This window comes from Thalia democratica, chromosome 7 (genome assembly GCF_965202585.1).
Source record: "Thalia democratica chromosome 7, ktThaDemo2.hap1.1, whole genome shotgun sequence".
Lineage (NCBI taxonomy): Eukaryota > Metazoa > Chordata > Thaliacea > Salpida > Salpidae > Thalia > Thalia democratica.
The window spans coordinates 56,515,305-56,576,252 of NC_139171.1; the positions used below are offsets into that span (position 1 = coordinate 56,515,305).

The following is a 60,948-nucleotide window of genomic DNA, read 5'->3' on the forward strand; positions in this document are numbered from 1 at the left end:
GTTCTGTTGTTAGATTATTTTAAATCAATTAAACGTTATTTTACTAATCTAGTGCAAATTTGTTTCATTAACGAAAAAATAGAGATAAGTTAGTTTTAGCTACTATTGCTGAAAAATATATAGTTTTAAATCATTATTTTGATAAAAGCAATTTTCTTTATTAGAAAAATTGTTTGAGCGATAATCTAACTCAAAAGTGAAAAATGTATTTTTTGTAATAACTATCGAATCAGACATTAAGTAAGAAAACAGCATAAACTTAAAATATTTTAGTGCATTTATCAAAAACTAAGAAAAATCTCTAAAAAACATCAAACCTAATATTTTTTCAAAATATTTGAATCAGGGAATAAAAAGATACATTGAAATAATAAATATATAATTTCAGTGTTATAAAGATTTTATTTTAATTGTACTTAAGTTATGCTATTAATTACTGTAGTCTTAAGATCAACTAAATAAATGAGTACTACAAAAAATTAATTACTTATAAATAAAGCAAATAAGCTTTTAAGTTCTTTAACTTTAATGATAAAAAGATGTTTATGTATTTAAATAGCAAAAAAAAACGTTACAAAATGCAAACTTTGCTTACAACAAAAGAAGTATTCGATTTACTTACGTCTTTTTACTAGTTAATTGTGATTTATTTTACAAGATCAACGCTATAACTTGATAATTAAACTTGATTAACTTGGATTAATCAAATTTTTGTTTTGCTAAGTTTAACTTAAAGAAGTTTCAGAGAAATCTACTATTATCTCTAAAGTAAAATTTTCTTCTAGATAAAATTTTAAAACAATCTTATTTTCAACGCAGTTTTTGCAACAAACTTTAATTTTATTTTTTTACTTATCATATAACTATTAAAAAACAAAATAAGAAGTCCAAGAAAGTTTATTTATATATGAATTACCCCAGCTTAAAGCTTAACTTCTTATTGTGAATCAATTTTGTGCTTATATTTAGATTAAAAAGTAATAAATAAGTGTAAATTTAAGTTATTCAGCAATATTTTAAGTTCTTTATTACTGTCATGTGTGTATATTTTAATTATGGAATTTGTTTAATTTATTATAAGATAAGCCAGTTATAAAAATAAGGATTTTAGAACATACTTAAACATAGATAAATGCAATTAGCGATTAAAGATAGCATCATTTGCCATTATATAAATTTAATTAGTGTAGTTTCTTTTTAAACTAATCCACGAAAACAATAAAGTAGTTTTTAATTTTGAAACTTATTTACTGTAAATAAAAATGTAATTGTAATATTCTAATTTTTATCTTATCATTTTTTGTTAAAAACAAATACTTTATAACTTACTATATACATTAATGTTTTAGTTTAATAAGCTGTTGAAAAAATTTAAACTAAAGATTTTTTCAAGTTTACAAGCTTATATTTTTAAGATTAGTTTACTTTTATTTCTGAAACTATTTTTTGTTAAAACTAAGTTTTCAACAATTTTTACTAAGCGAAATAATAAAATCATTTAGCAATTTAAACAGAAAAATGTCTATTTTTACCCGTGTTATAACCATTTTGTTAGTTTAAAGAGCGAATTTTCGAAATACTTCAATAAATTAAAAAAAAACTTATGAGATTTATTTTTTCATATAGTACAATTTTTTACCAAAATGTCTAATAAAATGTTATTCATTTTACTTTTATACGCTTCTCAAGCTTAAATTATCAAGTGTAGAAGACAAATTTTTTGTTTTAAATATAAATATATAAGGTTTCAGAAAAGGTTTAACTTGATTTTTTAGTCTAACATTAATGATTTTTTTTACTTTAATTCTAACCTGATGCTATTATAAAACTACCTAAAAGCTTTAAACTATTCTATGTAAAATTTAAAATTTAATTTTTAGTTTTATTCTTAGATTTTATCAATTCGTTTTTTTTTCTATTTTGACTAGTTTGCTTAAAAAAACACAAATTTTTTAAAAATTAACTTTGACTTTTTTGTTTATTTACTGATTTATTAATAAACCGTTTTCTTTTTAAATTATTATTGAAGTGTAATATTAATTTGTAAATATATAAGGTGAAACTTAAAAAATTAACTCACAATCTATAAAATTGCTTTGAAAAAGAAGAATCTTATGATACAAATTTTAGTTACTTTACTGTTTATAAGTAGTTTGAAAAAGTTTTTTTCTACCATTGAAAACAAGCTTACTATTATTTTAACTTTGGAAAATTTAAACTTAAACTTGATTTGTATGATAAAAACAACTTTTAGAAATATAAAACTATTTTATTTTATTTTTTTTGGACAACAAAAAAAATAAACGGCTCAAAACAAAATTTTGTCAAAGAAACTAGTGCACAAAAAAAGCTTTTGGTTATCTAGTCGAACACTTATGTACTGGGATTTAACGTCTTAAAATGTATGTCTGTCTAAATTTATAAATTTTTTTAATAAACAGCTTTGGAACAAAAAAAAATAAATCAAAAAATTTTTTTTATTAGTTTTTTTTGAACCTTTAAAGGCTAAGTTAACAAATATAGAGAAAAATGTTAAGTTTTAGCAGTATTTAATACTTAAACGATTAAATTTTAATTGGTCAAAAGTGTTGTAAATAGTTAAGTATTAGCTCACAATTTACGTACATCTTAATGGTTTTAAGGTTTTCTTAAACTTCTACCTAAAAATTTGAATTTTTTTTTAGTAAAGATTTTATCATATTTTTTTATCGATAAAACTGAAAAGAAAAACTAAAATGAGATAATTTTCTCTTAATTTGAATAAAATATAATTTAATTTGTTATTTTTAACTGTATCTAAGTAGTTATTGTGTTAAAAACTAAAAAAAAGAAAACAATTTTGAATTATAAACTGTATTAAAGGATGTAACACTCTAAAATAGTTTTGATTGTATAGAATTTTAATATTATATTTTTAACCAGATAAGGTGTAAAAGTACTTTCATACTTCTTTGTTGTAAAATATGTTTTTGGGTTTTTACTTTTATGTCTTCAAGGTTATTTCCCTGAAACAGCTTTCCAACATTTTACCCTTCAACTGCACTACACAAAAATTAAATAAGATTTGAGAAAACAAATTGATTGAAACAATCACTAACCTGTAAAATGTGACATGATAACAATTTTTTTTTTTCGAAAGGTTTGTAAATGATGTAAAAAATGGTGTTTGGTTTAAAAGTTGGTGTTTGAAAACTTTTGGTTGTGGATGCAAAAACAGAATTTCTGTTGTATATGTGTTGGCTATGGGTTTTGTTCTTGCAAGTTTTCAAAGCCTTCATTAGGACTCCTACACTATCAGGCCACACATATGAAATGTAATTTTTGTGCATATTAACTTTCGTACATATTTTTAACATATTATTAAACTGTCATATTAGATAATTTATTCTTACCATCATTTATTGAATGTTCCTATTAAATAACACACAGCAGCACCACCCAAGCAGATATACAATATTGTATGTGCAGATAAAACAAACTATAATATACTACCATTTTAAGATCATCTAGGCTTTTTAAATTTATTTGATTTTGTCAAGTATAGCTATCAGGGTTGCCTCATACTCAGAATAATTCAGGCTAGTTTGAACTTTTAAATTATTTCAGGCCCACTATCAACAGTTAGAAGTTTTATTTTGAAAAAACTCAGATTGGTGCAGGCTAGTTTTGATAGTTTTTTTCAAATCAAAGGTTAGTTTTATTTACTAAAAACAATTTTTTTTAAGAACTGTGTTTTTTATATAGTTTTGTCATTCTTTTAGTGGTTTAGAATATTTAACTTGTTAAAAAGTAACTTTTTCAAAATTGTGGTCAAGTTAAATTTTTAAATTATCTTTCTTAAAAATAATGTAGACTCAGGCTTGCTTAGTGTAACTTAGCTAGTTTTTTTTTCACTTATGTGAAATTATTTTGTCCAAATTTTGACACCTTGTTTTTAAGAAATTTTTAACTGTACCACAAAAGTCGAATAACTTTGATAAATAAGTGATCAAAGTAAATGAATCCAGAATGTTTATACAGAAAGGTTCATGCTCAAGAAGTTAAATAAAAAACTTCACCAAAAATCTACATCCTCTACTTAACACAATTTTTTTAACTTATAAAGTTACTGGGTCAATATTCTTGATTAATTCACTTGAAGGAAATGTGATTGATATATAAAATCACCTTTTTGTTGCTTTTCTAATATTTTATTAAACATTTGATTAATTCCAACTTTTTGTTACTTATAGACTACAGATATATATATACTACAATACCAAAATTAATGAAGTTGTTGGCTCTTAATCCAAATTAGTAGATAAGTTTCTGTGATTTATATATATATATATGAATATTTAAACATCAAGTTTAATATAAAGGAAAATCAAGGTTCTATCAGACTAGTTTAATTTCATTTTGAAAATCTCAGGCTAGCTTTTATGAGCTCAAATTGTTATTATTTTTATTAAAGCTCAAGTTTTCAAGTTTTGATCATACCAAATCAATCATCAGTCTACTGAAAGCTTGTGGTATGATGATCAAACCTTGTGATCTTGAGCTTGTCTCACTGCATACAAAACTCCAGGCTTTGGTTCTGTAGACTTCTGCCAATAATTTTGTTTCTTTAAAGCTGTTATCTAATTTTGTAGGCAAAACTTTTGTTATTTTTATTTTTATGTTGTTATAACTTGTTTTGTTTTTGGCTCCTAATACTTATTTAACGTTTTTGAAAATCCAGCTAGTTTTTATATTGTATATGGTTTGATGATAGGGTTTTAATCCTGTAAGGTTCAACTCTTGGACTTTTTAAGGCTGACATTTTAATTCCTACACACTTCAGGAACTTTAGGCTGGATTTTTTGCTTCAAAAGTTAACAAATATGAAACATTGTATTCAATAAGTTATTATTATAAACCTTCAGAAAAGTTAATTATATATTTTATTTTATACATATATATATAAGTGATTATTCCAGGATGGTCATTTTTTATTAAAACTAGGAATTTGATACTTTCTGAAGTAAACCTTTTATTTAGGATAAAAATAAGAAAAAAAGACTCTTGAAATACAGTTATTATCTAAAAAATGATTCAATTTAGGTAAAAATAATTCTCATAATTCTAAAAAATTTTGAACCCTCTTTGGCCTTAATTGATCTATAGCAGGGGTTGGCAGGTTAAAAAGGAATGTTTTTTTATGTGCTTTAAACAACATATTTAAATACTATTTTTATGAACAAAAATAAATTAGGCGATGAATATCCTTTAAATAATACACTAAAATTTTATTTTTGGGCTTTCGAAAGTATTAGTATATTAAAATAGTTGAATAAAAATTTTAATGTGGCCCGCGGGCCGCAGTTTGCCGACCCCTGATCTATAGTAATAAAATACTTTGTATTAAGGTCATAGGAAGAGTTAAACATTTTTTATTTAAATTAGCATAAGGCTTTGTATCAGGGTTTCCCAAACTAAGCCATTTTTCTCTTGGGGCCATTATAAAAAATTATAACACCATAGGCAACAAGGAGTAGACATCAAATCAAGGAGAGTAAAAATCAAGGGGGGACATGAGTAGTAAAGCGGCCCCAGGGGGCAATATTTTAAGATTTACACTAGATATTCTGAATTTGATGATGAAGAAAAAAAAAGGGGTTTAGCTGATTTAATGGTAGTTTTCTATAAAATCTTGTCGTAGGGGGCCATAGCTTTTTATATTTCTTTAAAGGTGGCATTTAACACCTGTCCTAAACATGAGGTTAAAAGGTATCCAAGTGGTGTACGACTTGATAACCAAAAGGTTTTTTTGTGCACCAGGTCCTAGAACCAAATGTTTGAGCTTTTTTTTTTGTAGTTCAATAAACAATATTATAAAAAAAAATAAAGGAAACCCTGTTTTAAATTGAAACTTAAACTGTATCTTGAAGATACTTTTTAATATAATAGAAAAAAATTAAGAGATGTTATAGCCAATTGTGTAAAAAGTTTCTGATACAAATGTATTGAGAGAACTTTTATTGCCAATTTTATCAGAATGTTAAAAAAACTACTAAAATTTATCTCTCCATCATTTTTTAATCAATTTATCTCAAATTTTCAGGAAACTTTCCTCACTTAATAGAATTTTTTTTAATGATTTGAAAAAATATAAACTGAGTGTTTTATCAACAAAAAAATTAAATAAAAAAGATTACTCAAAATTTAAAAAGTTCCAAAAAACGGATTGTTTGTTTTTTAATTTAAGGGCACAGGGGGTTGAAAAACTTTTTTCTCAATTTGATCTTATTTTGTATAGTTTTTACTAAGCTACAAGATGCTTTTTACAGATTTTAAAAATCCAAGATAGTTTTTGAGATATAGCTAATCAAAGTTGGAGGCAACAATAGGTTCCTTATCAGAGGCCCAAGCTATAACAGCAAATAACTAGAAATCACTAAAAATCTATCTTCTACGTTTTTATAGATAACTACCTCCAATTTTAGAGAATATTCCTTGCAATATTTAGAAAATTCTGTTAGATCAAAATTAAAAAAAATAAAATATAATAATTTTATATAAAAGAAAAACTTTTGCTACATGTACAAAAATTTTCAGCCAAAGATGTAAAATTTTGAAGGTCCTATAAAGTTTGCATAAGGGTTGTTTTCAGAAAATGTAATTAGCGTAACAGGGGTAAACGTAACAGTCATAACGTTTTTTGTGTTGTTTATTTATGTGAATTTCTCAAAAAGTTAAACTAAGCTTTACTCAAAATTTTTCATTTTTGAGGAGAAATAAATGCATTATGAATCTAAAGAGCACACAAGTGTTTAAACAAGTCTAAATGTTTTAAAACCATTGTTTTTTTATGAGTCACTTGTTTAGACTGAAAGTTAAAAAAAAAATTAAACATTTTATTTGTTAAACATTTTAGTTTAAATTGTTGACTTTTAAAAAACTATTTAGGTTTTTCTCTAGGAACTTCACTGGTAAATTAAACATAATTTTTTATTATTATTTATAACTAGTTTGAAAGTATATAGAAACATTTAGTAACTTAATAAAACTTTTTTAATATACAATTTACTTTTTGAGTAAATTATTTGAAAGATTCAGTATTTCATATGATACAGAAATTAAAGAGTTTGTATCAATTTCAAACCTTGGTCTTATGTTTCGCTTAAAACAGGGTTGCCAAAAAAGCTGGAATCCTGAATAAACCTCAAGTTTGACAATTTAGGCAAAATAACTTGAAAGAGAAATTTTGTAAAATACCTAGAATTTTAAACAAACAATTTAAATTTCTAACAATTTTTAAATGTAAAATGATAAAATCTTGATTAGATACAAAAATTCTATCATATGTAATATTTTTTTTTTTACTATTACAAAACATTTTTCAAGTATCATTACAGTAACTTTTAAATATTCTTATGCCATCTAGAACACATTTCTAGCAAAAATTTAATTTTTTACTAGAAATTGATAAAACTAAACTTTTTATTTTAAAAATCTGGAAGAAGTTACTAAATATAACAGAAAACCTTTGGTAACTCTGTTAAAAAATCAACTCTATTAATATTAAGGGCATAGGGGGGGGTAAACACCCTTTTTTGGTTTTTTATCTTATTTTATATAGTTTTTACTAAGCTACAAGATGCTTTTTACAGATTTAAAAAATTCAAAATATTTTTTGAGATATAGCCGGTCAAAGTCGGAGGCAACAATAGGATCCTTATGGGAGGCGCAAACTAAAACGGCAAATAACTAGAAATTACTAAAAATCTATCTCCTCCTAGGTTTTTTGAGATAACTACCTCAAACTTTCAGGAAATGTTCCTTGCAGTATTTAGAAAATTCTGTCGGAACAGAATTTGAAAAAATTAAAAAATAAAAATTTTATAACAAAAAAACAAAAAAAAAACTGTTTTTTTTGTTTATTTTTTATATAAAATTTTTATTTTTTATTTTTTTTAAAATTCCTTCCGACAGAATTTTCTAAATATATCAAGGAACATTTCCTGAAAGTTTGAAGTAGTTATCTCAAAAAATGTAGGAGAAGATAGATTTTTAGTGAAATAGTCTATTTTTGCCGTTTTAGTTTGCGCCTCCTATAAGGATCCTATTGTTGCCTCCGACTTTGACCGGCTATATCTCAAAAATTATTTTGAATTTTTTAAATCTGTAAAAAGCATCTTGTAGCTTAGTAAAAACTATATAAAATAAGATAAAAAACCAAAAAAGGGTGTTTACCCCCCCCTATGCCCTTAACATAAATATCTTCAATAACATAAATCTGTTTTAAAACCTGTATTTTTGTGTTATTTTATGTTTTTTAATAATTCTGTAGTTTGATTTTTTAGTTTCTTATTACATTTAAAAGTTGAAAGTTTTTTATTAATATTATTATTTAAACTTATTGTGAAAACAATTTGTTTTATACTTAAAAAAAGTTGAAATCTTTAAGATTTGAAATTAAATAACTATAACTTGTAAATTTGGAATTTATTAAATGGCTTTTTTAATCAAATATTTTTTATTGTCAAATTAAATGGTAAATTTGTTAAAAACAAAAATTGCAAACAGGAATTTTTTTTTAAAATTATGTAATTTTTTAAAACGAAAGTATTATGGGTTACAAACCTTATAACTGATTGTTGCAAAAATGTAGTTTCTGATGTCCTTTGTATTGTTTGTACTGGATTACATGACACAATTTATGTATTTATAATGTACATAATTTTTTTAAACTTTAGTATTTTTCTGAGTATAACTTATTGTACAAATCTAAATTGAAAGCATTTCAAAATGAGTGTCTAATACTTTTTACTGTTTTTTTAGATTCAGTATGCTGTTTAAAAATAATGTTTTTGGTTAGTCTAATACTTTTTTTTTGTTCTGCTATAAATTTTAACTTGTGTTTTATAGATTTTGTATCTAACTAATTTATTATATGTTTTGGTTTTAAGAAAACAAATAGAGAGATCTCAACTACTGGAGGATGAATTTATTCTCCAGTATAATAATAAAATAGTATAACAATATATAATATTAATAATGAGTTTATTTTACAAACTAAGTTTCGGTCAAAGACCTCGTCACTGCTAAAATAAATTTTATTCAAATAGAATAACTAATTTATGTTTTTTTAATTTTTTCTCATATTTTGGATGCCCTTCAATTTAAGTGGCCTAAGTTTTTGAGCCAAAGTCCAATATTGGACAGCAAACATTTATACTGATGCTGTGATAAATAAACATTTAATGAGGCCAGCAGCCTTTTATACGAGTTAAGGGCATAGGGGGGGGGGTAAAGTAATTTCTTCACAATGTGATCTTATTTTATATAGTTTTTACTAAGCTACAAGATGCTTCTTACAGATTTTAAAAATTCAAAACAGTTTTTGAGATATTGCCGGTTAAAGTTGGAGGCAACAATAGGTTCCTTATGGGAGGCGCAAACTAAAACGGCAAATAACTAGAAATCACTAAAAATCTATCTTCTCCAACATTTTTTGAGATAACTACCTCAAATTTTAGAGAATGTTCCTTGTAATAATTAAAAATTTCTATCTGAACAAAATTAAAAAAAAAAGTTTTGTAGCAAAAAAACAAAAAAAAAACTTGTTTTATTGTTAATTTTTTATCTAAAATTTATATTTTTTAATTTAAAAAAAAATTCTTTCTAACAGAGTTTTTTAAAAATATCAAGGATCACTTCCTAAATTTTGAGGTAGTTATCTCAAAAAATTTTGGAGAAGATAGATTTTTAGTGAGATAGTCTATTTTCGTGGTTTTAGTTTATGCCTCCCATAAGGAACCTATTGTTTCCTCCAACTTAGACTGGCTATATCTCAAAAACTATATTGAATTTTCAAAATCTTTAAAAAGAATTTTGTAGCTTATTTAAAACTATATAAATTGAGATCAAATTGTGAAAAAAGTGTTAACTTTCCTATACCCTTGAGGACTAAACTCATGTAAAAGTATTAATTGAAAAGATCTCTGCAGCCCATATAATTTTTTAAAAGTTTTACTTTAAAATGAAAAAAAAAAACATTTAATAAATCATACAGTGATTAGAACAGACATTACTTTAAACCGGTTTTTGATTTGATGCTTTATGCACTAAGTCTTTAATCTGAGTAAGGCTTGGTGCATATTGTATATCAAATATGAAAAACGTGTGACATAGTTTTTGTTTTATATGGTTTGTACTTAAAAGATTTAATGTAGAGTGCTGTATGCCAAGTTTCAAATAAAAAAATAAATATGTAATGAAGTTAACATAAAGTTGATAGAAAAAGTTTAAAAAAGAGCATTTTTTAAAACAACTTCATTAAAAAGCCTTTACTTTTAGTTAGTTATTTTTATCTAAATAGCAGGCCTAAAAGCGGCAGTTTGCCAAATCACTGATTTAAATAGTCAAGTATTTGAATAAAAATCTAGTTTTTAACTTACTTGTACTTTTTATTAAAGGTAATAGTTTAAGGGCAAAGAAAGGGTAGCAAATTTTTTTTTTGCAATTTGATCTTATTTTAAAAAGTTTTTAAAAAAAATAGGATCAAGTTCAATTAGGATCAATTAGGCGTAAAAAGGGAAAGTAGATAAGGAAATATTTTTTAATTTCTGCTAATGATAATCTTATCAAGTGAGTTTTAAAAACTCTAACATAGATATTTCAAAAACACTTCTTTTCTTTAAAATAGTAATAACATACAGTATAAACTTTAATTCTTAGTTCTTGTTTTTATACCATGATGTAAGTTTCACTATCTTGACAGAATTTAAATAAAATCAACATGAGCAAGTTGGTGGCAAAACTTTCAGCACAGGTTCCAGTATTGATGGAGGCAGCAAAACCTCAATTGAGCAAGTTCATGTATTACGCAAAAGTAGAACTTCGCCCGCCCACCCCTGTTGAAGTTGGACAGGCCATCCCTCTTCTTACTAAAGGTTTGTAATTAAATATTTTGTAAAAATTCATTTCGAGTTGTTTTGCAATCAACTCCTCTTGGGTCTGTTAATGTTGGTATTTGAAAATTTTTCTTTGAGAAGTACTCTTTTAAGAAAATAGTTAAGTTTAGGCTGATTTTTCTTATGTTACCTATCTATTTAATTATTTTATTTATATTTTTACATTTATTTATCTATAATTTAAATATTTTGTATGTGTAATAATAATCAAGCAGAAATTTAGACAATATTGACAATTTTTTTTAAGAAGTCTTTGAATTTAGTTGAGAATAAAAATTGTATTATGGAAAACATTTTAAATTTACTGATTTTAAAGCTCTTTTTTTATTTTTTTTTAAGTATAAGTTTTTCAAAATACTATTAAACTTTCTAATATTTGCTGTAGCTAGTAACCTTAATTAAAAATAATCTAAAGTAAGCATAAAGTCATTTAATTATTTTGATATTTTTTACTCAAACTTGTATAACTTTTCAATGACTTTCAGGACAGAAAAGTCTGAGTTGTAGTCCAAATACAAACTTAAGTATTTTGTTTAGTGACCTAGTTATTCAGCTTTTAAAACATAATGCATATTTGAGCACTATAGACAAATATGCCAATAAAAAAAATTGTTGTTTGCAAATTAATTAACATTTTAATTGTTTGTTTATTGTATAATGTATTTTAGCGTTTTTAAAACAAACAAAATGTAAAATACCCAAGTCATGCACAAAAAATCTCAATTTTTTTACATAACTTTATTTTGTTGTAAAGTTACACAACCACTGCTCTATTTCATTAAAAATCTAGAAATTTTAAAACTTTCCTTGTATTAAAGAATGTGAGGTTGTATATTTTTAACAATTTTAGCTTATTATGATAAGTTTTTTAATTTTACATGTACTTTTTTAAAAAAAGTTTATTTAGTGTTTTAACTTAAGTATAATTCTAATATTTGTAGTAAGTAAGGTAAAAACAGCTTCATGTTTTTTAATAGCTTTTACTGAAATATGTAAGATTTATTAATTTTAGAATGTTTGTCCTTTTCGAACTTCTCTGAAGCATTAAGAAATTAAAATAATATAAGCTAGCTCTTAGAAATATTTTCGAATAATAGTTTACAAGAAAAACCTTTTTCAGAGACTTTGAAATTGTAGTTATGTTTTATGTAAAAACTTTTAATTGTTTAAACTAACTAACTTAATAAAAGTTAATATTCTGAATGACTTCGGTGATTTTATAACGCTCTAAAACATCTATTTTAAATTTATTTTTTTAATCTAACATTAAGCAAAATTTATGTTATCTTAAAAAAAATAATAAAGTTTTCCTTTATTTACACGCAAACTTTATTCTGTTTATTTCTAAATATAGTTTTAATTTTCAAAAGCACGATTTTAGTTTATAACAAGTGTTGTTTATATTGTAATCTTTAAATTTTGACTTTAGTTAAATTGCTCACTAGTATGCTTTAAAAAACTTTTGACTATTGTTATTTTTAATTCATTAAATGTTATGTAAAATGTAAATTTTTGAAACCTAGTTAAATCATCCCCATTATTTAACTGCTTTTTGCCTTAAATAGATATCGTTTTGTAGTTCAGTTTTTATTTTTTAATACTTTTATATATATATATACTTATCAATTATTTGCAATCTTTATGTTGTTTCTGATTGATAGACAAAACTTCTTTAAAAAAAGTCTTCTTAACTCTGTTTATACTTTAAAAAATTTTTTATTTAGTATATAATTATTGGTTATACACATTTTATGTTTATAAATAAGTTATAATAACTCTAAAATTTATTAACATTATGTAGAAAAGTTAATTAGCTTTGATTTTGCTACAAATTACTTTCTACAAACATTTTATGTTTATAAATATATTATATTAACTCTTAAAGTAATAAATATTGTTTATTGACATATACTTTTAAATGTTTATTTATGTTTTAACTGTGTATAATGTTTTTCATTATTATGTTACAATTAAAACAATTTAAGCGTTTTATTCAACATAATAACCTTTGATTTAGAATATTTTTTGATATACAAAACTTGTTGCTTTTAAGTAAACTGTTAAATAATAACTAGTTAGGAAAATAAAATATGTGTTCTTTAACAAAAGTTTAATAAGCATCAAGCGTATATACGAAAGTGTAAAATTTTAGTTTATAATAGTAATGCTTTCTCAATTATTATAACTCGTGCATTTTTATATTTAATAAATATAATAGTGTAAGTACATTTATGATGTTGTTGAAAAAACAAAATACTTATATACAAATAAAAACACATCTACACATTTTAAAAATGATTCTTTTTTTTTTTTTTACTGTTGCCTTCAAGTTTTGTATGGATGTTTTGCTTTCAAGAGTGGTAACTTTCTTGGAAATATTAAGTTATAGATTATAAAATATTGTATAAGTTATTTGAGTTTTATTGTGTTTAAAATAAACACCATACTTTATTATGGTAACGATAAATAGTTATATTAAAATGTTTCCAAAATTCCTTATCTAAATAGTTAATCTTAGTTTTTTTATCAGTTAAATAAGTTTTAGTATCAATACATATTTAAAAATTGTAGTAAATAGCTCTAAAACTAAAGTAAATACTTTACCTCAAAAGGCAACAAGTATAATTTTTTTTACTTCACATAATTTATAGTAAACCGTTTAAATTTAATCACATAAATTGGTATAAACAATGTTATTATGATCTAACTTTGAAAAATTTATATTATTTTATTAACATAGGGACTGGCAATTAGAAGTAGTAATTTACGTTATACCATAATAAACTTAAAAAAAAGCTATTGATAAAACAAGTACAAACATAATAATATAGTTACTTTTAAACAGAGTTCATAAATTATCCCCTATTCTTTTTTTAAAGTTTTTCATCAAAGCAATAAGTACTTTTAAGTACAAATGATAACATTTTATTCACAATCGAGAATTTAAACAATTTATTTATAGTGATATGTTTTTATCTCAAAAAGCAACTTAAAGAATGCATTAGAAATTTTATTAATATGTAAATAATTCCAACACAAGAATATTAAATGTATATATTTGTACGCAAATAATTTACTACTAAACAGTGTAATTTCAAATTAATTATCAAAACTATCAATGTGTAAGTACAAAACACAACAAAATACAGTTATTTATAAACAAGTTCAATATTATCACACAGGAATCTCCAATGTGACTTCAATGCAGTTCACACAGCTACCAGTGAAACAAGCGCTTTTGAACGCCATGGTCTTCACTGAAGTTTGCTGCTGGTTCTTTGTTGGTGAGGTCATTGGAAGGGGCAGCCTCGTCGGATACGACGTTTAATTTCTATCTAGTTTAATTATGTTATCTCAATATACTTTGGTTTCGTGTTAATAAAGGTTTAATCAGATCGCTTTTTATTTATGATTATTAAAATCTAAATTTCTAAGCTGATGTAGGTCTCAATCAATGTGCTTAAAAATAGATTGAACTAATTGTTTTATTCCAATCTGATTTTTTTTTACTTTTTTAGATTAATTCATTCGTTATACATATCCTAATTTCTTTTATTTATAGTAAAAATGTATGATAGGTAAAAACTAGCCTATGATTTAAAACAGACTTATTTGGTCATAGGTTAATAAAAGCCTTAATAACTAGTCAATAATTGAATTGGCCGAATACTTATAAAGTTGTTTTTAATTTAAGGTTATTCACATTATAACCTGAACTAAGTATACTTAGTTCAAGTTATAATATGGTATTCAAAACTATAAAATTCAATTTTGTAAATATTGTACTGAATTAACAAATGTCAAAAGTTACTATAAAACAGATAAATTCATCCTTCCAAATTATTTTATTTAAGAGTTGTTGATAATTTAACTTAAATTCTTAATTTTAACTATCTTTAATTTAAATTTCAAAGTATCTTATTTTAAAGCCTTAATGTTTAATTAATGAACACTTATTTTTAACTCTTATTTTATAAATGTATATATTTTTGACAATTTCGTTTTATAGAAGAGTTCAAGGTATTAAAAGAATTAGGACTGACTTGTATTAAAAACTTTAAATATGAGCCATATTATTATATAAATAAAAACAATTGTTTCTAGAATTATACTATCATAAATGAAGTTGGTTAGAATATAGCATTTTTAATATTTACTTTTTTCACTTAGTTTTTTAAGACTTGATGATCTAAGTTAAAGAACACATGTCATTAATAACTTCTAAATTTGGTAATTATGTTGTTTATGTTATTGTCTGAAATTGTAGTTATATATATTGTGGATATAGACAATTTTGCAACAAAATACCTTCCATAAGTTAATAATTAGAATGAAAACAGAATTTTCTTAGGGTTATGTTGAAAGAATAATCCAAAATTTAGAAACTGAGTATATATTACAGTCACCTCTTGAAAAATTACGCACATTGTGTCAACAGCATAAGTGCGTAACTAAATGAGAAGTAAAAAGTATACATGCTATATTGGATGTTTTCTCAAATGAATTTGATTAAATACAGTTTGGAAATTTTACCATTTTTTTTGTTTTTACCAACTTTAAATTTATTTAAAAATTGTCTATGTGTGTACAAAATATTTTTTTACTTAGTTCTTTACCCACCTAAGATTAATCTTGACTTTATGATTTATCTTTCTTTCAACTCAATAAGAGATTTATTGAGCATTAAATGAAACTTTATGCTATAGATACTGTTGGAGTTGCTCATTGTACCTTATTTAGTATGAAGGGCCTAAGACACCTAAAATATAAAAAGCAAAGCCATAGAGTTCTATAGATTCCTCATGAAAGGCACCAATTGAAAATGTTTAAGTCTGAAATTTATTTAAGACCTTTACTTTTATTTAAACAATCTTATTATAATTTTTGTCAGAAAACCTGGAACCTCGAGCAACTTGAAGTTTGTCAAGTAAGACATTATAATGATTTTATAGTATTAAATATTTTTAATAAATAATAAATAAATAATTTGTCCAAACATTGATATTAAAAGTGAGTTAAGCTTATTTGCAGATGATGCCAAAATCTTTAGTCAGTCAAATACTTCATTACAACTATCTTTAGATAATATTTACATATGGTTAAAAACAAGAAAACTAAACTTAAATCCTAGCAAATGTAAAATTCTAACCATTAACAAAAAAGAATCTTCTCCAACTGACCTCTTAATCAATAACATTAAGTTACCAGAAATTAAAGTTTTTAAAGATTTAGGAATTTATATTTCCAAAGATTTGAAATGGAATGAACATATCAACTATTTATATAAGATTGCAAAAACTACATGTTATCAAATATTGAAAAGTTTTAAAACTAATTCTGCTTCAATTCTGACAAAACTATTTAAAACATACGTTCGCCCTAAACTTGAGTTTAGTACCCAAATTTGGTCACCCCATTTAAAAAAGGATATTAACAAAATTGAATCTGTGCAAAGGAGTTTTACCCGTCATATTTGTAATCGTTGCAACATATCTTACACGTCATATAATGATAGAATGATTAAATTTGGATTGAAATCACTGGAATATAGAAGATGGGAATTTGATTTATTAATTCTTTACAAAATTATCAATGGCAAATATAAAAGTTTTTTTAACCAGTTTTTTAATTTTTCCCAAAATAAATATCAACTAAGAGGAAATAATTTGAAAATAAAATGTAAACATGATTTTCAAAACAGTCAGTGGCAAGGCGCATTTTTTCACAGAGCAAAAGCTATGTGGAACAGACTACCTCAGGATATAGTATCTTGTGAGAGGGTAGAACAATTTCGTTTAAAGCTAAAAAGATTTGACTTAAATACGATAAATACCAGTAAAATTAACTAATTTTCCACTGTAACAAAAGGAAAAATATTCGTTTCCCTACGCCTCCCCCCTACAAACTACTAGTTTACTTATATATTTTGTAGTTATGAATATTGTTTTATAAGCCATGATTTTAGACAAACTTCTTTACTGTGTGTACTAAGTAATATATAAATTTGAATTTTTTAAACTGAATTTTTAATTTAGTTCATTTGTTTATCATATTGTGTTTAACTTTGTGTTTCCATTTAAATTATGTTTGTATATATATATATGTATAATTAATCTTAAAGTTTTAAATATAAGTTTATTTTCTTTTTCTCTTTTTGTGTGTCCTGTTTAAGTGGCTCAGGTTTTGATGCCTGAGTCCAACATTGCACAATAAACAATATAATAAAAATAATAAATATTAACTAAATTTTATAACAAAATCTGATTAAATATTTCTGCTTATCGGTCCGTAGCTTACCGACGCGTGCACTAAATATCGTAAAACATATTCGGACTTTAAGGATAACTTAAAAGTTTAGTGATGGAAAATTATAAAGATAAGAACACAAGGCTAGAAATGAACAATCTTTTAAGGATATAAATTAATTAAAAAAAAAAAACTTTTTTTTTAAACATTTGTCCATTAACTTTTAAAAATTGAGTTGACGCAGTTGACAGAATTTTAAAACTTGAACTTTATTTTGTATTAGAATAGTTTTCAAGTAAATAGATCAACAAAGTAAAAATATTAAAGTCATGCAAGAATTTTTTTACTATACTTTTATTAAGCTATAATTGTATTTAAAATGAGAATAATTTGGTTCAACATCTTGCTAATCTTTATCCAGAATAAGCTGAAAAATAACATTCAAAACAGTTTTGTAACACATTTTAAGGTTTTGGTAGTAATGTTTATTTTACTCATATAATGACAACAAACATATTAGATAGCAGATTTCGATAAAAACAAAAATAAACTATAAGTAGTTACTAAAGACTTTTAGCAAAACACTTTAAGGGTAAAATGTAGATACTTAAAACCAAAGAGTACAATTAAAAAAAAAAATTAAACCAAAGTTAAAAAGAAACAAACATTATAAAAAGTATTAACATTTTATTTACAAGTTATTTTGAAACATTATCTTGATTATTGTTGTTATTTTTATTTTTCAGACTGTTAGCTGTTTTCAGGTGTGGTTGATTACAGTTGTAACTAGATGTTGGTGTAACTGATTCCTGTTAAAAACATGCACATAAATATAAAATTATTAAAAATAAACAAAAACAGATAAAATATTAAATAAGTTTTTAATAGCTTGTATAAAAAATTTAAAATTTTTTAAGTATAAACCAACCTGAAAAGATGCTGAGTTTCAAACTTCATTTTCTGTGGATTAAACTTAAGCAGTGTCCTTTAAAAAACGTTACGATAAACAAAATTGAACAAATATATATGTTATAAAACAATTGAAGTATATTCAAGATTAAATATAAAGATACCAAATAAAGTTTTTACCATATGGAAGGTATCTCTGTATAACTTTCAAAGGTCCGTCAATAACGTCTACTTTTCTGAATTTCTTTCTTCTATTCATGAGCCATTTCTAAAAAAAAATTGGTAGTAGACAAAATAAAAAAGGAGATGAAGTTAAAAATAATAATGAACAATGGACCTAGGAATAAACGTTTTTTAGGCTTCTAATGCTTGGCAAGGAAAGTTTTTGATATCTTCTCTCAAATAAATAAATTGTTAAAAGTTAAAAGTCAGAAACTGCAAATAAAAATAAGCCATTTTGAACAGTATAAAACATACAGTTTTTTAAATACAGTGAACAATGATTTTACAATTGTTTTATTTATTATTTATATTTCAATCACAATTCTATAAAAATTTTTCAATCTTTTTTAAATTCAACTCTCACATCAATCTTTTTTATAGTGCAACCGAGCGCTCTAGCAAGCAACTTCTTATCCTGATGCTTCCAAATTGTCAGGTTGTAGCAGAAAAGATATGAATGCAACACGAGTAACTGCCATTTATCAAACCTTGGTCTTTGTTTTCTGTTTTGTAAATTAGTTAGTTGTTAAGTACAAATATTATCTATCGGAATTAAGAAACTAATAATATAACCAAATAAAGTCTACATAATCACTTTATTTTGTTAATGTGATAAATATAACAACTTAAAACAGTTAAAAAGTATAGCAAAAAAAGGAATAGAGTAATAGACGTTGTGCAATAGTATGAATTTTCTTAAATGATTTTTCCTTAAAAAATATAGTTGTACTAAATGTGCATAGTTTGTAGTAGAAGTACATATAAGAATAACATCAACACATCGAATTATCAACTATAAAAAAGTTGCAGAAATCAAATAAAAACCACAAACAACCAACTTAGAAGTCCTAAACTAACGACGATATACAAACTAAACATGAGTGACAAAAACAATACAAAGGTAAAAAAAAAAGTATAACAAATATAAAAAAACATTATAGAATTTATAGAAAACAAAATTAAAAAATTTAAAGTGTTATAGAGTTCAAAATAATTAAAAAATATCTAAATAAACTTTTTAATAACGAAATAAACATTTAAAATGTAGTAATATAAAAATCTAACGATATTGATATTGTTTGTTGAACGATAAAAATAGCGCTCAAAAATTTTGGTCTAAGGACCTGGTGTACAAAATAGATGTTAAGTAAGTGTAAAAGTAAGACTAACTTAAAAATTACATTTGAAAGTGTTTATAATGTTTTGTATTTTTGTAAATTAAGCGAAAAAAGTTTAGTACTTTATACTTATATTATAACTCATTGTTGAAAAATCGATGCTTAAAATTTGACTTTTGATAATCAACTTCATACTTAAAATTAATAAAAAACTTACAAGTAGTCAGACTTAAAGATTTTTTTGGTACTTAAAAAATATGTTTCGTGTTTTACAATTTAAATGAATTTTAAATAGTTTATTTCGTTTAAAAAGGGTATTTATTTTTTCTTAATCTATAGTCCTTTGAGTAAATTATTAATTTGAAGTTTGACTATTAATTGAACAAATGTATTATTATTTGTTGTACTTTTTGCTTTATTTTATTAAGAAATATATAAAATAAATAGTTAAGTTTAGATAGTGTTAAAATAAAACAATAAAAGAACTTTACCTTATACCAAAATTTCGACGGTTTTCCTGTCTCATCGACCGTGGACTATAAACTTGTCTACTGCTAGAAGATCTACTTATAGATTGATGTTGTCCACTGGTAACTACATAATCTCCCTGATTGAAGTTCTCGTAGTTACGTCTTGACCTTAACAAGTTTAACTGCACATTTTTTTCTGCATCCTGTTTTTTAATTAGTATTTTCTAAATTAGTTAAATAAAGACTTTAAAATTTTAATTGTTGTGTATTGTGTAATGACTTTTTATACGTACAACTTATAATTATGAAATTTTTAAAGGAGCTATGCTTTATTATTATTTTTTTTAATTTTACATATAGTTATCCTAAGTTATGAGTACATCATATTTTTGCTTTTTATTGTATAATATATTTCTTGCCACTAAAACACAATTGAATTTTTGTTGTATAAATTTTTTTTTTCCTGTTTTCCCATTTGTAAAAACTTTTTAAACAAACCTTTAGTAGTTTTACAACTAAAATGAATAGTAATTTTTGTTCAATATAAGTCAAGAGTACTTTACTATCTAGAACATAAGTTAATTTATTTAGATAACCTTTACAAATTTAACAAAACTTTTACACAGCCTAATGGTTATATGATACATTAGGAAAAATATCCTAAAGCATGAGTCTAATAGATTTTTAACTATATTTAAACCTTGATAGTTATCCTATTTATTAATAAGATTTTAAATGTCAAATCTACACAGTTAGCCAAGCATTGAAAGTGTTTAAACAATACATACTTTTAAAATATTTATTGTTTACATTAAAAAAAAAACATAATTTTAAAACTACTTTCACACACATTTATAAAAATCTTTTAAAGCGTAACTAAATCTAACCATATATGTAACGCCCCAGTCGCCGTGGTAACAACTTCTGTCAATATAATCAACCCGAAAGTTGTTCGGAGCTGTAAAAGTAATAAGTTTTACTAAGATATAGTATTTGACAAGTATAGTAAAATTAGTTTATGTTACTGCTTACTATATATGCCATACCACATAGGTGATAACTTATTCTCAATAGAGTCTATAGCCTCTATTTCTTTTATTTTTGTTACATAGAAGTTATTTATGAATAACCGCTCCTGGTTTAATTTGATAAGTTTAGAAAAACATAAATATTAAATATTTCAAGTTTCTTCGCTTGGGTAACTAGGAGTGAAAACTTAAAACTTAATCAAAACAACAGTTTAGTTTGAGAAAGTTTCAGAGTAGCAACTATTCTATCTTATATGATATTTTTATAAAAGAAGAACTATAAACTTGTATTTATACTAATTTATAAGTAGTTTAGTTTTGATTATGTTGTATTATCTCACCTAAATCAGCAATAAGTGGAAAATATTGAGTCCAACCTTCACGTCCGATCACATTGTTATGGTTGTTGTCTAAAAACAAATAAAATTTTTGAAAGTATTTTATTTTAAAAGTTAACAATTAGAAATTAAAACTTACATCGATAGTAATTGACTCTGACGCTGTGGTTAGGATGGACATAGTTACCTGTGATTGTAGAAAAAGAATCTGAACTAATGTAATTAAGAAAATAACGATTTTTTATGTAAGTTGTGTTTTCTAGTTTAATCCCAACAAGTTTTAAATATAATAAAAACTTAAAACTTTTTTAAGAACACCGTAAAACAACGTTTAATCCATTTTATTGAATAAACAATTTGTAAACAAACAATTCCTATAGCTTAAACCAAACAATACTCAACCAAGTTTAACTCTGCTCCTACCAATGTAAGACAAAATGTATTTAAGAAGCCTAGAATTTGAAAATTTCTGTACTTAATTTAATTATTTGCTTAGTTCCTACCTAATATTTTAAATTAGTTTAAACAAAGCAAAAAATAGTTGACAATAACGCCTTCTAAAATTTGTGCTGGCGTTGTAATCAGCACAAACGTAGTTACCTGTAATTCAAGGTAAAATTTGATTTTATTAGACAGATTAATTAAATATTAGTTATAAAAATTTATATAATTCGTTACGATTCAACTTAGTATGTTTCTACTCACTCCACTACATTAAAACATTAATGAATTAAAAAATGAACGCAATTAAAAATATTGTAGAAAAAAATTGTAATACCTAGCTTTAACTAAGTTTCAGTACCATAAAAAAAACTATAAACAATTCGAATGCATTACATGCGTTCTAAATTATACCCAAATAAAGGTTTAAACAACTAAAAGATAAGAGAAAGATTATTTTGAATGTTCAAATTACACAACAAGTGTATTGCGATTGATTTAGCTACCTCCATTTAATAACAAATTATACTTTAATATAATTAGAATTAGTTTTAATAACTCAACATTTAATGTATAATTAGTAATTTAAGTTGAATTAAACCTGTAGGATAGTTGCAGTACATCTTTACTGCTTCTACAATAATATTGTTATAAAATAATTTTCAAATGGGCATAGCTTTCATATCGTATGATTCATTGGATGTAGAGAAAAAAGAACTTGTATTTTAGAGTTTTGGATCAAGTTACAGCTCTCTCACTTAAAAAGTTGCACATATGCAATAAAAAATTCCTTACCTTTTCTAGTTCAGATTTCTTAGTTAGTTTTAAATGTAAATTTTTAATGTTAAGATGATCTCAACCATATTTGCCATAATTTAGAGCTGTTTTGTATGCGCTTATGTAAGTTAAATGCTTAATCACAAAAAAGATCTAAATTTAGGCACTATCTTTTACCTATGAACTTTTCAAATTAAAAATATATAAGAAGTACCTAAAACTACTCATGATTTCTTTATTTAGAGAAACATTTGTAATGGTAGTTAAGTAGTTAAGCAATTTACAAAGTAATAAGGATTTTAAAAGCCGAATATTTAAACTTTTATTAGTTGGAAATACTTAGACATTTTTCAGCTATTACAAAGTAGCGAGTCAAAGATATAGAACTTTTTGATATATTTATATTACTTTCGGGTCAGTTAGAGCTGTTGTAAGTAGTCGAACATAAAAACTATATTTAGTTTTTGGTAGAAAGTATCAATATAACTGTAAATTGTGCAGTGCTTACCACACTAGTAGTATTGTGTACTTGAATTACTGTAGTAATAAATTTTTATTTTTCTTATAAAAAACCTACTTAAAAATTTTTGATGTATTAAATAGTAAATGATGTATTAAAGAAATGTTTTATTTGGATAAACAAAAAGTCTTCTTTATTATTCTAAATTCAAAGATGAAAGAATTCACGTGCAGTGTTAAACTCGGAATATCAAAAAATATTTTAATCATATTTCGGATACTTAAAAAATAATCTATGGTAATTTTAGGTTTTTTGGTGTTGTTATACTATTAAAAGTACTAATTCTATTGTCAATGTATCAAAAAAGACAATAATACAATTAAATAAAAATACAAATTTTTTGAATATTATGTCGCTTTGACTACAGAAATATTGATTAAGTTTTTTTTTTGTATACTTCTATTTACAAATATTGATTACAGTAATATACAGCTTAGTTCTAATATCTTTTATTTAAAATTATGTTTAAAAGAATATTTTTCTACTTGATAAAAAATTAATTTTTGTTCTGTACTCCAATTATTAAGTTGTTTTGAATCACTTTATTACTGATTTATACAATTATTTGCAAATATGTCTTAAGTGAGCGGATTCATTTTACAAAACTGTCATAAAAAACAAATCTATTTATTTTTTGTTTATTAAGTAGACAAGAATCTGGTTGGTAGACATAGTTTTGTAATAAAAAAAAAGTTAAAATTTTTCTAATTAACATCTTAAAATGTTTTAAGTACTTAAAAAACAATGACTTTAGTTAAAATTACCACATAAACATTCACCTAACAAAACTATCATAGCTCCAACACAAATATATTTTTTTACTGAAACTGAAAAAAAAAACGCAAAATTCAAAAAAACAACAGTTTCTTGCCTACTTAATAAGTTTGTATAAACGGAGGGAGCTATTATATTTCAACTGAACTGTTTCCTACTTTAAATTTTAGTGTTTTTTTTAATTATAAGTGTTGCGTAATTTTTCAACTGAAGTTTTTTCTCGTAGTTTGCTGCTAATTATTACTAATTAAGTCTTGTTTTCTACAAAATGTTAAACTTCAATAACTTTTTGCTTATTCAAATACTATCGAACTAAAACTGTATAAAAATAAAGTAGTATTTATTGTTGATTACAGAAAGTCAAAATTTCAAAACTTAAAAAACAATACGATTTTTAGAATAAATAATACATGTAAATAATGTCAAATAAAACAAATATTAAAAAAAAAAAACAAGAAACGTTATATCAGAAGATTTTATTTAGTTTTAAAATGAGTATGGGTAAAACATATGCTCAGAATTTTAAACAGTTTGTTTTTTTACGTTTAGGTATTATTATCATATTTCATATATTTTATCCTTTTTAACTGTTTTTGACTATTATGGTTTTCCACCGTATGATTTTATTTCTGATTTTATTCACAACTGTAAATTTTTTTTTTCAGAAAGTAAACCATGGCTTCTTAAAATGCTATAAAAAAATCTCTTATGTAGTTTTTCTTTAAGTTTAAGTATCAAAAGTGACATAAGTTTATAGAACACAAAACTGTCATAAGCTCTCCTTTTTAAACAATCTTTTTAAATGTAAAAATCGTGTAAAATTTTAGGCTGGTAGTTATATTTAGAATAGTTAATAACACCGGAGGTTTCGTTTTTCTTTACATATGCTGTAGAAGAAACTTTTGACTATTATAAAATGAAGTTTCGCGCGCTAAAAACTCCAGCCACATGAAGGCGTTATTAAAGATATTTAGTTTGGTGTTTGTTTAAGGTAGCTAATTAATTTTAAGAATATCTTGGTAAAAAGTTTATTGTTTTGAATTTTAAACTAATATGTACAACAATTTCTTGGAATGTACATTTAATAGGCATTTAAAAATTTGATAATCAGTAGCTTCATTTTATTGTATTCTGTTTTATAAAATATATTAATTAGTTAAAGATGCTTTAATTCGTGACTTATCACGAAGTAATTTCTAGTCTAAAAATTAAGACTGTTTAGTAATTACTTGTTATAGTAAAGAAATCTATTAAAGAAAATATGCTTAATGAAAGTTGATTTCATAAAAGCTTAATTTCTGTACATATTAGTTAGAAAAATTGTTTTTTACTGATGTGTTTATTTTTTTTTAGATAATATTCTTAAGCTGGTTTTTATGTTTGAGACAAAAGTTGACATAAACTTTAAATGTTAATAGCTTACAAACTGCTGTTAAAAACTTTTTTGTAAATTTTGCAATAAACGTTGTTGGGTCTTTAAAGCATGCTGATTGACTTAAAAAGTTCGGTGCAGAATAAAGTATCAATAAAACCATTAATTATCAAAACACCTTTTAACTAACTTTGTTAAAACTTACAACATAAGTTAAGTAAAATTATTGAACTGTTTGAAAATTTAAACTTGTTTTTTTAACACTTCTACAAATATAGTTAATTACAGTTTAAATTAAAAAGTTAATTAAAACTTTAATAATATAACTAATTTTCTCTAATTAACATGTAAACTACTTTTTTGCTAATTTTATATAAAAATACCACTACTTATAAAAACTTAAATTTTTAAGCTTGCGAGTTTTAATGAATTCAACATTAAAACTTTTATAGTTTAAACAGCTTAGTATGTACACTTTAAAGAATACATGAACATTATTTGTCCATAAAACAGTCTGTCACTAATTTACAAAAAAAACACTTTATAGCTGTTGTATAATGAAAAAATCAACAACTAAAATATAACATAAAACTACGGCTAACAAGAAAAAATAAAAATAAACGAAACTTTCAAATATTTTTATTTACGTTTTACGCAGAAGTCATCGCCTTCAATCGAATTTACGTTGTGCCGACCATCAAATCATCTAAACACGTGATGGCGACATTTACAGGGATTTTCCCGTCCCCGAATTTTGGCGCCAAAACTTTCCTGCCCTTAAAATTCTGCCGGTTCACTTTGCAGCCCTGCCTGGGTTCTCAGTTACTATTTCCGGTTTTACTGTTAACTTTCTCGTTTTGTTTTGAAGACAGTAACTCAAAGACTAAGTCAAAAGTTTAAAAAACCTACAACCAAATTAATTATGTTGTAGGGCATTCGTTCAGAATGCATGAATTATTTTATTTCATTACAAAGCTTTAATGTCATAAAACGATCTTTCTGAACGAATACTGTACAACATAATTAATTTAGTTGTAGGTTTTTTAAACTTTTGACATATTCTTTGAGTTACTTCGTTAATTAAATAAAAATTAAATAAGGAAATGTATGGAACTACTTTAAAATTTATTTAAGAATAATTTAGAAACAGTTTTATATACAAACTAGTCTTATTTCTCTAGCTTGTTTATATAATACAAGCAACTATGTATAAAACAAAAAAAATTGTTTAGTAAATACTTGCTTCCAATCTAAGCTACAAACTACTTCAGCCAACTTATAATTGTGTTTTATATAAATAAAAATAAACACATTACTTTATTTGTATAACGACATTTGGCTTAAAAACAGCTCTTCAGATACAATAAAACTGAAAAACAAATGCAGAGCGATGAAGTAAAACTAATAATGGAAAAATCATAAATGACACTTAAATACTTTTTGTTAATAACAAATCAATAATAACAATAAAATCTAGCATCCTGAAAAATTTCAGTTATAGCCACTGCAACTTCGTACTAAATACCAAATGTTATCTCCTCTATAGCTACGAATACCGCCACAAGTAAAATTAACTGGCAGCATTAATCTTTTTCCATCCTTCTTTGTGTTTTCTGATAGTTGCATCCTAGAACTTTTTTCAGTTGAATAATGCTTTAGTTTTTGTACAATTTAAAATTTTGCTATTTGAGCTTATATTTTTTTATATTGTGTATAAACTCACATTTGCTAGGTTGTTTATAGAGGTAGCTGTCAAATTTGCACTAGAGCACAAAGTTGCAAGAATATATTTTAGCACGAGTACACTTTTGCACGAGAAGACAAAATTGCATGAAAATATAATTTTACAAAGATACTTTTGCACGAAGGGTCACTTTTACACGAGCAGACAATTTTGCACGGAGACAGTTTTGCAATGATTTGATTATTTTTTTTTCTTTTATATTTTTTTTAAAAGTTTTACTTTCTAAAAAATTTTAACCTTTTTAACTATCACTGTTATCACTAACCCTTGGTCGGTAGCTTTTTTTTTCTAATTTATTTTATAATAACTTTTTTAGTTATTATTTTGTTTTTAATTTTTACTATCACTTTTTCCTCTAACCCTTACTTGGTCAGTAACTTTTTTTTTTCTTTTTTTTTATTAAATTATTTTTAACTTTTATTTTTTCTGTATATTTTTTACTCTCGTGCAAAAGTGTAACTCGTGCAAATTTGGCTTTGTGCAAATTTGGCTTCGTGAAATTTAGTCCCCTCTTACAATTTAGTAACCTCGTGCAATTTTGTCTTCATGCAATTTAGACCCGTTCCCTGTTTATAGCGTTTTAACTTCCTAAAAACTAATTTAAATTTACACGTTAGTAATGTTCACCCTTGTTAACATTACACGCAATAATTTACAATGTACTTGTAACAAAAACCTTGTAACATTGGCTGCATTATTATCAGAGAATAATAAGAATTGCTTATTTACTATCTTATTGGTGACTTGAAGTGATTTTGAACTTATCAATACATCAAAAACAATTAAGAATGATTTAATATGTTTTCCTTGAAACTTAAGAAAACTAATTTATAGCCTAATGCTTAAATATTAAACATTCTATAGTTAAAATATGTTTTAAGTAAAACCTGTCAAAACTCTTAAAATGTATGACCTTTATATATCCTAAACTCAGCAAGTTTCAAAATTAGTTTTGTCAACTTTGTTAAACTTTTTTTACATGCCTGTTTAAATTAAATCAATTCGAATTACGACAATTCAAAATATGATAACTCGAATTCCGTCGATTCAATTTACTACAATCCAAATTCCAATGATTCATATTCCGAAAATTCAAACTCTAACAATTCAAGACAATTTAAGTTCTGACAATCTAAATTCCGACAATTCAAATTCTGACATTTAAAATTCCGATAATTTAAATTCAAGTAACTAAACTTTTGAAAAGCCAAACTTCGACAAGCTTAAATCCAATAATTAAAATCAAACAATTTAAATTAAAATTCAAGATTGTTTCTTTTTGTAAACATCACCTTTTCGGTTGTATCTATTAAATTAAATAATTGATCCCACTTATTTTTTTCTTAGTAAGTCAAATAATATATTTTGAATCAAAAACAAATGCAAAAGTTCTTAAAAGTAAAGTTATGTCTGATAAATCGTTCAATAATAAATTATAGTTTTTCCAACTTTTAAATATTTAAAAATTACATACTAAAGTTAGCATTAGGATGTACTAATTGTATAGTTTTAGAATAATACTATTAAGATTTTATAGAATAGCTTTTAGTATTCCATTAAACCTTAAATTATTAAAGAGTAGACAAAGTATTTTTAAAGTATTTGTTGGTCATTTAAAAATGACGTTTTGTTAAAAATAACAAAATGTTTCACTTTTATATTGAACTATAAAAGATTTTGAGTTAATAAATAAATCTTAAAAAGTGTTGATTACATGAAGTAATGATATTGTAAATCAAAAGTAATATATAATAAACGTCTGTTAACAATAAAAGAAAAGCACTTAAAAAGTTTGGTCTAAGGACCTTAAGTACGAAAAAAACTTGGTTATCGGGTCATAAACCACATGTTTTTACAATCTCTTACAAGCCAAAAAAATAACTACAAAAAATTTTTAAGTTTTAAACTCAAAAAATTGAACAGATAACAAAAAGATATAGAAGAAAATTTAAGGAAAATAAAAGAATAAAATAGAAAAAAGGTAATTAAACAAAAATTAAATACGTAATATATTTATTTAGAAGGGTGTATTTAAAATTTAATCGAAAACTTGTCTAATAACTTACAATTGAAAATACAGTTTAAGCCTTAATGTTTTAATAAGAAAAAAAAAGAGTAAGTAAAACCAGAGTTTACAAAAATAAAAAAAAGTACAAAATGCTGGAAATCTGATGAGTTAATGTTCTATGTTTGTTTTTTTTATTTATATTTAAAAATTAAGTCGATTTTAAAAACATAATATAAAAATTTGTTATTGCTTTTACTAAAAAAATACAAAATGTTAATGGTCAATTAAGATTTATAAAAACTAAGCGTTATACTACTATGATTAAACAAATTTTATTGTGGTAAGTTAAAATGGTTTTGCAGGCATGTTGAATTAATTAAATTTCTTTATTATATTTCATCTCTTTTCATGTACATAAAATAAGAACTTTCTATTTTTTAACTTAAAGTAAATAATAGTATGGTAACCTTCTTTGTAAAAACAAAAAGTACCTTTATATTTACTTTCTTTCAATGCTATTTCGTAACAATAATATTTTATTGCCTGATAATTCGAAAAAACTAAAATTTTAAGTGTTCGACAGCAATGAAAAACTCTTAACTGATCATTCTTATGTAACCTATTTATATAGTTTCTAACTATGCAACGTGTAAGTTTTTCATTACTTTATTTTTAACTTAATAAGTACTTGGAAGCAATTAAACACTTTTATTAATTTACTAAGTGTCACATAACAGTAAATTTATTTCAAAAAACTATATCTGCAGTATACGTTTCTAGATTTATTACTTGCTTTACAAAACACTCTTGATCCTTATATTTTCAATAAATAACTAAAAGGTAGCCTTAGTCATGAAAAACTTTTGTTTATTAGAAAAATTTAAAACTTTTAAGACATTTTCATGTCATTTTTGTAATTTTAGTAATCTCAATTTGAATTATCAGATTTGATTTTCCCGAAATAGAACCATTTAAGATAAAATTTTAGATTGTCGCATTGTCGGAATATGAATCATCAAAATTATAATTGTCCGAATGTGAGTTGTCGAGTTTGAGTTTTCAGAATTTGAAGTGCCGTAATTTGATTTTTCAGAATTTGAAAAGTCGTGCAGTTAGATACTATAAAACATATAAAATAGCTATATTAATTCTATCAAAAAAAAAAAAAACACAGTTTGTACCTTTTTTCAGGTATAGAAAAAAAGTACTAGTATACAATAAAAACATTGTTGAAACTATTTAACGTTTAAAAGATTATAAACACTTAACTGATTAGGTTTCATTTCAAACTTAAGTTTACATTCAAATTACTAATTTTTATTCTATAATAGTTTGTAAAAAACTAGGCTTGTTTAAATACAAATCATTTTATACTAACATAAGATTTTTAAAACTTTTTATATAGAAACCAGCTTTAATTCTATAAGTCAAAGTAGACTTAGTGATTGCTTAAAATAAAGTAATATAGACATTATATGAATTATTTTTTATGTATGATATTAGAAACTAAAAATTAATGTAGTATCTATTTTACTATTTAAAACTTTGTGCTAAAAAAATACAGGATTGCCTAGTTTTTTTGAGAAATTTCTTTCAGGTTTTTGAAAGTACACTTTTTTGGTTCTAGTTAAGTTTAAAGATAAGTTTAAGGTTAAAAACTGTGTTAAGGAGTATTGCATCATTGAAAAGTTACTGTAGAGCTACTTTAAATGTGTTTTTTAATTTTTTTTTGATGATGACAAATAGTTTTTATTTATATAGTAGATTTTTTGAGTCAAACCAAAATTTTACTACTGAACATGTGAAAACAGTTAAAATTCCTGGTTTTTCCAGGTTACTTCAGTAATTTTGTTAAAAAATACAGGTTTTTTGGCAACCCTAAATATATGATATATTTTTACAACTTAAGAAGGCAATTACCAATTTAAGACTTTAAAACAAGTTTTTCCATCTACTAAAATCAGCATAAAAAGCTGTGTTTTTTTGTTAATATTTTTAATGATAATTAAAGATTTTTCAAATTTAAAGCTCATACAATAGAAATCATATTTTTCAAATTTTATTATATTTTAGTTATCCTTAACTTTAAACTTAAGCTGTTAATATAGTATTACCTTAATTATTTCAATTGTAGTTTAATATAGATTAAATTTGAGAATGGTATTGTTATGTTTTTTTTTTATTTTAATTAAAACGAAAAAGTTGTATCATGTGTCTTGCATTACTGGGAAAAAACGTACTTTTGAAGTCCGTTAAAAAAAAATTGTCATTATGTATTTTTAGACCGATAGTTTTTTATTAAACTAAATGCTTTAAATATCTTAGATTTCAAAAATTTAAGTGTTAAAAAAACTACAAACGAATAAATGTTGGGTTTTTTGACCTGCCAAAGTTTATAAACTTGGTAAAGAGAAAATAAAGTTTTAAATGCTTACTTTTCGACTACAACAAAAATTAACTGTTAATTTAAATACTTCTTTAATTTTTTAACATAAGAAATATATTAACGCGAAGCAAAAACATTCTAAATGCAACGTAAAACCTCATACGCATAATAATGGCAAATAACGACATTAACTTATAAGGACTCCAACTTGCTAGTAAAATTTATTTATTTTGTACAATGAAAAATATTTTTTTAAATTGTTAAATGTGAGTTTTCAGTAACTCTGAAACGTTGTTTATAAAAGGCTGCTGACACCAAAAAAAATTTTCTAAATAGAAGCCGTTAGCAGCAGAGAACAAGCAAAACATATCAGGTTTTTTAGTTGCTTTCAGGTTTTTCGATTATCTTCCTGGTTGTAAAAGTACAAATTCACTTGTTGCTTTTTTATAAGTTCACTGAAGAAGGACTGTTGTCCGAAATCGATTTGAACTAAAGTATGCAATAAACTTGTAGATTTTATAAACCATCGTTTGATTTTTTGTAACCATTGATGCAGGAAAAATCACAAGTAAAAACAATTGACTTTGTCCTGGACCTATTTAAGAATTATGCATAAATTATGTCTTAGTGAGCTAAATGTAATAAAATTTGCAAAACTACGGTAAAGATGATGTAATAAATCTTGAAAAGTGATTTATAAAAAATAAAAATATTGAAAATATACTAGTTTCTTTATGTATATAACTTTTAATTGTCTAAATCTCAATGTTTTACATGTAGAAGTTGTTCGAAATTCTAGGTCTTACCGTGAATTTAGTTCAAATTTACCAGTTTTTCTAAAATATTTCAAACTATATAGTTTTTTCACCACCCTGGTATGTTTGTAGTCAAAAACTTTCGAATTCAGTTATTTTTCATATTCAGTAATTATTATCTACAATTTAGTAATTAACGATCTATATACTCAAGCTTACTTTACTTATTAATTTATGAACGACGATATTACAGTAAATTTTTGTTTATTTTCTAATAACGCCAAAAAAATCACAAACAATTGAACTGCATCGAACTGATATCACAATACAAACAAATTATATAATTCAAAATATCAACACCTTATTTCACCTTATCAAAATAACCAAGCACAATGTATTTTAAAGCTAGCAACAAAATTGGCATGTACAAATGAAAAGTTCATGATAATTTAAACAAAAAAGTACTAATTCAACAAATAATTTTAATTTGCAATTTATTTATTATCATAAGAAGCTGCTGATTTACTAAAATTATTTTAGAAAAAACCAAGGAAAAAATATTTTTATAGATGCAGTACCTTAACAACTTAACTAAATTTCGTATTTTATAACTTAATATTTTTTAAATTTTCCATTTTTTTTAACAACTTAATTTAAAACCTTTATGTTTAGTACGAAACTTGTACGATTGACTTCAATTAAAATTCACTTTGTTTAAACGCAAAAATCCTACCACCCAAATTAAATTGCTTTGCAAGGAAGTTCATCAAACAAAAAAGTTCGTAAATTGCTTTGCAAATAAAATCCAGCATTAGGTAAACACTAGTATATAAAGCATAAATAATTCAGCAGACTTCATCAAAACATACCAGCAATAACTATTTCTGCAAATAAAACGCAAAAACTATTTCTCAACACAAAGTGGGCAATTTAAAGTGAAAAACCAAACAAGTTCAAACGCCAGCGACCCCTGAAAATTTGACGCCAAAAATTATTTGGGCGGGGAGAACAGCTTCATTATGGGGGGCTTTCCCCAGCACCGAGAGCGCACGTCGACGTAGGAGAGGAAAGTGCGAAACTGCCCTCCGCCCAGCAAAACGTCGATCTGCCGCACCACGGCGCTGACGCGGTACTGCTCGCTGTTCTCGACGCTGCGGTGGTACTGCAGGAGGGCCTTCCTCACGCTTTTGGTTCGCGCGAAGCCGAAGGAGGCGCAGGTGGCAACCGCCGCCGCTTCCACCACTATGCTCACTGTGAAAATTAATTAAACTGGTTATAAAATTAGAAAACAATTATAGATGTCAGCCTTCTGCCAATGAATGCAAGTTTATTTTCGGATTTTAGAAACCTTAAATTTGCATTTATTAGCACAGGGTTCTATTTTTGGCAAAGTATATCTTAACTCACAATGAAAATAAATTTAAATTAAGGATTAAAAAAAATTAAATTAAAAAAAAAAATATTTTATGCTGTTCTTTTATTTGTAGTAATTTACATATCAAACAAATTGAAACATTTATTTCTGTTGTTGTGTTGGTTTGTTTGATATTAAAATTTGAAAATACTTTTATTCTAACATAACACTATAAACCTTTGTCATTATTTTTGTTGCGCTGGTCGGTGACGAACTTTAGGAACCTTCTGAACCTCGTGCACGAGGGCTCCAACGCGTCACAGTTCTTCTCATTGTGACGTAACGACAGCGCGATGACGCACCTGACGTAAGCGACCAGCATCATCGCTATGCATCCGTCACTCACTGTAAAAAAAAAAAATTGTGTTTTTGTGCTTTTAACAATGTTTTTTTAAATTTTTTTTGGGTATTTTTGTCTTAACAGTGAGAACAACCGCAAAAATTAATTTAACGAAATTACTTCAGGAGATATTCATCATTTGTAGTATTTATATTGAAACATATATGACCAGTAATTATACAATAAGCTGTACAAAACACACAAACTCAATAAAACTAAACATATTTTGAGCAACTCTCATCAATAGAGTGCAAAGCTGACAACAGATAAGATTTTACTCTGATGAATTGAATTGCTTGAAATATATCTTATTTTATTGAAACTGTATATCTTGTAAATCTTATTGTATAGTGTTTTATTAGTCTTTAAAACCTTCTGACAACGGATGCAATTATCTTTGCAGGTTTTAAAAATCTGGAAAGATATTTACGTCCAATTGAACAGGGATTATAATGAAATGCAAGTTTGTTTTGACAACGTTTAGCAGTTTTGCTATGCAACTGTAGTTCAATATTTGAATGGGATTGGTTTGGGTGAATTTTTTATATGTTACTTCAGGGTGGCCACTGGTTTTTGAGAAATTTTTTCCTGGTTTTTAAAATTACAAGTCTTTGGGTCTGTTTGAGATTAAGGCTAGTTTTAAGGTTAAAAACTGTGCTAAGTAGTATAACAACATTAAAAAGATATGTTACAGCTTCTTTAAATGTGTTTTTTAATAAAAAAAAGTTAATGACGACAAAAAAATTTTATCTGTATGATAAATTTCGCGTGTCAAATCAAAATTTTACTACTTAACATGTAAAAATTGTTTAAAAAACTAGATTATTCCAGATTTTTGTTCAAAATTCTAGGTTTTTTTCAAAACTTCTCAAAATTCTGGCTTTTTAGCCTAAGTTGTCAAATTCCAGGTTGTTTCCAGGTTTAGTGGCCTGTTACTAATGTAAAAAAGAAAGTGATTGAGTTTTTATTGATCTCTCTAAGGAACTAATGGCAGTAAAACCAATTTCCAAAATATTTTTACTACCATCAATTTTTAACATACAATAAAAACAAATTGAGAATCAATCTAACCTTCTACAGAGTTGAGCGATTGAAATTGCAACATGTATTCGTGGCTTACATGCTCAAATTTACTCATGAGGACCTGTGTAAAATTTGAGTTAAAAATAAATTCCATATACAAACGAAGCTAGTTTAAGTGAAAATTATAAACTTAATTTTGTTACTATTAACAACAAATAAAAAAGCAACTGACATGATAGAGCATGTACTTGAATCCTCTAATTGAAGTGAGTATTTCCAACGCCCTGGTCAGATCAACCTGATAAGTCAATTTTATTATATTAATTGAAACTTTTTTATAATTGAACATTTATTGGCACACGCTTTTATTCATCATCTTCTTAACATTCAAAGTTTTGAAAATACAAAATAAATAGTAACTATTAGGCGAATTTGATGTTAAGTAAAAACAGAGTTTGTTTGAAAGAAATGTCTAAAACAACTAGAAAAAAACAACATCTAGAAAGTTGTTTTTTTTTTTTATTTGAGTAATGTTTAGAGAAAAATAATTTCAGTTTTATTTTTACTTTGGAAATGTTTTAGTCATTTTCTAGGGATTTATCCATATCACCACAATTTAAAATATTAAAAGAAAAAGACAATAACCGGAAAGCTGATATAATTTACATTTAAATAACTTCAAAACAGTGTTTTTTGGGAAAAAATAACAATGGCCTAGAAATTTACTCATGTCGCCACAAAATGATAAATTTAATTATGACGTCACACAACCTTGTTGAAGTCTCCCGTGGTCTCCAACTGACACGCGCCGTTGACGCAAGTGACAGTGCAATTGTTGCTCATGTAATTCAGAATGTCGTCCATCAGTTTGTCCGTGAACTCTTCCATGTACCTGACGGTGATCTCCGCCGAGCTGTCTTGACCCAACAACACGGCCAACATGCCCGTCTGTTTAAATGTTTGTAAAAAATTTATATTTCGAGGAAAATTGTTTTGAGTTTTTCTTTTAATGAGAAATTTTAATCCTTTATGCAATGCAAACATTTTCGCAAATCTTTAAAATCTAGGAAAATACTTGCATTTACTGGTTAGAGTTTTAGTAATAACAACTATATTATAAATTTTGTTTTTACTGAGCAAAAAAATCTTAAGGCTGTATGGTAGCCCGAGATTATATGGGCCACCATGCCCATCTGTTAGATTTGTTTTTACTGAGCCAAAAAAGTTATATGGGGTGATTGTTTTTTACAAAATTTAACCTTTGCTCTTGTTACAAACCTTAGAGTTTATACTATGTGATATTTTCGATAGAACAAAAAAGAAGCAATTAATTATTTAGATAAAACCAGCTTTATTAAAAAAACAATACTTTTTTATTAAAAATAAATCATGTCTAAATTTCACTAAATTTTAAAAACTAAAATATTTTTCCTCCTTTGTTTTAAAATAATTTATCTAATTTTTTGGCCAACATGCCAGTCTGTTTAAATTTTTTAAGTTTGTTTTCATTAGTAGTTAACTATTTAACTCTTCTGCTAATAAAAACAAAAATAATTAGAACCATCAAAAAAATCAGTCTCGACCTTATACAAACGCTTTGAAGAGAGATCTTTCGTTTTTTAAAATACAAACATTTTTAATTCTGTAGAAAACAACAAAATATACTTGCAACTAGAGAAAATTAAATACCGTAAATTAAATATATTTAGTAAAATTTAAAATAAAACTAAAAACTACCATTTTATTAAGATACTTAATTTCATACTTTTAGTTCAAATTTAATGGAACACTTATATTTGAGATTAGTCAGTAAAGTTTGATATATTTTTTTCAATTTGAGAAACTGAGAAAATGACACTTTAGAAAATTATTTTTTTTATTGTAACTAAGAGGAAGACTTTTTTGTCCCATTTTAACTTCTGCTAATAGATGCAAAGACTGGGAGGTCATTTACATCCATTGGTAAAAGGTGTTAATAGTTCTTGTAAAATGATACAAATTGTGTTTTTACTGAGCAAAAAATGCTTTAGGCTATATGGAGGTCCAAGTTTTCTTTTTTGCAAAAGTTAAAATTTACTCTTGTTTGAAAGCTTTAAGTATAAAACTATATGATTCTATCGAAAAAATTAAAAAACAATGACTTTTAGATATAACCAGTTTTGTTAAATATACAACACTACACTGTTAAGTAATAAATTTCAATGGTGGATTATCATGGATCTTTGAAAAGTTCAATATAAATATATCTCCTCCTTTTTTTATTAACTTACTTTAAAAAATAATCTTATAAGATTAATTTGATTGATAAAAAAGACAACTAAATTCTAAAATGGAGATTTACCCCTTTATTGCCCTAATTATTCAGTAAAAATTTACAAACCATTTCGAGAGCTTCCTTTGATTTAGACTTGCAACTTTTATTTTCGTCTCCTTTCTCATAACCGGGCTGAAGACCCAGACTTTTGTAAAGAAAACCGAGATACACTAAAAAAAATCAAATAAATATCAAAAAAATACAAAAATATCTTATATCAAGTTGGAATTCAGATTTGCTTATTATAAAGAAACAATTGAAATTAAAAATCAAGTAAATTTTTTGTAAAATTAACAACAAGAAGAGTCTACATTTTTATACTGTATTTGATGTTGCAACATATGTCTAACAAATATTACTCTTTTTGATAAGAGCTATAAAGCTAGTACCTTTAAGCTACTTTAAATTCATTTTATTCAAAAACTTGTTTTTTTTTAAATACTAACATATCAAAAAAAGCAACAAAAAATGTTATTATGCAAACAAAAACTTTTTTAACAATCCAAACTTAATTCAATTAGCTCTTCCTATATTCTGTAATTTGATATTTAAAATAATAATTATTTATAAAAAAATTCTTACCAGCTCTGCCAGTGAGCTTGTATGCTTCGGTGAACAATACCACTTAAATCTTAACAAACCACTTTTGAAAAAAAACTGCTATAAATAAAAATAATTAAAAAACTTTTAATTTCATATCAGCTCTCCCACTAATGAAACCTTTGCATGTCGTATTCAAAATTATTCAATATTCTTATAAATTTATTTTAAACTTCTTTGTTCATTAAAAAAGTAGGATAAATACATAAACAAAAAAAAACTGTAAATTTCATACCAGCTCTGCCAGTAAGCTTGTAGGCTTCGGTGAACGTCCTGCATCCGGACACGATGAGATCGAACGCTGGCGTCAGCTGACAGTGAACGTTCGTGTTGTTCCTGTCAAAGTTGGTGAACAAGTTCTGCACCGCGTCGACGACAGCTCGGTAGTCGTATATCTGGCAGCAGCTGTTCCCGTACAACCTGAAAATTAATGTTAATATCAAATATCTTGTTAGATTTTATCAATTAGTTTGTTATACATAAAATATCAACTAATGTGCATGGGTTATGTGTAAAGATACTCAAAACAAATATTAAAATTCCGACAATTTAAGTTCAAAACATTTCACAAAACACATTCAAAAAAGCGTGCTTTTAACATTTATGCTTACAATAAAAGTTCTCAACTTATAAATAAGGAGAGTAAACCTAATCTAACATTTAATAAATAACAAATCTAATTTTTAAATTTTATAGTCAAAACAATCCTTCACTCATTTAAACGAAGTCTTCAGCTAACTAATAAAACCTTGTTCAAATAGGAATAAATATTAATGCTGAAACCCAATGGGGGCAAATGTCATCCCAGGTTTTATAGAGTGGTTTTTTGTAAAGAAACATACTATTTATTTAACTAATTGTGATTGAACGGGAAAATATTAACCTATGTGAATACATAACTTTAACCAAATACTTTGCCTACCCCTGTGCAAGTGTACCAATTATAATAAAATATTTTGAATGTCTGTTTCCATACATCGACAAAAATGCTTAAATCAACCTTATTAAAGTTAAATAATCAAAAACTTCTTAATTTATATTCATATGAAAACAGCTGTTCTTACAGTGCAACTTGGTGAAATAGCGTTGTGCCAATATATTTTAAGATTTTGAATATCTGTTTACATATGTTGAGAAAAGGCTTTATCAAAAGTTAAACAATAAAAATTTTTAGATTTATATTGATATGAAAATAGTTGTGCTTACTGTAGTGTAATTTGGTGAAACAGTGTTGAAAAATAAACTCCAGGCGTTAATAAATAATTGCTATGAAAAACAGACTTAAGCAGTAAGATGAAGTAAAAAAACTAACATTTTAAGCTATTTTTTTATATTTTGGTAGGCAAAATTGTGTCCCTTAGGTGAATTATGCTTATTTAGTAGCAAAAAAATATTTTTTAATAAAAAAAAGTTTGTTGAGTAAATACTTTGTAGAAGGCTGAAAACATTTTTTTAACTAAAAATTAGCAACTTTATGGTTTTGATGAAACTATTTCTATAATATATACTTTCCTGCAGTGAGAACCTTTTGCAAACTAATAACTATTTTGAATAGCTTTTATAAGATGATATTTTTTTATTTGTAACATTAATTATCAAGAAGATGCAGTTTAAATAAGAAACAGAAACATTTTTATGCATTTTAATACCAATAATAAATTTATCAAACCTGAAAAGGCACTTCACTGCTTCCGGGTTCAACATTTTCTCATTACCGACAAATTCGCCCTGCAGTATCGTCACCACCACCGGGTTCTCTATTCGGTGCTTCCCCAAATACTCTTTTCCCGGGCAAATTAGTGAATAGCTGTTGATTATGATAGATTTAATTTTTAATTAAAAATCATAAACACATTGCTTGTTCGTACAATTCGTATATTTACTGTTTTTCATCTCAAAATAGTAAATTATAAACACATAGTGAATATTTTACTCACTAATTTAATTAAAGGAAATATTTTATTTAACTTCTGTTTTTTAAGTATAAATGAGTATTTACTAAAAAGGATTAATATTAAACATGCTTAAAAGTAGTAAGTAGATGCTTTTAGAATATTACAATTTCTAAAAAAAAAGAGGTGAAACGCTATCTTAATTTAGTGCTTATTTTACTAATACATGCGAAAAATATTGAATTGAAAACTAAAACTAACTCATACTATTTTAAAATAACTGATAATTTGAAAATTAGTTTTAATACGATGGGTAATATTGATCTGCTCATGTTTTCAATGAACTTTAACTGCACACTTAAAAAAAAAACATACTTAACAATCGATTGAATATTTGTAAGGGAAATGCCAGAATAAGAATGTTTTCTTTTAGTTTTTACTAAACTTTAAAACTATTAACTATAAAAAAAAACAACTTACTTAAACAATAAACTGAATACTTCTAAGAAAGATAACTGACTAAGAATGTAATTATTCTTAAATTCTACAAAAACTATTTATAATTAAATCAACTTGAACAAAAGCTTGTAAATGGTGGGAATTATCTTGGTATGGTTTAATAAAAAAACAACTTCCTCTGACTAACGTTTTCATCACCAATGTGGCGTTATAAACATACAGTGAAAATCAACTAATACCATTTAAAAAAAAAAGGTAAATCTCACTTGAACAACAGCTTGTAGATGGTGGGAATTATCTTGGTCATTTAAAAAAAAAACTACTTTCTAAGTCTAACGTTTTCATCACCAATATGGCGTTTAAAACATTCTAACAAACAAGAAAATGAACTAATACCATTTATAAAAAGTAACCAATTTAAACAACAGTTTGTAAATGGTGGGAGTCATCATGGTCATTTTTAAAATTAAAATTTAAATATATACTGTTTTATAAGAAAAAAATCTCACTTGAACAACAGTTTGTAGATGGTGGGAATTATCTTGGTCCTGACGAAGGTGCTGTCCGCGCAGAAGTTCACCCTTAAGCACTGCTTCACGAACTTGTCTTCGTTGTCGTGCAGCGCCGAATGCTGCAGCAACCCTGCGTCGGTGTACCCGGCTCCCAGCATCAGCTTCAGCTTGCCCGCCAGGTTGTGGCTCCGCACCGACCCGATGACCGTCTTCAGCCACTCCGCTATCTGTTGTTTGAAATTTATCAATTGTAAATTTTCATGAGGAAATTTGACGGTAGTTTTTGGGCCGTGAAACAAAAAACTTTTTAAAGTTTAATTTTTTTTATTAGAACATTTCATGATGAGTTATAGGATGTGAAAGTTTTTACATTTTTTTTTTTAAATATCTTCAGCCATTCCGCTATCTGTGTTTGAAATTTTATTTTAACAAAAGGTTGTAATTTTTGATGAGAAAATTTGTTGGTGGTTGTTGGGCCGTGAAAATTTTATTTAGTTTAACTTTTTTGTAAGAACATTTTATAATGAGTTTTAGGATGTGTAAGTTTTTACAGGTTTTTTCTTAAAACATGTGTATACAAATCTTTACCTGATGCTTTTAAGAACCAATTGTCAAATTTATTTTATTTTCGCTATGACGTCATATAGCTTAATGCGGTAAAGTTTTGTCGCAAATAGAACTTTTTGGGAAATATATTTTTTGTTTTGAGTTTATAAACTAGTCTGTGGAATTTACCTACCTTTTAAAGCTTAACAAAACTATCCGACATTAAAACTTCATTAACTGATACTGTAGTAAATACCACACTTAGGTTTTGGAAAGTTTTAAAGCAGTCACCAGTTAATAAGTTACAAAAAGAAATTGTATGTACGCATAAGAAGAGTTGAAAAACAATTAAAAAAAGATTTACAAACTCATACCTATATAACAAGTAGTAGCTTCTACTTGTTTCAAAAGCTAGAACGAGAAAATAACTTCAAATATTTTAGCACTCAGAAGATAAAAACAAATCAATTAAGTAAGGTAGGAAGGGTAGTATAACAAGTAGTAGTTTACTACTTGTTTCGAGAAGTACAATGAAGGAGTCAAAGATAAGTTAAGTGGAATTTACATCAAAGGAGTCAAAGTTTTAAGTGGAAAATTACAGAAAGACTTGTGCGTGACGTAGTAAGTAGAGAAGAGAGTAAAAAAATAAATAAGTTTTTCTTAGTGTGTTAAAAGGATGTTTTGGGGTTGTTGTTGTTGTTGTTGACGGATTGGGCAAAGGGAATAGAAGCTCTGCAAAGGATAGTAGAATTGCTTGAGTTTTGTAAATTGTAACCAGCGTACAGTCACTAAGCTTAAGAAAACCTCGAGTCAGTTGTGGTAGAACTTCATCACGTTACTTTATCACATTGTCGTGTTTTGTTTTTAAATGTATATAAATTCACCATTCACTTAAAGTTGTTTTCTAGATACTAGATTATAAATAAGCTCAATACATTAAAGTTATTGATCGTTCCATTAGAACGTTTTATAATTATATTAGAATATATATTAGAATATATATTAGAACGTTTTAATATTATATATATATATTTTAACTAAGATTTCATGTCGTCCAAACGCTTATCGATGGACGACATAAAACGCATGACGCGGTCGCAAACTAAGGCGAAAAGCAATAATAAGCAATTACCTAACCTAACTACGACCGAGCCATCGGTCAGTGGTTATACCTACATAAAGAGATAAATAATACACTGTATTTAATATTTAGTGTATAATAAAAAACAAAATAACCTGCAGAAGAATGAGCTCAATCATTGGTAAAATTTAAAACAACTACCTCTTACCAAATAAAAAATACTAATTATACATAATATAAAATATATTAAAAAATAATAAAAACAAGCCACCAACTTAAAAAGAACACAAACAAAGTACAAAACAGTAGTATGTTCGCCTAAGTAGAGTTATAAAACAATTTTAAGAAAGAAACAATACCTGCACTAAGAGATAAATAATACACTATGTATAATAAAAATAATAAAAATTAAAAACCAACCTGCATTAGATTTAGTTCGTTTATTTCCTCCGCGTCCTGCACGAGTTCCTCCAGAGCCTCCAAAGTTCCCGCCAAAATGTTCCCGCCGTCACGCACCACCGTGTAGGGCATCTCGGTGCGCAGCGAGTTGTCCCGCGAGTCGACCACCAGCATCGGCAGGTCGGCCCTCTCGTGCTTGGACGGCTTGTACGCGAGCGACCTCTCTCGGATCTCGGCGACGTAGCTCTCTCGCGCCCTCCTCTCGATTTCTTCGGCTTCCTCCGGCGTGACTTCTTCGTCCGTTTTTATTTCTCTGTTGGCGTCTTCAGTGTTTGAGATTTCTTTGTTTTCTGTAACTTCCTCATTTTTTGTAACTACTTCCGTGTTTGAGGTACTTTTAACAAGTTCTTTGGTTTTGCTGCCTTTGGCCGACTGCTTCACTTTCTTTACTTTTTTGGCTCTTTTCCGCTTCGGCTCGGCAACCTCCCGGTTCTCTTGGTTTTGGCGGGAAACTCCCAGCGTCGACTTCACGCTTGAGTCAACACTTGTTTGTTGGGAACTGTTTGTTGATGGAAGTTCTGGCAGACTTGGATATTTCAGACCATCTTCCTGGCTAGATTGATCGCCAACCAACTTTTCTACGTTTGAAACGACATTTTCATCGTCTCCGTCTAAAATATAAATGTATAATTTTACCAAACTATTTTAAAATTAACATAACTTTTAAGCAGCAATTTTTTTGTGGATTTTATAATTAAGTTTTTTTTGTTGAATATAACGAATTACATTTTCAATTGCATGGATAATAGTAAACGTCTTTAACATTTTAACATATTTATAGACATAAGCAACTTAAGAACGTTATTGTTCATACTGTTATAAAACTAACACAAGTTTATAAAAGTTCAACTACCAAACTACCAACTTAACTTATTCGACATGAATTTAGCAAACACCTTTAGCACACTATTGTTTATTATTATTTATGTTCAGGTTAGAGGTTTTTTTATATTATTTTAACTTCACACTGTTACCAAACTAACACAAGTTGCCGATGACAGCGTTCAACTGCTGCTGTTCTTTTTCCTCGCTCGTCAAAACTCCGGTGCCCACAACATCGTGTCCGTACTCTTCCTCCATCATGTACGTGGGCGAAGGTGAGCTGTACGTGGGTGACTGCAAAATATTGGATATGTATTTAAGCTTGAGTTTTTACTGAGCTTTAAGTTTTCATACTCACTAATCAAACTTAAGTATTCTTACAACACAGCGTATAACATAGTCTTTATAGTACATATCAAACATTAAAGTATTAAATTCAAAATATCAAAAAAAAAAAAACTATTATTTTTTTAAATATCTAGTTGCCAGGCAACCTCGCACCTGGGAGCTGCTACGCAACGGCGACATGAAGCTGGGGTTCAGCGCCCCCGCGCTCTCCCTGATCTTTTCCAGCATCTCGTCCGTCGACCCCCCGAACGGGGAATCACCGCCGCCGAAATCACCCGGGAAGGGCGACTTGCAGAAGTTGCCGAGAGTTTCGGGCGACAAGTGGTCCCTCAGCGGCTCGCTCCTCTTCTTCGGCTTGGGGGATTTTATTTTGCGCTTTTTGGGGGGCAGGACGAAAGTGCCGTCCACGTTCACTTTCCTTCCTGTTTTGGAAAAAAAGTTGGGGAAAAACGGTAGTCAAGGATCTCTGAAATTGGTTATTTATAACCAGTCAACAAATATCCGTAAATTATTAAATATTCAAATATCAATGTTAGTTAAAATTTCTCAAGTTTTAAAATTGTTTTCAACAAAATTTATATCTATAACAGCTTGAAAAAGGCTGACAAAACTTTTAGAAAACTTAGGACAAATTAAGATCACCTGTAAATTGGGTTTTGGGTATTTTCGGCTGGCTGGCCCCGCGGTTTTTATGCGGCGAAACGGGAATGGTCACCATGGAAATTTCGTCCGTGGAAACGTTGTCCTCCACCATGGAGTCTACGTCGACAATGGAGAAACTGTTGCCGCCGTCCAGCTCGTTGAGAACGCTTGTTCTGCTCACTTGAGGGGAAATTTCGCTCGAAATTTTACTGGACGTTGGGCTGTAGCTGGACGACACCAGCCCCGACTGGTAAACGTGGGGAATTTTTTTGGTGGGAGGCTGGGACGATTTCTTGAGGCGGTCGACAATGGAGTCGAGGCGCGGGGAGGGAGCGACCACGCCGGGGGGTTTCCCCGTTGCGCGCCTGACCGGGGGAGGGCTCTTGAAAGTGATTTTTTGAGTCGTGGAAGTGTTTTCGCTGGTAGCAATTATTTTCGGCGTACCCCGGTTGGTGCTTATCCTGAGGGTTATGCCCGGGCTGCCGTCCGCCGGTTTCTCGGGGTCGGCTTTCTTGCGCGGCCTTCCCCTCCTCTTGGGGGTGGGGCTCACCAGAGGGGATTTTTCTTCGACTTTCGCGGGGTTTTGCTTGACAAGGCCGAAGAGTTCTTGCGCGGAAATGGTGGGACGGTTCTCGTTGGTCGGGTTCGTCACGTGACCGGAACTTACAGCGTCGTCGACATTCGTTTGAATGACGTCATCGGCGGAAGTTCTTTTCTCTGGTTGCCCGTTTGCAGCTGCTTCTGTTGGGTTTTCCGTCACCTGTGGCGGTTCCGCTGCTCTCTTCTTCGAAGGCCTACCTCGCTTCTTTTTGACGACCGGAGATTTGGTTGCTCCGTTGCGCTGAAATTAAATTTGTCAATACATACTTCTATAAGATAAGACTAAGTAATTGAAATTAAAGTTAAAAAAAACATTAAAACCATTTAATAGTAAATCTATATTTTTAATTTAAAACTTTGTCAATGTTTTAAATCTAGTATTAAAGATGTTTTTATTAAGATGATAATGACTAATTGAAACAAAACTTTCAAAATAAAAAAATATCACAAATTTTAATTTTAATGCTTACCACAGTTCGCTTTCCTAGTAGAGTCGATGTGGCCACTCCTTTATCTTTCTTCGGCCGCCCTGTATCGAGTTTAATTGAATAAGTTTATCCAAACGTTAGTATTCACTTTCAAACTTTTAAATAAAGCAGCTTCAAACATGGAATATCATTAGACAAAACTTTATTGTAAAAATCAGCAGTAAAGCTATTTGAAAAACAAACACTATTACAAAAGTAAACACGCATTTGAAAACCTCTCGGCGACTTGAACTCGGCAGTTGTGACGGATTCGGTATCGGAAGTTATGTCGTCTTCACCTGGCGAGTAATCTATCTGATCGTCCTCTTCGCTCGCCACATCGTACGCGTAATCGGGCAGCTTGCTGGTGGAAGCTCTCGAGGGTCTGCTTGATTTGGGAGTTGTTGGTGTATTGTTTGTATTGATGGTTGCTGCTACGTTGGCGTTCGATTGTAACGCAGTGGTAGCATTGGCAGTGATTGCTTCAATGTTGCCATCTGAAATTTGTATGGAAAATTTATTATACAACTGTTAGCATTGATAAGAATTACAAGTAAAACGTAAAACTACTTAACTGGTTAAAATGTTTGTAACAAAAAACGGCCTTTAATTAATAAAAAATCAGTGTTAATAAAAAACATTTTTAATAAAACCAGTGGCAGTGCCTGCTTCAATGTTGCCATCTGAAATTTGTTTTGAAAACTTGGTTTTGCAATAAATAAAATTATTAACCGTGAAATGAATTTGATTGCTTGAACTATTTATGAGTAAGCTTTTTAAATGCTAAAACAACCATTCAGTGGAATAAACATGTAAATTGGTTTACGTTTAACTAAGGTTGAGAACACTAGATCTTTTATTGACACTTTAATTTCAATGACAATCAATTAAACAGTTCTCAACTTAAATTGTTATGAGCAGATACTTGTTTGATGCTTATATAATAAAATTTGGATAAATAAATCTCAAATAATAGTACTTATACTACGACATTAATCCGTAGACTAGTGTTCTGCTACTTTAAAAACGAACATACTGTTTTAACTAATAATGCTGTAAAATTGTTATGATAAAGCACTGAATAATATACGTGAGACTGTTAAAGTACACTTTTAAAACTAATAAATGTCAGTGCTTTTAAACTGTTTCTACAAAATACTATGTAGGACAACAGTGAACTTGCAAATAACAACTAACGTGTTGCAGTATGGGACGAGTGAGGTACGTGCTGCGGTGTACTGGGTTCACTATTCAATAGAATCTGTGGTGGAGTAACTGTTGAGGGTTCACTATTCAGTTTATTCAGTGATGTAGTAACTGTTGTAGGTTCACTATTCAACAGGCTTTCATTGGCTGCATTTGACGATCCGTTCAACAGACTACTGGTAAAATATTTTAAAATTATATTGAAGTAAATTGTTCTATGTACATTTTCAACGTGCTACATTGGAATCATTAAAACTAGTTGTATAATAAGTTTGTACTACAAGTATGGTTCTGTATATATTACAATTGTATAACTTCTTTAAACTCATAAAATGAATGAAAACGTATTTTAAACCAATTGTAATTTTTATAACATAAACCTTACCAAGACTGTTTGAGAACTTAAACATTTTCAACAAAAAAGTTCGAGCTATAACAGTAATAGAAAAGATATTAAAATTCAGTTTATTTTTTTGCTGTTTAGCAGAATACTAAACAATATATTGTAAATTAGTCTTATTATTATCACTCATATAAATTAAAAAAAACTTACTGGTTTGTAAGGTTGCAATTGATTTTTGAAACTTCCGCTTCCAACTCTTTGTTTTTAGTTTTGAGCGTCTGAAAATTAAATTTTAATAAATTTGTTAATGTTTTGTATGTAACCTAGTATTATAAAATTAATATATTATTTGAATTATTTTGTTTAGAATGATAGTATCAAGACAATTTATGTACATTTGAAATGTACTTGATGCTTTAAAAATAACAGTCGAAAAAAATTGGAACAACAAATGAATATTTAAAAATAAATATACAGGCAATTAACATAATGAAATGCTTTATGAAAACAAAGCACATGACTTTGACCTAGCAATGATTATACTTTAAAATAAAATTAATTAATTCAAAAATTAATTTATTTTGTTTAATAACGTTCACACTTCAACCGACACAAACTAACATTTTTAATTTGTTTCTATTCAGTTAAATTTTGCAGATTAATACAAATAATAAAAAATGCAATTATAAAACTATTAAAATATATTAACGCAGGTAAAGCGGAAAATTGCACAATATATTTTTTAACTCCTGTAGTTGAAAGTTTAAACTTTTACTTAGATAAGCAAAAACATTACTTTGACCTACTAATCTATTATTCTTATCTTCAAGTTTACACTGTATTTATATTTAAACTTATTGCTTATGAATTTTATAACAAAAAATTTATGCTTTAGAAAAATAACTCAAGATTTATCCTACTGATTATAAGCTTATTTTCTGATATTTCTTTCAACATTTTTTCAAATTACGGAAATTACATTTGTTTTTAAGTATGTCTGTAAGTCTACTTTAAAATTAAATACTTTAAAAAAGCAAATGTGTTTAAATAAATACTAACTTTTTTCATGTATTAGATATATAAACTTTATTTTATTTAATTACTATTAAATTAAAAGAAATTTAATAATTTTGTACTTAAAAAACTTTGACTATGCCAACTTAAATATCAAATTTAAGTATTTATTCAGTGTTATGTAGAAAAACAACTTATGTAGTTATTCAAGCTGATATAATACAGTTGTTAAACGACAATAAAGTGGAAATTTATTATATTAATTTACAAATTATGTTTTAATAGGTCATAAAAATGAGAAATATTACAATAACTATATTTGAAATATAAATCGACATATTTTGTATTTGTGTTTAGCTTTCAATTTCTCAAACTAGCTAGCTACTTTCTTAGATGTTGTTGCGAATTATTGGTGGTAATAAATTTAAATTTGGTCATCTAACAATGTATAACCATTTTTACTATATTTACATATTTTATGTGAAGTTTTAGAATTCTGTCAATGAGTGTTAAGCATTTTATACAAAATGGCATGTTCATAGCTCTAAAACTAATAAACATTTAAAACTCTATTTTAAGTAAGTTTTTAAACAAATTAAACCATTTCAATATTTACATTTTTAGTTTGGTTATTTTTCATATATATTTAAATGACTAAAAAACTAAAACATATCAATAAATAAATAATTAAACTTTAAAAAAAACCTACAAAATGTAAACTTAACAAAACTATCTTTTTTAAATATATATTGAAGTAGTGAAATAGTCTTCCTACATTACTTTAAAATATAACTAAAGTGTTTTAAGCTAAACAAATGTAATTAACAGCTAGTAAAAAACAACATCTTCAGCTATAATTATACTTGATTATGTAAAGTTTTAAACACATAAAAGAATAAAAGGTGAAACTAACTTTTTTGGCTACACAGACTTTAATCAGTTTATACAAATTAAAAGCTTCTTAATATTTTGTACTGAAGTATTTTCTTCAAGTTTTGTACGAAAAGTATTACAGTATTTAACTTTAAAAAATCTATGTAATTGTTATCTTTTTAGTTTTGGTTTTCTTCTTTTTCACTTATAATTTTTTGATGAGCAGAACTTGGCAAAAAAAATATATAATAGTTAAAAAAACTTGTACTTTCAACATTAGCATTTGTAGCAAATAGTATGTTAGATGCTTGTGAAGCTATCACAAGTTATTGACTGAACTTTGTTAAAATAAATTGAGCAAAGTCTTCCTGGTCTTGATTAGCAAGTAACCCAGCAAGGCAATATATATACTAATATTTAATATATATTCTATAATTTACTAATAGAAACATTTTAAATTTATAAAAAAAGTACAGTTTTTTATTAAGTTTTTATATTCAGTCAAAGTTAATTAAAGCTGACACCACACAAAATTACAACTCACGTTAATTGATTGCAAATATTCAAATAAAATACACATTTTTCAAAATTTGAGAAACACAACCAACCTTAATCGTGGTGGTCTGGTTGTAAATTTTCTGTTTCATGTTGTTCATGGTCTTCTCCATCTTCAGCTGCTTCTCCTGAAAACTCTTGTTCTCGTCCACCACTTTGGCCAGCTTCTCATTCAGGTCGTTCAGCTTGGCTTCGAAGTTTGGAAAGCTCGAGCCCAGGTCGCTGTTGAAACGTTGCTTTATATAATGGTAGAAAAAAATAACAAACAAGGTGTTTTAAATTTAACTACAATATGAATTACTTTTAATATTTCTTAAGGGCGTAGGGGAGGTCCACCTTGATTTTTACAAAATGATTTATCTTGATTTGTTTTATAAGTATTATTAAATTTGAAAAAAAAATTCATGTAGGATCCTTCTAATTTTGAAAAGTAAAAATATTTTATTAAAAAAACACCTTTTTTTTTGTTTTTTTTATTAAAATTTTTATTTCTTGATATTTTTTAATTCCAACCATCAAAGTCGTTTAAACTATAATAGGAATGTTTCCTGAAAGTTCAAGGTCTCTAGCTCAAAAATTGAAGTAGAAGATAGATTTTTAGTGATTTTTCAAATCTCTGAGAAAATTGACCCAAAAAAATTTGCAATCCATATGTTTGTATCACAAACTGTTTATAAAAATCACAATATCTCAAAAGTAAAATAAGACTTTTTGAAATCAATAAAAACTGGTTTGTAGTTTGTACTTCAAGCTTTCATATAAGATCCAATGTTATTTTTAGTAAAAAAATGTCATATCCCCCCTGTGCCCTTCAAGAAAACACTTTTACAACTACTATAAAAAACTAAATATATTTTTTATATACAGTTCTTTCCTGCATAGACTAACAAAAAAATTCAGAATTATTGTCCAGCATCATGTGACAGATATTTTTTTTATTTGAAAAGTAAACACTTCTTTTTTCAATGATGTGTTATTTTTAAACCTTACATTTCAAGCTAAGTGTTATATTTGTCAATTATTTTTCATGTACTAAAATTGAATCTTTAAGGTTTCAAACATTATAAAATTATTCTGTGTGGAATAGTAAAACTTTAACTTTTGATATTAAATCTAGTAGTATACTTTCTTTATATATCTCATTTTTGTATATAAACATATATCTACCTTTTTATGATTTTTTTAAACATTAAAACTTAAAGAATTACTGTGTGATATATTAATTTTTTTTTTAATAACCAGTGTTTAGTAATGCAAACAAAAACATTTCTTAATCTTCATAATTATTTTACATGTAAAAAAAACTTTCTCCAAAATATTTCATACAGATATTATGTAATAAAATTTTACTTCCTTTAAAAATTTATTACAAACGTGGGATTTACTGAAGTTGCAATGAACTAGTAAATACTTTTTTTTTTTAAGTGGCTACTTTGATTAAAAATGGCGAAGGGGTCCAAGTTTTCTAAAAATTTTTTTATTAATAAATATATATACATATTATATTATTAGAAAAAATTATGTCAGCATGATAACAAAGCTATATATATATATATATAAATTTATGTATACAAAATATTTTGTAGTAATAGCAAAACTTTTATTTTAAACGTCTTTATTATTGAATTCAATAAACTTAATGTATGAATTTACTTCCAAAACTTTAGTAAGAAAAGCTAAACTACCATTAAAGATTAATGATAGTTAAGATAATTACAAACAGTTTGACTAAGTTTATTTTAAGTTGCATAACATTCATAAAAACTGTATATTTGTATTCTGTAAAAACAAGTATAAACAGTTTTTGAATTAGGTGTGAATTTAGCTTTAAATTTTTAGCAATTTATTGAAGTCTTTTATAAACACTTTATGGAATTTAAACAGCAACTTCACAAATTAATATTAAATTAGGAGGTTGTAGATGAGTTATCTAACTTATTTGTAAAATTATCTGTGGTTTATCAATTACTGCAATTTTTTGACTGTAGTTGTTCTTTAACTTAACAATCAAAAATGATTTGTAAATTTATTTAAGTACAATTTTATGGTACTTTTAAGTTTGTATTTTTTTGAAATCATGTTTTTTTTTATATAAGCGTTTTACTTTTTGTAAACTTTGAAAGCTATACTATAAATATCTCAACTTTTAAACTAATGAGGTAGTTATGAGGGTTTCTTTATATATCACACCAAAAATTTATACTTAAAAATTCAATATATTTATTTTTTATGAAAACTTTTAGAAATGTTTTTAATTCAATAAACTAAACTGTTTCAAGTTTAAAGAAGTTTAAGACTACAACTAAAAATATTTTTAACTTTTATTTAAAGCTGACCAGTTAGTGTTAACTATGTTTATTGACAAAATCATTTAACTACCATCATAAATTTTTCATGTTAGATATTAGTAAAAAATACTCACTTTATACTAAACAATTGAGATCAAAGCCAGAACAGTATAAATAAGTTACTAAGATCATACTTATTGAATAAAAAGGGCAGAAATTCATAACAAATTTACAAATATTTTCTTAATTAAACTATATATACTATTTCTGGTTACCAAATATACTATAATAACATTCATTATAAATAATATTATAACTTAGTTTGTTAAATTTACTTTAATTAAATTTCTATCTTATAATAATACTATCTTTAGTGCGCATTTTTTATAAAGATTACTAATAACATTTACCATCAAAATAACTAATAAATAAAATAAAAAATTATATATTCACCTTTTTTATTTAAATTGTATGATGTGATATAGTGTAAACAACTTAAACTTATTGATCTACTTTATCATGAATACTACTTAGTACTATATATAAAAATTAGTCTTAGTTAAAATTAACATATTTCTACATTAAACATTTATAGATAAGTAAAATGATGCAAACAATTACTTACAAAATCCACTTTTTAATGCTGTTTTGTACTTCTCTCTGTAAAAATAAAACAATTGATATCTTATTTATTTTATTGTTTTTAGTATTAATTATTGTAATTAAGATTTATTTCAATTGAATATCAAAACAAAACAGTTTTTCTCCTAAGTACCCTATAGGATCCTCAGTTTTGTCGCCTTGTACGGTTATCATTGAGAAGTTTTTATTTTCTGTTTTATAAATAAAGTACTAACTACATATTTTTTGTTTATAAAAAGAAGAGTGTAAAAAATAAATATTTTAAGCTTCACACCATAAGTTAAAAAAATGATCAAGTTGTTAGCTATCAAGTCAAAGTTTTGAATATTTTTTAAAAATATGAGAAATATATACTATAAACTTCCAATTAAAGGAACAGGGAGTCCACTTTGAACTTGTGACTTCGGATCATATTTTGAAGAGTGTTGTATTAGAGTTCAGAAGCTTTTAGTGCTTAACAAAATTCAAAATAATTTTTGAGATACAAGCAATCAAACTTAGTGACTTTATTAAGTTACTTATGGAGTTTCAAACCGTAAGCCAGAAAATAAATCACTAAAAACATATTTTCTTTATTTTTTAACCAATCTTCTTCAAACTTTACTGTAAGTCTGATACTAGTGTTAAATCTAGTCTATACTAGTCTTGAGTTGTTGTAACTTCAATGGTCAAGTAACCATAAAAAGTCAAGTATTCACCAAAAGCTTACACCACTTACTTTTATATCATTTGTAACTTGTTATAGAAACTTAATAATTAATATACTGATGTTGGTGTTATTGTTTTAAAATTAATTTAACTTTTACTTATACTCCTATTAAGAATAAATCAAAACTAAATTATTATTGTAAAACAAAGTTATTTTCAAATGTGCTTTAAATATTATGTATACAAACAGGGTGGCCACTGATTTTTTGAGAATTTTTTTTGCAGTTTTCTGAAGTTCTTCTAGGTTTTTGAAAGTAAACGTTTTTGGGTCTATCTTTAGTTTAGAGTTAAGTTTAAGGTAAAAAAATTATTTAAATAGTTGCTGAAAGATGCTGTATAGCTACTTTAAATGTGTTTTTTAATTTCAAAAATGATGTCAAAAAAATTTATCTTTATGAAAGATTTTTTGTGTCAAATCAAAATTTTACTACTTAACATGTAGAAGTTGTATAGAATTCAAGGCTATAAAAACTGTATAAATCTTGGTTGCCAAAGGTTTTATGACATTTTTTCCATGTTTTCTGAATTTTAGCCATTTTATTAAACAACAAGTTTTCTGGCATACTTTTAGTATAAAATTAAGTTTTAGGTAAAAACTGTCTTAAATAGCAGAACAACATTGAAAAGATACTTAAGACTGCTTAAAATTTTTACTTTAAAAATAAATTATGGAACAAAAAAAGTTTTGTCCATATGATAGATTTTTTGTATGTAAACAAAATCTATCTACATTTAAAAATAGTCTTTAATACTAAGTTTTTTTTTGCCTTTATTGTCAAACTTCAGGATTTTTTTGCTTAAACTGTAAAATTCCAGGTTTTTCCAGGATTAAAAGTTTTTTGGCAATCTTGATAAATAATAAAAAATTTAAAGTGAATAACAAGTCTATAGAATGTTTAAAGTAGAGTGGAATTAAAACAAGAATAAAAGTAATAAATTTTAAACTTAAAAAGCTACTTTTCCATTTGTAACAATCTGTGAACTTCATCTTTTATTTTATAACACGTAAAATTTTATAATGATTTCTTTTCTTTTAAGTAAAAGGGATGACTCATTAAAAACTAACTAGTCTTAATCAAATATAACTTTTGAATTCAATATTGTGAAAAAAGTAAAGTCTTTAAAACATAATAAGGCCATAGAGGATTAAAATTTTTTAATTAAGTTTGACAATTTTATAAAAACTTATGTTTTTATTGATGTTTTTAATTTAATGTTTTTTGAGTTGTATCCAGAATTATTAAGGGCATAGGGGGGTTTATCTTCTTTTGCACAATTTTGTCTGATTTTATCGAGTTCTAACTAAGGTACAAGTTGCTTTTTACAGATTTTTAAAACTCAAAATAATTTTTGACATATAGCAGGTCAAAGTCAGAGACTACAACAGGTTCCTTATGGGAGGCGCAAACTAAAACAGCAAATAACTAGAAATCACTAAAAATCTATCTCCTTTGATATTTTATTGTTTTTTTCGTCATAAAACTATTATTATTTTTTTTTTTACTTTTTAAATTCTGTTCCAACAGAATGTTTTAAATGTTGCAAAGAACATTTACTGAATGTTTGAACTATTTATCTGAAATAACGTAGGAGAAGACAGGTTTTTAGTGAAATAGTCAATTTTTCCAGTTTAATTTGCGCCTCCCTTAAGGAATCTATTGTTACCTCTAACTTTGACCTGCTATATGTCAAAAATTATTATGAGCTTTAAAAATCTGTATAAAGCATCTTGTAGCTTAGTTAAAACTCTATAAAATAAGATCAAATTGTGCAAAAAATGATTTCAAACTGGCTAAAATTTCAAAACAACTTCAAGAAAGCCTGAACTGTATCAAAAAATTCAACTAGTCCTTTTAAGACCAAGGTTCTTGAAACACTTCTATTTTTTTTCAGGTGTAGAACTCAAGATTAACTTGGTTTTCGATTTATTATTAAACTATAAACTCATTGTAACAATGTGTGTTAAATTTAATTTTACAATTACTAAAGAAACTGAATATCACTATTTAAATTTAAACCATATCTTAAAACTTCAACATACCTTACTGGGCTTTTTGCTTTTGAAAGTTTCAAAGGCTTGCTTCACAGCACTGTCCGTCAAATCAATGGTTTCACCTTGAACAGCCGACTTGCTGTTGGTCAAACTTTTCTTCAGAACTGTATCAGTATTAACTGCAGCTGGGTTGCGTTGAACTTGACTCTGATTTGGTAACAGCTGGTTGCGTTGAACTTGACTATTGTCTTTGAATTGAAACACGGGTCTGTTGTGGTTGGGAAATGAGTGAGTGTTTTGAACTGGCTGAGGCAGTGTGTACCCTTGGGGTCTGAAACCACGGTTCATCGTGTTGTTGTGGTTCATTGTGTTTCTGTGGTTTGTTGTGTTGTACTGCTGTTGACTGGGTGTTGAAAATGCGTTTCTGTACACAGGAACTTTGTTCCTGACCCCATTGCTGTTTCCTATTGAAAACTTCAAGTTACCAATGGGGTAGTGCTGCGCCTGCTGGTTTGGGGTGTTTGTGGTCAGGTTTACAGGGTTCTGGCCCATGTAGGCAGGTTCGCTTATCATATTTGACATAGGTGTTGGATACATTGCATTTTGAGAGCCTTGGTCAGGTCTCATGCCCTGTTGGATGGTATTTCCTTTTTGGAAATGGGTCATTAAGTTATTGTTTTACTGTTTAAATTTTTCTGGAAATTTTAATTTGATCAGCTATTAAACAAGCTTAATATTTAGCCATTAAAATACTTTAATAAATAAACTATTTGAAAAATGGTTTCAAAATAAAACTAAATATGATTTTTTTTTATAAACATAAAACCGACTATACTGTCATACCAGAAATTTATACACTAAATAATTTGAAAAAATTAGTCCTTGAACTTTTAGAACAGTATAAGTTTATGCAGAAAAAAATATTACATTGACAGTACTTTTATCTCCACAAACTATGTTATACAAAAATAACTTGTTAAATTTTTATTAAAGTAAATAATTGAACTAATTAAACATTTCAATCAAAATATCATTTTGATTTGATCAAGACTTGTTTAAGCACAACTAGGAAATATAAAATATTTTTTTAATAAATTAAAACCATGGACAGATAGAACATTTTTTACAAAAATCATCAAAAGACCCCTTTTTATAAGCTCAAGTTGTATACTTTAATATATCAATAAAACTTTAATTGGTGTTTGTGATATTGTCATTTTAAAAAATGACTACAATACAATTGCATGAAATAGAGAATTTTGTGCTTCATTTTCCTAAGAAAAATAAAGATAATTCAATCTCTAAAATATGATGTAAACTAATTTAAATAAAGTTCCTTAATCCCTATTGACCTTTAATTAATTCATAATTACTATAAATCATCTTTGAAATAAAAAGTGTCAGTCAAATATATACTTGAACTGAACAACTTACTTATTTTGTATTTGTTATTTATAAAAATAAAAAACTAGTTAGGTATATGGCCGAGAGGTCTTTTGGTGTACCCAGGTCCATGAACCAAAAATTTTTGAGCATTTTTTTGTTTGTTCAATAAAATACTTGAATAAAACAATAACATGCTTCCATGCTATACTATGTTAAAAGTATTTAATTCAAATTATCATTTTTAAAGAGCCATTATGTTGTGCCCCTAGTGGTAATCATTAAAGCGTTAAGTTTTGCTTTCTGGTTTTTGTACAATAACCAATTAAAAATTGTGTTATTGTATGCCACAATATGTTCAAAAAGCTTTTACATTAACTAAAAATATTATCATAAAAGTTTGTTTTTTTTTCAGCATTTACATTTTTATTATGTAATTAAATATACTGTTTTTTATATAAAAGTTTATTAAACATATTATTTCAAAGCTTTGTTTTAACTTAAACTATAAAGATTTTTTTAAATGCTTTAAAATAAACGGCAAAATAAAAACGCCATGAATGAAATATAATTTCTTACAAACCATAAGTTATCTTAGAAAAAAAAGCAAAGTTCATTTAACAACAATACTTTAAAAACTACGTAGCATACTAATCCAACAAACTTATCTTTTGTAAAATTATTTGAAGCTAAACACTTACAAACGAAACAAAAAAAAAACTTCAAAGAAAAATAATTACCTCATAAAATACTACTTTAGCGCTAACTTTTGAAAACATTCAAAGAAAAACCTTTTCCGCTGAATGTGCAAACAGTAAACGAGAAAGAAAAAAATCATTAGGAGATAAAAAAAGAGAATAAAATGCTGATGGAAGTATAGTTGGAGTGAGAAATGTTTATGCGTGTTTGCACTATTCGATGAAGTTTTTATGTAGATTTTTTCGCTTACTATTATTTGTTTTTAACAAGTAAAAAGCGTAATACTTGTTTTTATAAGACTACAAAAGCTAAGTGTTTTTTTAAGTTGCTTTCAAATTTCTTGGTTTAAAACTTCTAAATAAAACTAAATTTTTATTAAAGCGATTAAATATATTCATTTTAAATAGTATTTAAAATTTAAAGACATCAATTTTTTAAGAGACTTTAAAACAGCATATGAATTTGTTTGTTAGTAAACTGTTATTTATTATACTTCAATATTAAAAAAAAATTGTTCAAGAGTTCAAGACTTTAAATAAAAACATCATAAATAATATCATCAACGATTCAATATGAATAAAACAACACCTTTTTTTGCTATTTTTAACATGAATATTTTACAAATTATTCTAATGGTTATAATATAAAACCTTTTTTTTTCTAATTTATAAGTTGTATAAGAACTACCTATATTATACTCATTTTACAGTAAAAAATATTCAAATAGTATCGAAAAGTCTCAACATTTTGTATTAAATTACAACGTAGACAAAAAACACTGACTTTATAACAAATAACAACAAAATAAAGTTTATCAAGTTTTGGAGCCTATTAAAATTGGTTTTTTTTACCAAGCTTTGTTATAACTGTTTTCCTACTTATCAAAAAGTATATTTAAATTTAAAAACTTCCGACATTTAATTTAAGCTAGGTTTAACTTTGTTATCTGTTTTTATCGAAATAGATTTTTTTTTCTTTAGATAATTTTACTTAAATTCTTTTTACACAGCAATTGATAATAGATTTTTGTATAGGTATATATAAATTAAGTACTGCTTATAACAAAAATATAATTACTGACAAGTAACTACTTAATATTAACATATTTTTTTTTTTTCTTTGTAACATTGTCTAACGTGAAAATCAAGTAAAGTAAAATTTTAATTAAGCATCGTAATTGTAGTAAAAAAACATTTAAATGTTTAATTTAAAAACAAAAACTTTATAAATAAGAATAGTTACAACAATCTTGTTTGAACAAATTTTGTTCTAAACTATTTTTCAAATATCAAAGTAAGCTAACTTTTTAATTTTTTAAAGTTTTTTAAAAGGATTTTTAAATAGTTTCAAAAAGTTTACAAACGTTCAGAAAAGTTTTACAATAACTTTTTAGTTTTGAATTATATAGTGTTATACTTGTAATTAAAAAAAAAGTAATTGTTTTTCAACTGTTAGCACAAATTCAATAATGAAATGAAAGTTAGAACTGTTTAAATTATAAATTTTTTAACTTTATTATTATATGATAAACTACTCTTTATAAATTACTTTAATTTTAGAAAGTATTCAAAAAAAAAATAAACAGTTCTTTTATCCAATGCTCTTTGTTATGAAAAAATGATGATTGGGCATGATTTAACAAAAAAAAAATCTTAAAACATGCTTAAAATTATTTGTTCAAAACTTTAATAAATAATAAGATATAAACAAATTATATTAAAAAAATTGGTAGTATAATATAAATATAAAATTGATAATTATTCTATTTCGAGTGTCTCTGACGTAGTTGTGAAATGAGCAACAATATATGAAGTACCTAAAACGAAAAGTCGGTCAACCATAAATACTGTTTTTTCAAATAAATGCATTTGTACAACTATATACATTTAGTTTTTTGGTTTTTATTTGTTTTTAATGTAAATATTTTAGAAATATAAAAAAACTCCAGTTTTTAAGCTAACTTTATTTATTAAGAAACAAAAAGAGTTTGTATGTGTACTATAAAATACTTATACAGTTTTATTACTTTATTAGTAGTTTTTGTTTTAAAAATTGTATGATAGAAAACATCGCAGTTTTTAAAGTGGTTTTGTAAAGCCTATATGTGATATTTAATTATTGTTTTACTAAACAGAGCTTGTTTAAGTTTACAGTTAATTAGATAAACTATAAGTTAAGCTCGTTTACTCTGGATGTTTTCTAAAATGTGTATATATATATATATATATTTATTTATATATTTATACTATATATTTTTTATCATCAGTTATTTATGTATTACATATATACAACACCTTAATAGCTGATAAAAAAATTAACAATTTTAAACACTTAAAAAGTTTTATAAAAAAAGGCTTATACTTTTCCTTTCAATTAACTTCGTAAATTATTTAATAATTAAACTATCTACTCAGTTTAAAACAAAATTTAAAGATTTATAAAAACATATTTGCAGCTTTAGTTAAAACTAAAGTAAAAAGAAATAAAAAAAGTTTATATATATCTTTATTAAGTATACTTAAAATAAAAAAAGATTAAACTGTATGTTAATAAATGTGTTTGTATTTTCTAAGTAAATACTAATAAAGTAAATTTTTCTTAAGTAAAAACTTTATGCAAAAAAAATGTACAAATTTTGATGTATAAGTTTGTAAACCTTAGTTATAAACAAATTAAAAGCTAACTCTTTTACAGGTGTGAAAATTAGTAAATACGTGTCTTTTAAAGATAACAAAAGAAAGTAAGAAGCTGTAATAACATCTACGTAATATAATTTTACACGCTTTATTTAGTTATATTATGTTTACTGCTTATTTTTGCTCTCGTTTGTTTTGGCTGCGATGTTTTAACAGTTTCACAGCTGCCATTAATTGTGAAGTTTTTAAACTTAAAATGACTATAAATAGAAAGTTTAAAATTTAAGTTTGTTTAAATATTAAAAAAAAAGTTCCTTTTAAAATCAAAGTTAACTATATAGCAAAGCTAAACTTGAGTAGACACGTAGAAAAATTAATAAATTAAAAACTTTTATTAGGACTTTTTTTGTAAAAGTATACTATTAGTATTTTAACAATCCTAAAAATAAACAAAAAATAAATAAAATAACAAATAAAAGGAAAAAAAAAATTAAAAAATCTTTTTTTACTTTAAAACAGCTACTGTGTTAAAACTTTTTGAGCTTAGTTTTTTTTTAAAGAACTATTTTAAAACTTATTTAGTTATAAAATACTAATTTTACCAACTTTAATAAAAACAGTAGAGGTCTTATGAATATAAACTAATTGCATATTACCCTTTTAAAAGAGAAAGTTTTAAACATGCACTAAAGTTTAGTTATAAAAATCTAAAGCGTAAGCAAAAATTTATAAATTATGTTAAGTTTTTAAAGTATATAAAACAGAAAAATACTTTAGTTAAAACTTAAAATTTTTGATTTTGAAACTTAAATTAGTCTTATTCAAAGTTGAGCAGTTGTGATTGAAAAATAAATACAACAAGAAAGCAAGAACAATATTAAGCTTTTAGTTAAAAAAAAGTATTAAAACTTTGTTTTTGAATTAATTTTTCTAAAAACAAAACTTTTGCTTACTTTGACTTTAAATTTTATATATTACATATTAAAGTTTGAATATTTAATATTGTTACACAAGCTTCAATGTTGCTCAAATAACAAAAGTTTT

The 60,948-nt window shown here is 26.0% G+C and overlaps 2 protein-coding genes across 2 annotated transcripts; one reads left to right on the top strand and one right to left on the bottom strand.

The window, feature by feature from the left end:
* Nucleotides 1-10,748: 10,748 nt before the first annotated feature.
* LOC145840543 (ATP synthase F(0) complex subunit g, mitochondrial-like) lies at nt 10,749-14,332 on the top strand. The gene is made up of 2 exons (XM_082947840.1): nt 10,749-10,916; nt 14,120-14,332. Exons 1-2 carry the CDS (start codon nt 10,763-10,765, stop codon nt 14,263-14,265), a joined length of 300 nt encoding a protein of 99 aa, XP_082803966.1. The 5' UTR covers nt 10,749-10,762; the 3' UTR covers nt 14,266-14,332.
* An 18,052-nt stretch (nt 14,333-32,384) lies between these two features.
* LOC145840325 (uncharacterized) lies at nt 32,385-55,876 on the bottom strand. Its single transcript, XM_082947548.1, has 20 exons — nt 55,235-55,876; nt 52,469-52,503; nt 49,609-49,777; nt 47,324-47,391; nt 46,762-46,946; nt 45,801-46,061; nt 45,568-45,626; nt 44,498-45,338; nt 44,009-44,277; nt 43,669-43,801; nt 42,647-43,296; nt 40,597-40,826; nt 39,406-39,543; nt 37,972-38,156; nt 37,203-37,306; nt 35,594-35,770; nt 35,055-35,120; nt 34,871-34,943; nt 33,637-33,804; nt 32,385-33,296 (listed from the first exon to the last, which is right to left on the bottom strand). Exons 1-20 carry the CDS (start codon nt 55,850-55,852, stop codon nt 33,037-33,039), a joined length of 4,689 nt encoding a protein of 1,562 aa, XP_082803674.1. The 5' UTR covers nt 55,853-55,876; the 3' UTR covers nt 32,385-33,036.
* Between the last annotated feature and the right edge of the window lie 5,072 nt (nt 55,877-60,948).

Excerpts from the sequence above, each read along its gene's own strand:
- LOC145840543 (XM_082947840.1), top strand. The coding sequence starts at position 10,763 with ATGAGCAAGTTGGTGGCAAAACTTTCAGCACAGGTTCCAGTATTGATG. Across the intron at positions 10,917-14,119 it reads CATCCCTCTTCTTACTAAAG|GAATCTCCAATGTGACTTCA; the intron begins GTTTGTAATTAA and ends ATTATCACACAG.
- LOC145840325 (XM_082947548.1), bottom strand. The coding sequence starts at position 55,852 with ATGACCCATTTCCAAAAAGGAAATACCATCCAACAGGGCATGAGACCT. Across the intron at positions 35,121-35,593 it reads CCACGGGAGACTTCAACAAG|GTTGATCTGACCAGGGCGTT; the intron begins GTTGTGTGACGT and ends TTGACTTATCAG. Across the intron at positions 33,297-33,636 it reads CAACAAAAATAATGACAAAG|TGAGCATAGTGGTGGAAGCG; the intron begins GTTTATAGTGTT and ends TAATTTTCACAG.